Source organism: Erythrolamprus reginae, chromosome 10 (assembly GCF_031021105.1).
Source record: "Erythrolamprus reginae isolate rEryReg1 chromosome 10, rEryReg1.hap1, whole genome shotgun sequence".
NCBI classification, from domain to species: Eukaryota; Metazoa; Chordata; class Lepidosauria; order Squamata; family Dipsadidae; genus Erythrolamprus; species Erythrolamprus reginae.
In genome coordinates, this window is record NC_091959.1 from 31,513,253 (window position 1) to 31,585,341 (window position 72,089).

The following is a 72,089-nucleotide window of genomic DNA, read 5'->3' on the forward strand; positions in this document are numbered from 1 at the left end:
TCTGATGCCTCCATGTTTTCAAGAGAAGTGCTTAGAAGTTAGGCTGTCAGCAAAAGTCTCGTTGCCCCTCTTGTGAGGCGATGAATCGCAATGAGTTTATTCTCAACTTGACAGAACAATCTCATTAACGAAAGCCGAGAAGGGAGAAAAACTGAAAAGTGCAAGATCTGAAACTTTGGTGTCCAACATACTGAGGATGGTCTAAATAAACTTTCTCTTGGACCGACTTGTTCAATTCTTCCGGGGTTTCGTTCATATGTTAGCGTGCAACCAACAATTCTCCCTTAGGGCACTGAGGGCGAACCTGTTTTGGTTTGCGCACCAAAAGGGGTGTGCCAGTGCAAGCATATGTGCCCACATCCATTCTCTCCCCTCATGCATATGCACCCACCCACACTGCCCCCACGCATGCGCACAGGCCTCACTAAAGCCTGAGATGGTGAAAAAATGGCAAAATGGGCAAACAGGAAATTCAGAAAAATAGGCTCTTGTTTTGCCAATTTGTGCTGTTTTTCACACTCCAGGGCTTCAGGAAGCTTCCCTGAAGGCAAAAAACAGCACAATGGGCAAAGCGGAAATCCATTTTTCCAAATTTCTGATTTGTCCATTGCTGTTTTTTTCACACTCTGGAGGGCAAAGCAGCCTTTCCCAAGGTCGAAAATCAGCTGGCCACTGCACCCATGCACACTGGAACTGGCATAGGGCAATGCCTCGTGTGCCCTCTGATATGGAATCTTACGCGTGTATAATCTTATAGAGTGAGGGTTGTCTGCAAGGTCTTGTCTATTCAGCTTGTATTTGGTGTTCTGATTCTTTTTGCCAGTGCATAGGAATGAGCTTTTGTTGGTTGAGATTTGGAGTTGCCAGATATTTGACCATTCTGACACAAAGTCAGGGTCTTTTTGGAGGGTAGCAGCGTTATCGGTAGTGTTGAAGAGTTTTACGTCATCGGCAAAGAGAATACAATTGCTTGTAATGTGATTGCAAAGGTCATTTATATAGAATATGAAGAATGTTGGTCCTAGTATGCTGCCTTGGAGTACAGAGGAACAGGATTTGATATGGCACTCCCTATTTTGACCACTTGTTGTCTATTTGATAGGAACAGAGTTATCCAGTCATGTAGGGGTCCAGAGATGCCATAGGATTTCAGTTGTAGAAGTAGTTTATCATGAACCACTGAGTCAAAGGCTTTACAGAAGTCTATGTAAATTGCATCTATTGATTTGCCCTAATCGAGATGTGTAGTCCATATGTTTTTGCAGTGCACGAGTTGCAGATTATAGGATAATTTTTTTCTGAAACCAAATTTTTTGTTAGAGACTAGATTGTTAGTTTCTAGTTTCTATTAGACTGGGATCTCCTTTTTTTAAGATGGGGATGACCGTGGCTAGTGACCATATGTTTGGTAGGGAACTGGCCCTGTAGGATTTTTCAAAGATTATGCTTAGTGGTTCAGTTATGGCTGTAGAGAGCTTTTTTAGGAAAAAGCACATAGCACATAGTCCATTGGGCCCAATTGATAGAGAGGGTTTTAGGCTGCATAGTGCTTTTTCAATGTTGTGTTCAATGAAGTCTATATGTGCTAAATCATTGTGAGTATTTGTGGTACGACTAGGGAATTTTGGGCATGAGCCATTGCTGTTTACAAGCAGTGATGGCAGAACCTTTTTTTGCTCAGGTGCCAAAAGGGTGCATGTGCCTGCGATAGCATACCCACATGTGCCCAAAGTCATAATGCACAACCCCTATCCCATGCTGCCCCTCCCATGCATGCACATAGGCCTCACTAGAGCTTCCGGACTTCCAGTAGGCCTGTTGGGTCATTTTTCACCCTCCCAGGCTTTGGAGGCTTTCCTGAAGCCTGCACATGTGCACTGGAGCTGACATAGGGCAATGCCTGGTGTGCCCTCAGATATGGCTCCTTGTGCCATCTGTGGTGCTCATGCCATAGGTTTGCCATGATCACGGATATAGGGTTTCCTGCCTGAGCAGGGGGTTGGACTAGAAGACCTCCAAGATCCTTTCCAACTCTGTTATTCTGTTTCATTGTTCCTTGGGAAGATATTTTAACACCAGGGAAATATGAATCTGTAAAGAGGAATGGTGAGGTCAATGCTTTGTTTTACAACATTAAGAGGGGTACACATTAAAATAAAAATACTAAAAACTGACAGCCTGAACCCATTTCTCTTCCATTCTCCTTTATTTCTTTTTTGCTAATTGGAGGGAAGGAGTGTTTTTCACTTGAACTCTCTTGCTCGATGAACTGGTTCTGATTTTGCAGGTCAGTAAACCGTGACTTTGGCAGAGTCATAGATTTTGTTTTTGTTTTCTGATTGAGGAAAGGAGAGAAAATGCACACATGGAATTCTCAAACCATTTCCAATATGCCAGGCTGGGCTCTGGCAGCAAAAAATGAGCATTGCCAAATCCCCCAACACAAAAACTAGAGGCTGCCGCCTCCCCAGTGATCTGAAACACCATGTGTGGAGTTTGGCCGAGTTCGTTTTCTCCCCAGGAAAACTTTGTGAGGTTGTCTTGATTGATAAGGCGGGAAGATAAAAGGAGAATATATCTGCTGCTCAGGGTTGGAGTGGGGAGTCCTTGGTGGTCTCTGAGCTTGGCGGTTTTCTTGCAAACGTTTCGTGACCCAACTAGGAAATATCATCAGTATGAAAGGGAGATGGTGTGTGTGTGTGGAGAGGAGGGGGAGGAGGAGGAGGAGGAGGAGGATGGCTATGGAGTCCTTAGTGCTCTCTGAAGGTGAGCATTTTATTGTAAACAAATCATGACCCAACTAGGAAATTTTATTATTATTTATTATTATTTCATCAGTATGAAAGGGGGATGGGGTGTGTGGAGAAAAGGAGGAAGGGAAGGAGGAGGAGGAGGGCAATGCTTTGGAGTCCTTAGTGCTCTCCAAAGTTAAATATTTCCTTTCAGACATTTCCTTACCCAACTAGGTAACCTCTTCAATATGGAAGGAAGGAGAGAAGAACTTCACTAGGGTGCCTTTAAGCACTCAATGACTGGTGTGGTGGAGGTGTCTTATTTCTCTGATTTAAGGAGGCCTATGTGAGGGGATCTGTTTGAGCTTCCCAAACCCCACTCTCTGAGATGAAATATCCCTGCCACATGTTTAACTGAGGAGCGATGCGTCACTCAGGACTTCCTGGAAGAGGTTTCTGCCCCTGGATTGACCATGTGGCAAAGCTTCTTCCAGCCATTCTCTCTCTTGCCTGTCTTCTCCTGCCTACATTGGCTTTGACAGTTCAACCTTATTCCTCTGAAGCATATATTCTTTTAATTCAGGCTCGGAGAAGCAGCCTGCCTGCTCCCCAAGGCCTTGCTTCAAACCAGAGCATCAACCTGATTTTGGAGTAGGGCCTCCAATTTGGAGAATGGAATTGTTCCATCCAGTAATGGGCAGCCAACATTTTTACTACCACACTGTGGGTGTGGCTTATTTTGTGGGTGTGGCTTAATGATCGTGTGACTGGGTAGGGGTGGCTTGAATGATCATCATCGTTCAAGTGAACTGTTAAGTCCTTCACTTACAACCTTACCAGTGTCGCTCTCTGGGGTGACAATTTGCTTTGTGTTTCCCGCGGTCTCCATCCTGGGTCGCCCCCCCCCACCTCAGGCTGGGTAGGTAGGCGAACGGGTGCTACCAGAAGCATAAATGCTGCCAGTGCCTCTTCCACCCATGTCTTCTGCTTGCACCTCAGGCAGGAGGTGGCCACGTGAGGCTGGAGGGGAGCCGGGCAGGAGAGAGAGAAGCTTGTCTGAGGCCATGAAGGAGGAAAGAGGAAAAAAGCAAGGAGCGCAGCCGCAGCAGCAGAGGGAAAAGAGAGTTGAGACGAGACCAGTAATCCAGGAAGTGACAGCTGCTGATCAACTGAAGCTGTGCACGCATCTTCATTTCCACCGGTGGAACAGCGTTCCATCCCATCCTGCCTGCTGCCCACTCCTGGTTCCGTCGCAACCACTGATGAAGCAATTTAGGTGTGATGGCTCCAGTGCTGTCTTTCCCAGTCCATGCACACCACCATCTTTTTCGCTACTGGTGCTCATGTGTGGAAGTACAATTGGCACTTTTTCCCTTGTTTGGATGGCTTTTCAGCTGTGTTTTGGCTTGAAATGTCCTTCTGCACATGCATGAAAGTAGAATCGCGTGGTGGAACAATGCCATGGGCACCGCTAGCAAAAAGCAAGTGGAACCCACACCCCTGCTCAGTCCTAACAGTTCGAATCAAAGCTTTGTAGTGAGAAGGTTCAACCCAGCTAGCTCTTTCTCCAGGGTGGATAGTGTTTATTTTATTATTTTCTTTTTAGCTCTTCCAATCTACTCTGTGCCTTCTTTCAAGGAAGTTGACTCAAAGTCACAGTCTTATCCATAACAGTCAAGATGAACCTCTCTTAATATTTGTATTTATGGTTTACGGTAAATAAATTAAGACAGAGGAGTTAGGCAACATTAATTCAGAACCACAAACACCCCAGGAGGCGAAGAAGCTTGGCGGCTTGTATGGTCAATGAAGCTTCTCGCCTCTCCAACAAAAAACTATCACACCATCTGGGGTGACTGTAATTTTATTGGCAGGGGAAATAGCGAAAGGCCCAAACATCTTCCTGTTTGTACACCACTTGCCTATAAGATCTTTATGCCACCCCACCTAATTTATCCCTCTTTTGGTTCTTCCCATTTCAAAACTGAATTGAATTGCACCTCAAAATCTCTGCACGAAGCGATCAGTCCGCCAGATGTGAAACAAAATGTTTACGGAGAGTTGATGAGATTCTCATCCGAAAACCTGAGAGTCTTCTAACTCTTTTTTGAATAGGATGACACCTGCTTCCAAATTGGGTTTTGTTTACAGGTAGATTCGATTGGCCTTTTAATTCCTCATTAATCTGCAAATTCCAGTAAAGCTGCCGTACTTGGAGCATTGTTTGTGTATATAGCTTTCAAAATAATTTTTTAAAATTAGCAGCAGGAAAACCAGAGTCCAGTCACACTCATTACTTTTTCACGTGGGGTTGCCTGCTGTGTAGTTGCTAATTAGCAAATACTTGTCATAATTTGAGGGTTGGAAAACTCATTCCCTGAAATTTATCTCCAGGAATCAAGGTTTCTGTAGTAGAGGGTGGAGTCAAGTGAGGAATCAGCCTGGAATCATGACATTCCCACAAGCTAGCCTCCTTTGAATTCCATTTGACTCTTTTGTAGGGCCAAATTAGTGCTGGCCATTAGTTGACTATATTCTTGTTTGTAGAAATGAGCAATAACTGAGCTTAACTGGAGTTAAACAAGTGGTCCACGATTCTCCTTGTCTGACAGCTCCCTTCATTACTTTTCAACTTCCTCCCCATCAGAGGTGGTATTTAGCCAGTTTGAACCGGTTCAAGTGAACCGGTAGCAGCTACTGCCGGTGGGCCCACAGTAAAGTGCATACATGGGAGGTCATACATGGGAGGTCATACATGGGAGGTCAGGCACTTGCGCGGACACTCACATTTACGAACCAGTAGGGAAGGAAAGGGAGTACCACCTCTTCTCCCCATCACCCAGTATTGGGTTGCTACATGGACAGGGGTGTAGATGCCATTCCGGTAGTGAAAATGGAGCTGTGCACGCAGGTCCAGCTGACCAATGGGTGGGTACATCCATCAGAGCAAGCATGCATAGGACGCCAAATCTTGCACAAGGATTTCACCGATTTTTGCTGATATTTTGCTTTCGTTTTACTGGAGTTTGCGTGGAAGCAAAAAAATTGCCAAACATCGCTGAAATTTCCCTCTTGGGCATGCTGCGTTCACAGAGCTCTGCGGAAAGTGCACCAGTAGCAGTGGTAAGGGGAACCTGCCCTACCATCACCCTTTCCATGTTTCCCTCACACACTTTCAACACAACATCACATTTTATTCGCATTCACTACATTACAAAGTTGGCAGATAGTCTCTGAAGTCCCATCCTGAATCTTAGAAGCACCAGGCCTGTTTTATACAGATGTCCGAGCTTCCCTGTTCGTCGATACACTCTTTCAATATACCTGGATATGGTTCTTTACCATCTTTTTTTTTTACTCTTTAAAAAATGATAAATCTCCTGTCTCAGTATCATCCATTTTCTCTGCTGCTGAGCCTAAATTCTGTCTGCTGGGTGATAGATCAATTGCACCATTCGATGCAATGCTGGGGAAGTGTCTACAGGAGGTTTAAATTTCCACCTTTTGGATATTTGGAAGGGAATCTGGGGACATTTTTAGGATGTGTGAAACCACTTTCCTGAGCAAAAAGGCCTCTCGTGCATTCTGAGTTCTGCTTCTCTAATTCTTCTCTGTTATAATGTGCCAAAAATGGCTGAATCCCAAAGGAAAGCACGAGTTATGAGTTGAGGACAGGACTTTTACATAGCAAAGTATCAACAGCCTCGTTCTGATTTCTAGTGGTGTTTTTTTCACCACCGGTATACTTTTAAGTGTGCTCCTTTGAACTCTGTATGTAATACACCACTCCAAAAAGCATTCGGAGATAGCTTTCCTAGGAACAGGCTCTTTTTAAGAGAACAAAGCAACATAAAAGCTTTCGGTTTAGCTTCTTTCCAAGGCTTTCCTTTTTAAAAATAAAATAAAATCCCCTTAATATACATGTTGCAAGGGCTTTCCTGCAGCTTTGGCAGAAGGTGTTATCTGTTGGAATATTTTTTTAAAAAAGTCAACAGGCTTGTCACAGCTGTGGAATTATTGCTCCCAGAGGTGGGTTCAGAACAGTTTGGACTGGTTTTCCCGAACTGATAGCAAACCGCTGGTGGTGTCACAATAACATCATGGAACCGGTTCTATCAGTGCCGGTCCATGAATGCCACCATTCCATTTTTTTTGGTGGGGGGAATTTTGTTTCCCAAAATTTTGGGGGAGGGTTCTTCTTCTGTGCAAAAGCTGAGTTTCTGGCACTGCACATGCGTCACCATCTTGTTTGGGCTTTTTTTGCCACTGCCAAGAGGAAGTGAACTGGCAGCGAGGTAAGTTAAAAGGGACAGGGATTCCCTTGCACAGTTGAGGGTCAACATCTGGATTTTTTCCCCACCTTATCTCAATGGAATCCTCACCCACTTGCAAACTTAACCCACTCTTAAAGGTCTTGTGAGGTTTGTGAGGCTTTGAGTTCCCGCAAAGCCCCACATCTTCACATCCCAACATACACACAGGACATCAGAATGCAAAAGTTTGATGCATTTATGAAAAGTTGGTTTTATTCATAATCTGCAGGCTTCTCATAAGGTTTTGAAAATGGGGTTGAAGCAATCTGGTAAGCTCTTGGCTCCTACTTCATAAATAACTGATTAGCCAAGAATTAACTGTCTCTTCCAAATTTTGATAACTGAGTAGCTGAAGGTTGCTTAAACGCTTTTGATTTGTCTTGCTTTTGGGGGATGTGTGGGTCTCCAGCTGTATGGGGTCACAGGTTCTGTCTGAACCCCCAAAATGACCAGGGTTCCAAGTGTGGATTTCAGAATCTGTGGGTAAATGTGGATTTCAGAATCAGGGGTGCTACTAGATTGATGACTTGGACTAATTTTTTTTAATCTCTGTCCTTTTTCAAGATACTATCAAATCATGAGAAGACTAATAAAAGAGAATATTTGCAGCTCAGGGTTTAAATGAAGAGTCCTTGTTGCTCTCTGTTTTCTTCCAGTTTCATGACCGAGCTAGGAAACATTATCAGTGCTCATCTAATGATGTTGCCTAGTTTAAGCAATGAGTTTAACCAAACTCGAAGAGCACCAAGAGAAGACTCGTGAGAAGACTCAATAACCATGAAGATTTGGGATCTAGCTTATCCAGAGTCCCAAAGATGCTTTTTTAGGAGGCAACTGGACTTCCTTGTTTTTCTTTTGAAGACCTTTCACTTCTCATCCCAGAAGCTTCTTCAGCTCTGACTTGGATGGTGGGGAATGGAAAGACTGATACGCCTTGCAGAAAGCTGGTCATTTGCATCCTTTTATAGGGTTGTTCAAGCACTTGGAAGTTTATTCATGTTAATAGAGGTCACCAGAGGTTTGCAAATGGTTCCTGTCGTCTGCATTTTTTTTAAAAAAATCTGGAAAGGACCGTTGAACTTACCTGAACGGTCTTCTCGATGCACTGCGAGGAGAGTCCAACATGAGTGATACTTCAGCCTGATTGGTTAGGGACTGAGTTAAATTATAATATTAATTAGCTCCGTCCTGTAGACCCTCTCTTGTAGCTCAGTTAATAAAAACGAAGGAGTAGTGAAATCAACAGAAACTTTATTAACATAACTAGAACTGTAACTGAGCCCCTGGGTCCCAAGGTCGGGTTGGGTTTGGACTCTCCTCGCAGTGCATCGAGAAGACCATTCAGGTAAGTTCAACGGTCCTTCTCCAATGCACTGCTGTGGAGAGTCCAACGTGGGATATGCCCAAGACTAAGACAACAGGGTGGGAGACGGCTGGACCAGGGGCGTATGCGAAACACACACCCTCTGTAGTACCCTACGGCCGAAGGCCACTTCTGCTGATGCAAATGAGTCCAGTTTGATGAACGTGTCCGGAGTGGCCCACGTTGCTGCTTGGCAGATGTCCTCCAGAGGCGCCTGGGTGGCCCACGCCACTGAAGTTGCAGCGCTCCTCGTGGAGTGTGCCGTAATGTTACCTGGTACGGTCCTTCCTTGGGAAGTGTATGCTGTAGCAATGCAGGATGTTATCCAGTGATTAAGCGTCCTCGGTGATGCTCTGGTCCCCTGTGTAGGAAGTCCAAAGGATACGAACAAGGCCCCCGTCTTGTGGAATTGCGCCGTCTGTCGAATGTAGATCTTGACGGCCCTGTGTACGTCCAGTTTATGCCAGCGCAGTTCCAGTGGATGACTCCCCTGCGTGCAGAAATCCAGAATGACGATGTCATTAGACCTATGAAACAGGGTGTTTACCTTTGGTAGGAATGTCAGGTCAAGCCGTAGGACCACCCGATTCTGGTGAAAGATGCATAAGTCCGATCTGACCGATAGGGCCCCCAGTTCGGACACCCTTCTAGCTGATGTGATAGCCACTAAAAAGGCTGTTTTAAGTGACAGCAGTCAAAGGGGAATGGTGCGTAGTGGCTCAAATGGGGGAGCGGTTAACGCGTCTAGCACCAGTGGAAGATCCCATGAGGGGAATCTGTGCACCGTTTGAGGACGGAGGTTTGATGCTCCCTTCAGAAAGTCTCTCACCCATGGGTGGTGAGAGATGGATCTCTAGTTGTCTAGCTTAACCAGTGTGGAGATGGCTGCTACTTGCCTTCGTAAGGTGTTAGGGACAAGCCCTTTGTCCAGTCCAGATTGTAAGAAGGTCAAAATGTGGTGTATTGATGCGGACTGTGGTTCCACCCCTTGGGTCGTGCAGAATTGGTGAAATGCTGCCCAGGTGGCCTGGTAGATTCTGGTGGTGGATGGTCTGCGAGCCGCTTGGATGGTGGAAATCACGTCTTGTGAAAGTGATGCCGCCCTCATTCTGTCCCCCTCAAGTGCCACGCAGCAAGTTGCCACCAGTGGGGGTCTGGATGGTACACTGACCCCTGGCTGAGGGAGACCAGGTTGAGCGGAATCCGCCAGGGAGGTGCTACCGATAGGTCCATCAAGTCCGCAAACCACGGGTGGCGAGGCCAGTATGGTGCTATGAACAGGACCTCGGCCCTCTCCCTGATTAACTTGACGATCGCCTTGTGGATAAGGCATACCGGTGGGAAGGCGTATAGCAGGCCGTCCGGCCATGGACTCCTGAGGGCGTTGACCCTCTCGGCTCCTGGTGCCGGGAAGCGGGAGAAGAACCGGTTCAGATGGGAATTGTCTGGGGTGGCAAATAGGTCCACCAGTGGTGTGCCAAATCTGTCCGTCACTGCTTGGAATGCTTCCTGCCCCAGACTCCACTCGGATGGGTTTAGAGTGGTCCTGCTGAGCCAGTCCGCTTGCGTGTTGTCGACCCCTGAGATGTGTTCCACTCTGATCGATAGAAGGTTGGTCTCTGCCCATGCCATCAGGATGTCTGCCTGTTGCATTAACCTTCCTGACCTCGTTCCCCCTTGGTGATTTATATGGGAGCGGGTAGCCACATTGTCCATAAGTATCAGGATGTGGTTGTCCTGACACTCTGTCTGGAAGGCCAATAGGGCCAGAAACACCGCTCTCAGCTCCAGCAGGTTTATGTTGACGTCCGTCAGGTCCGCTGGGGTCCACAGTCCTTGTGCAACCTGAGTCTCGGAGTGGGCCCCCCAACCTGTGAGACTCGCGTCTGTAGTAATGACCACTTCTTCCTGCCTCAGGAAGGGGGAACCCCGAAGAAGAGCGGATGAGAGCCACCACGTGAGGGAACGCTTGACCGTCCTCTGTAATGTGACTAGGCAGTGGGAATGGCTGATCCGTCGCCATTGGTACGGTAGGAGGAACCACTGAAGGGGTCTGGTGTGCAGTCGGGCCCAGGGCATGATATCGATGCAGGACACGAAATTCCCTAGGAGTTGGGATAGAAATGCCAGTGATACCTGCCGCCGCCGACGGAGGGGGTTTACTAATTCCCGTATTCGTTGTCGACGTTCGTCTGACAGGAATACCTCGCCGACCTGAGAGTCTATGGTGGTTCCCAAGTGTAGGATGCGCTTGGTGGGTATCAGATGGCTTTTGGGAAGATTCACCATGAAGCCGTGTTCCTGCAAGGTCTGCATGGTTAAAAGTGAGTCCTGTCTCGCCCTCCGAGGATCCCTTGATAGTATGACGATGTCGTCCAGATACGCCATGAGGCGTACCGAACGGGATCTGAGGGAAGCTGTTAGAATGTCCAAGAGCTTGGTGAAGGTCCTTGGTGCTGAGGACAATCCGAAAGGCATTGCCCGGTATTGAAAATGGTTGTTGTTGATACAAAATCTGAGGTATTTGCGGTGGTCTGCATGCACTGGTACGTGTAGATATGCCTCCTTCAAATCTATGGAGGTCATCCAGTCGCCTCTTCTTATGCAGGAAAGGATGGTGCGGAGGGAGTGCATTTTGAACCTGACGTATCTGACATACAGATTGAGCTGCTTCAGGTTCAATATAAGCCTGCGTCCCCCTGATGCTTTCGGCACCACAAATACCACGGAGTAGTATCCCAGTCCCTGTTGGTTGACCGGTACTGGTTCTATTGCCCCTATGTCCAGCAGGTGGAGGATCTCCTGGTGTAGGAGCTTCCTCTTGAGTGCGCACTTGGTCCAGGGGCACTGAATGAAGCGCTGGTGTGGAGGGCAAAGGAAGTCCAGCTTGAGGCCCTGAGAGATTGTGTTCTGGGCCCAAGCATCCGTAGTGGTGTCGTGCCAGGTCTCGGTGAATGCCTGGAGCTGACCCCCTATGGGGATATGTACCGCCCAGTCATTTGTGTCCGCGGAATCCCCTCTGGTTGGTGTTCCGGTAGGTCTTCCTGGTGCTCTGGTATTGTCGTCCTCTGCCTCCGTATCCGCCTCTGTCGGATCTGAAGGTATTCTGGGCGTACCCATTTGAGTATGTTCTTGTAGACTGGGTGCCCGCCGCAGCAGGCTCCTGTCGAAAGGGCTGCCTGCGAAAGAACGGGGTCTGGCGCCATTCAGAGCATCTGGCTGACTTTGGAAAGACTTTTCGCTTTTCCTTATCCTCGATAAGGACTTTATCCAGTGACTGGCCGAAGAGTTCTGACCCGTGGAAGGGTGCTGAGGCCAGGCGCCATTTGGATTTAGCATCTACTTGCCATGATCGTAACCAGAGCAGTCGGCGAGAAGCCAAGGTAGTTGCCATTGCTCTGGAGGCAAACTTGGAAGCATTCAGCATGGCATCCGCTGAGAACTCTGATGCCAGGATCAGTTTGCTTAGGTCTTGCCTAAGGCGTCCATCCTCTGGCCCCACCCTGGTCTGCATTTCCTGGAGCCAGAGTACGCATGCTCTTTTGAAGTAAGAGGCAGCTGATGTCGCTCTGAAAGCCCATGATGCCATTTGATGGGTCTTTCGAATCAAGGTCTCGGCTCTCCTGTCTTCCGGTTTTAGGCCCTCAGCCAATTCTGACGGAACCACTGCATTCGAGATGAGGCTCGCTACTGGTTCATCAATTGTTGGGAAGACAAGTAAGTTCTCAATATCCGGATCGAAGGTATAAAACTTACGATCCATCATGGACAGTCCCTGAGCTGCCGCTGGATTCTGCCAAGGGCGTTTGACGCTGTCCAAAAATTTTTTTGAAGATGGAATGTGATAAGATTCCGGCTGTGGCTCTGTGAAGAGTCGTTCCACCAGTTGTAGTCCAACTGCTGCTTTAGCAGGCTTAGAAGTGGATGTCACTGTGGTGACCTGCTTGGCCTTTCTGAGCATGACGTCATAGAGAGCAGGGTTGAACAGCATGGCTGATATGGGCCGCTCTGGTGGAGGGCCTTCATCCTCAGACAGTTCACATTCGTTGTCTGAATCCACCTCCTCTTCATCCATCTCTGATTCCTGTTGGAATGAGGAATCCATAGGAACTGACCAAAGGTCCCTTCTGACTGGTCTGGTCTGGGTGGCTGGCTTTTGTTGAGCCCCCATGGACAGTCCCTGGGTATAGACATTAGAGATCATCTCCTGCAATGCCTGAGGCATAGATTGCCAGGTGTCATTGGCTCGCAAGCCTGCTGCAGAAGGGGTGAACGTTGCTGATGGGATTTGGGCTCCATGGCTCTGTTGTGGGAGCTGGAACCAGGCACTAGGTTGAGGCAGTGGAAGTTCAGGCCTCTGCATTGCCTCAACAAGCTGGTATGTTTGTCTTTCAGGAGATAGTTCTGCGCTTTGTCCTGACATCATTGATCCCCTGGGTCCTGGGGAGCCCATGGGTGGCCATTGTGCTGGGCCTTGAGAAGCAGCTGTGCTCTGAGCTGGAGGCGAAGGGATCAGCTATGCCTGCCTTTGGGCGGCCTCTAGCTGCGCCTCTAATGCCTTTATCTTCTTCTCTGCCTCTTTAAGGGTAGCAGAGGATTTTGCTTTAGAGCGAGAGGGGTGTGACTTGGCACTTGATTTTGGTGCCTCATCCCTCCCGGTCAGGGCCTCAGCAGGGGCAATGGATGTTTGTTCAGCCATCCCGGTACTCACAATTACTGTAGCAAGCCTGCAAATGCTGATTGACCACGTGTGGCTCGTAGAAGAGACCTCTTCCGCTTATGGGTGAGATAAACTGCAGTCTCACCCAAAATGGTGCTGCCCTGGTTGTCGTGGGCGTGGTCAGGCTCGCCTTCCGGTTCCTGGGTCAAACGGCCAAATGGTTTGGCGCCCAAAAATGGCGGGCGCATCATTTTGGCACCCCAAAAATGGTGGGCGCAACTGTCGTGCTCCACTCAAGCTCCCCTGAGAGCGGGCTGCAGCCTCGGCTCTCCTGTGGGGTTTCTCGGCTCTCCCTCCTCTCTGCATGAAGTCTTCGCCTCCGACGCCTCTGCTACAATCAGCTGGGCGTTGGGCTCCTGCTGGGCGTGCCACCGCCGAATCGGCGGCTTTCCGGCGATCTGTACAGAAGGTAATTAGCGCTGTCGGCTTGGAGCTTACCGCCCTCAGTGGTTCTTGGAGCTGCCGATTCTCCCGAGAAGGGTTCTCTTTACCCTGGGGAGTAGGAGGAGAAGGAGAGGGAGGGGGGGTAGCCACTGGGGCTGCTGTACCTTCGCCCCTCTAGACTGCCTAAGGTTTGGCCACGGAGGCTAGGGACCGTCAGTCTACTTACAGCTCCATACCCAGTCACTAGGCATAAGGAAGGGTCTGGCCACGGAGGTCAGGGACCCAGCCTAGGGGAGCTATACCTCTGGGCTATGCCCACGGGGGGCAAAAAGCCTTAGGAGGTATGTGGTTGCAGGTTTTGCCCATGGGGGGTATCAACCTGAGGTCCTCTGTCTTCTGTCCTCTTCAGGTTCCTGTAGAGAGGAAGGAAAGACAAGGAGAAAAAAATTCATTAGTAAAATTTTTATTAAACAATTCATTAACCTAAAAAGGTAGAGAGAGAAAAACTCTAGTCCCTATCACTACGACTGAGTTTTTAAAACTGAGCTACAAGGGAGGGTCTACAGGGCGGAGTTAATTAATATTATAATTTAACTCAGTCCCTAACCAATCAGGCTGAAGTATCACCCACGTTGGACTCTCCGCAGCAGTGCATTGGAGAATCCATCCTTACTCCCACACCATTCCAAGGATGTTCATCCCAAATAGCATAGCTAAAAGTCTGTAGATACGATTTGGGATAAACACTCTTGGAATGGTGCGGGAGTAGGGATGGATTTCCAAAGAAAAGAATTTTCAGACTACAGGAGACATTTGCACCACTCAGGTGATCCTGAGGACACAGATAAACCTCCAGGTGCTTCAATGACCCTCTAAAAGGATGCAAGTGATAAGTTGTCTGCAAGGAATATACAATAAATCCTTCCATTCCCCACCATCCTGTTGAAGAAGCTTGAGAATCTCTGCAGATCATCTACAAGAGGCAAGAGAGGGTCAAAGAACCAACATGGCAGCTGCAACCACGTGGTCAACTCCTGTGGTGCATGTAAAATGGAGCTGAGCCTTGTTCCCATGGCCCAAGCTACCATCTTGCCTTGACCTATGTTTAGAGGGCTTGTATATAGCCATCCACCCGGCTATGGACCACAACTGTTACGAAGCTTCAAAAGAATGTCCAAAAGGGCTGCTGAAATTCTTATATTCCTCCATCTTTTTTTTATTGTATATACAGTTCCCTTCTAAGAACATAGATCTTAGGTTCCAAAGAAAGAAAGAAAACAAAGCAATATCAGGCAGCTACAAAACCAACCCCTTGTGTGTGGGGAGGAGATACAAATCGGGGTTGCTCGTGACACCTTGAAGAAAATGATGGTCAACCTAATTTAAGAGTTTTCATTGATTCATTCATTCATGAACTGGTCTAGCACAGGGGTCAGCAACCCGTGGCTCTGGAGCCGCATATGGCTCTTTCATCCCCCTGCTGCGGTTCCCTTTCACTGGTTGACACCACAATTTTGAGAGGAGCTTCCGGGTAGACCTTTGTGACTCTTTGAGTGTTGAAGGTTGCTGACCCCTGGTCTAACATCTACGTGCACATGGGTCAAAGTTTCTTCTTTGGAAGAAAACGAGGGGCTGTTTCCAATTTTGAATGGCTTAGGAAGGGCCTTCTCACCAAAGCATCGGTGTTAAAAGAGAACATTCTGGAGGAAAGACATTCATCGTGATGGTGTGAGCACCTAGATCAGTGCTCCATCCTTTGAGGTTTTCATGTTAAGGTTCGACAATCATTCATCTAAGGATGGCATGAGGGCTCCTGCCCCCCAAAAGAGGAGGTAGGTGAATTTGGAAGACCTCCTAGTTGTGCTCCCAATGAACAAATTTCAGGTTTGTAAAGAAACATTGTTGGGGAGAATTGGGGAGTTTCGTTTCATTTGTCTTGCTTTTGTACACCAGAAGTGCAAAATCTGTGCAGGGTTGAAACAGAGAACAGAATTAGAATAACAAGAGTTGGAAGGCGCATTGGAGGTCTTCTAGTACAACTGTCTGTTAGAGCAGGAGACCCTGAATATGTTGAATGGAATTAGCAATAGCAATAGCACTTAGACTTATATACTGCTTCATAGTGCTGTACTGCCCTCTCTAAGTGGTTTAGAGAATCAGCCTCTTGCCCCTAACAATCTGTTTCCTCATTTTACCCACCTCGGAAGGATGGAAGGCTGAGTCAACCTCATGCCTATTAAGATTTGAACTGGTGAACTATAGCCAGCAGTCAGCAAAAGCAGCTTGTAGTATTGCATTCTAACCACTGCGCCATCAAGACTCACAATTAACCCAATGAGCTGCATTGGGACTCATTCCGGTATTTGAGGGGCGATTGTAGAGAAGAGGGGGAGTCAACCTATTCTTCAAAGCACCCGAGGGTAGGACAAGAACTAACAGTGGAAGATTGCTAAAGAGAAATCTCACCTGGAACTAAGGAGAAATTTCCTGGTAGTGAGATTAATCGGTAGGACAGCTTGTCTCTTGGAATTTTGGCCAGAGGTTTTCAAAAAATAAACTAGACAACCATTTGATTGCGACGGTGCAAGGGTCCTGCATTGAGGAAGAGGTTGGACTACGAGACCTCCAAGGAGCCTCCCACTCCTATGATTCTGTGCTCTATACACAAAGGGTATTTACCCGCTAGAGCAGAGGTGTCAAACTGTGGCAGAAGTGGGTTCCTCCCGGGTTCAGAGCGGTTTGCCTGAACTGGAAGCGACAGGTTGGTGCTGGTCTGTGGGCAGTGAAGAGCTACCAAAAATTTAACTACCCTACTCTGGGCGTGGCTTATGCAGGATGCCCTGCATTTTCTTTCAACATCTTTCAGTGCAAATTGGGTGCTCTGGGCTGGAGCTCCATTTTCCCTACCCCACTGTGTCCTCCCCCAATCTGGGCTGCAGCCCACCCCTGACTGTGGGCCCCGGCATCTTTTTTTAAAAAATGGATTTTTTTTATTTTTAAGAATTGAGTTTCTGGCACTGTGCATGTAGTTGCTACCTTGTTTGGGGACTTTTTTTGGGGGGGGGGTTATATTATTATTATGATTATTACTATTATCATCATTGTTGATGATGATGATAATTTTTTCCCATTTTTTTTTCAAGTTTCAACTTTTTCCAAGTTTGCGGCACTGTGCATGTGGTCGCCATTTTCAGTTTGCCTTTTTTTTCTTGGCTGTTTTTATTTTTTTGCCACTGTGCAGCTACGCATCATGGGAGGAATCAAACCAGCATTGAGGTAAGTTAGAACTCAGCCCTGGCCTGTGGGGTGCTTAGATCTGGCCCACAGGATGACCCTTTCAAACTGCAAAGGCCTGGCCCATGGAGCGTCTTCCAGAAAAAAGAGAAATATTTTCCCTTTCGCATTTGAGCATGCAAGAAGACATGGGAAAGGAGAAAGGGAAAGAGACCAAAAAAGAGGAGGAAAGATGGTTAAAGACCAAGGAAGGAAAAATAAGGAAGAAGGGGAAGGAAGAAGAAAGGAAAATGGAAGAAAAAAGAAGAAAAGGAAGGAAAGAAGGAAGGAAGGAAGGAAGGAAGGAAGGAAGGAAGGAAGGAAGGTTATAATGAGAGTGGGGGAAGAACTTAGGGAAGTTCTACCTTAGCATTTGGCGCCACAGGTACCCCGGGTGGCAGAGGTGGTATCAAGTTGGCCATGCCCACCCCGAGATCAAATACCATCCTGATGCTGATTTCCATGAAATCGAGTTTGACACCCCCGAACTAGAGACTGCAGTTTCAGACAAGCAAGCTCCACAAACGAATCTTTGCTCAAAATCGGCTTTTTCACATAGACAAAAACCCCATGAAAGCATCTCAGTCCTCACAGCCTTGCTCTCCCCTTTCCAGTTGCCCAATGAGGAAGTGAGAAGGCCTCTGCCAAAATGGAACACGGGACTTTTATACAAACAATATATATAAATTTCCAAATCCTACACGGGAAGAAACCCGAATATACCAAGACCGTCATACCTGTAGATTTTCACGGGTACAGGTATGACGGTCTTGGTATATTCGGGTTTCTTCCCGTGTAGGATTTGGAAATTTCTGGCGACGTTTCAACGAGGTCTCACTCGTCATCTTCAGGCTGGTGTTTCTGTCCTTGTTCTAAGGGTATCAAGACAGCACCATGTTTAGTTGATAATAAAAAGAATGTGTGTTTTTGTGTGTGTGTGTTTCTGTTGAATCACCCTGGTATACCCAAATATGGGGAAAAGCCAGTGAAGGGCTACCAAAATTTTTACTACCACCCTGTGGGCGTGGCTTATGAACATCTTTCAGGGCAAATTGGGTACTCTGGGGTGAAGCTCCATTTCCGCTACCCCACTGCGTCCCCAACCCATGTCCGGGCAGCAGCCCACCCCTGGAAGGAGCATACCACTTCCTTTTTGCCTCTCAGTCCTTCTAGTGGCCATATCCAAGGCAGTTAAAATTTTAGAGCCGACAAATTATATTCTATATGTGTAACATATTTCTGCTGATAATGAAAAAGAAGGGAGACTAGTATAAATCTACATTTCAAGCTATTTTGCTCTCATCAGCTCCCCAGGTTCAAATCCCAGTAAGGGTATAGCTAGCTGATGAAAGCAAAATCGTTTGGAATAGATCTATACTAGTCTCCCTTCCTTTTCATTATCAGCAAAAATATGTTATACATACATACATACATACATACATACATACATACATACATACATACATATTCTTTTTCATTATCAACTAAACACGGTGATGTCTTGATAGGATTATATTGCAGGATACTTTGGCACAACCAAGGTTGAAAAAGTCTTCTGAAAAGAAAATGGCATATCATGTATATCATGTACCGGGAAATACCCCCATCCCCATCCCACCTGCTCTTCCCCCGCAGCCCCAAATTTAAAAAATGATCAAGAAAACTCTTTAAAACAATACTGTGAAACTAATGAACCGTATTAAAAATGAAATTAAAAGGGTTGATTGGCCTGTGTTAGACCAACAGGCTGTTCTGTTGTCATTTTTTTAAAAAACAAGGAGGGTTGATTCCGGCTATGAGGATAGGATCTCAACTGTGCTTCTACAAAGATTTTTTAGGGGGAGGTGGGGGGAAATCAACCCCACCCAATCCCAGTCTCCAAAATGTTTATTTTTCCCCAATGTGTGAAAACATCACGGACCACCAACCCATCTTCTTTGTCTTCAGCTGAACAGGATTGGCTATCGCAAGTCTTCTGACGGCATACAAAAACAAAAAACAAAAGAAGTTTGTTGTGTTTCTCCGAGATTTGTAGGTAGCTGTTTGGTATCCAATGAAAGAGAACACAGAGCCATCTCACAGCCACCGTGAGCCCCCCCAGATCTCCCCAATCTGGAGAAGTGTCCCCCAAAATCACTGGCTGGGTTTCGTGGCTCCATCGTCCATAAAACAGAAGGCATAAAGGTGAATACAAACATAAAAAGATAATTGTGTTTTGTTTTATATATATTTATATATGTATAGGTGTGTGTCTTTGTTTGTGTGTGTGTGAGTGTGTCTCTGTGTGTTTTACATATGGTCCTGAAGTCTTTCCATATAGTCTCTAAATTCCTCGGAATCCCCTAAGTTCATATCTTGGCACACCCATTTGATATTATCGTCACTATCAAAGAGAATGGAGTTGGTGTAAGGGCCGCCGTCTTCTGGCAGGATGGTGGTGTAGGAAGTGAATTTAACCCTCTTCCGCTTGGGCCCCGGAGGGTTTATAGGTTCACTTCTGAAGTCCTTGTTGCAATCATAATCAGAAGACTGAAGGATCGGGTTGTGGAAGCTCTTCTGAGAACTTCCGTTGAGGAGGAAGTTGCTTTCCTCAAAAAGCATCCCACGGTCCAGAATGGTGGTGCATTCATCGGATGGGAGAGAAATGTCTACGGGACTCTCCAACAGCTCCACCTCGTTGCCCAACCACACCCAGTCATGGGAATGGGGGATGTTCCCTTGCTCGCTGATGGTGAACCGTTTGTGACGGTACTTCCAGGCAAATGCCACACAGTTGATCAAGAAGACCAAGATGGCTAAGCAGAAGACACAAAGAAGAGCGTACATCCCGATCTCCAGATCGCTTAGACCCCTGGAAACCAAGGTGAGATCACTGGGGTTATTCTGTCTTGCGTCAGCCTCTTGGGTGGGAAAGCTCGTGGAGGTAAGAGAATTGTTGCCAAGGTGTTCCTCTCTCTGAGAATTAATTGGATGGATGGGAGACTTGGAGCTTGTGTTTGGGTTGGTCAAATCATCCTGATTCATGGACCAGTCTTGCCCAGTTCTCTCTCCTTCCAGGGAGCTCTCTATCGAATTGCTTTTAAGACCACTCTCCGCATCTTTGCCATTCTTGTGCTCGGATGTCTTTTGGCCAAATTTCACCTTGATGTTCCCTTTCCCAACAGCCAAACTGCTCTTCCGCTTGGACTTCTGGCATGCCTCACTGATCACCAGTTCTATTTTAGTCAATGGTCCTTGGCCTTCGCCTTCAGCCACCACTATTGGCCAGTCGTCTTCCTCCCTTTGATGGACAGACACCACCATTTCATCTAGGGAGGTGACCACCAGGGAGAAATCTTTCAGGTCGTAGATATCTAAAGGGGTCACAGTTCCATCACTAAACAAAAGCCAAGTGCTAAGCACCGCTTCCTACAGTGGGAGATAAAAAAAGGAGCATAGAAATGTAAGCGGTAAAGAGAATGGATGACTCTACACCAGCAGTGTCAACCTCAAGGCCCGGGGGTGAAGGACTGGCCAGTGGTGCCTCTGCCAGAGAAAATGGAGCTCGTGAGGGCTGTGTGCAGCTCTCCCGAGCTCCATTTTCACTGGCAGAGAGTTGGAGGAGGCTGTCACAGCCTAAAAGGAAGCCCAGGAACCTGTTTTTGCTGGTAGAGCGCTCAGGCCACCATAGGCACCCCCTAACATGACTAACGAGCTCACCATGCCCATTCTGGCCCTCCAGAGGTCAAACACAATCCTGATGCAGCCCTCAATGAACTGCATTTAGCATTTAGACTTATATACTGCTTCACAGTGTTTTTACAGCCCTCTCTAAGCAGTTTGCAGAGAGTCAGCTTCTTGCCCCCAACAATCTGGGTCCTCATTTGACCCACCTAGGGAGGATGGAAGGCTGAGTCAACATGGAGACGGTGGTGAGATTTGAATTGCTGAACTACAGCTAGCAGTTAGCTGAAGTTGCCTGCTGTGCTGCACTCTAATCACTGCCCCATCTGGACTAGCCTGAATCAGAACACACCCCGACTCATAAATCGAGTTTGACACCCCTGCTCTACACAATTTAATTAAGTTCAGTTCATTATAATTGTAAGGGAAAGAGTAAGGCAGAGTTAAAAGAGGAATCAGCCTAGAACAGTGATAGCAAACCTATGGTATGGGTGCCACAGGTGGCATGCAGTGCTATATCTGCAGGCACACGAGCCATTGGGCTAGCTCAGCTCCAAAATGCATGTGTGTGTCGGCCAGCTGATTTTTGGCTCACATTTTTGGCTTCCAGAGAGCCTCTGGGGGGGGGCATTTTTACCCTCCCTCGGCTCCAGGGAAGCCTTTGGAACCTGGGGAGGGTGAAACACCAGCCTATTGGGCCCACCAGAAGTTGGGAAACAAGACATTTCCAGCCTCCAGAGGGCCTCCGAGGGGCAGGAGAAGCTCTTTTCGCTCTCCCCAGGCATTGAATTATGGGTGTGGGCACTTGCGCATGGACGATAGTGCACACCCATGCTCTTTGGGCACCCAAGGGAAAAAGAGGTTCACCACCACTGGCCTAGAATCCCTACATAGTCACAAGCAAACAAAGCCCAACCTCTCTTGAATTCCATGGACTCCTAGGCTGGTGCTCACCATCAGTTTGAGAAGGTTCCTGTGCAAACTCTTTTAGTAATGAATAGATTTAATTAGTCTTTCACTGTTGATATTGATATTGACCCAACTTTCTTGTCAGGCGAATTATTACAAATGAGATTAGTCAGAAGCAGAAGAACCATGGTTGCATCTCTCGGGGGTCTGAGAAACAGCACCAGGGGCGGATTGCACTTACTGCTGCTACCGGTGCACAGCGTGCGCAGCTTCAGGTCTCTGCCGTGCGTGTGTGTGTGCATGCGCCCCAGTGTGGTTTTGCTTCTGTGCATGCACAAGAAGCAAAATCTTGTGAGGGGAGGTTTGTGCGAGAGACATTTCGGTGATTTATTTTGCTTCCGCGCATGTATAGAAGCAAAAAATTGCCAAAATTTCATGCACATGCACGTCCCTTTGCAATATTTTGCTTCCTATGCATGCACAGAAGCAAAAACATGCTGGGATGCTCGCACGCACATGCCAGAGACCCAAAGCTTCATGTGCAGCTCAACTTTTACAACCGGCGTGGTGCCCTTTATCATTCTGATAGGAACCCGCAAGGGACTCTGAACAAATTTATAGTTGGGGGTCTCAATGAGTTGGAAAAGCATTGATGCCATTTGGGGTCTCCTAGATGACCCATTTGAAGGACCTGCTATTTCTTCTCTTTAGGGCGGTAATGGCAAACCTATGGCATAGGTGCTACACGTGGCATGTGGAGCCATATCTGCTGGCACATGAGCCATTGCCATAACTCAACTCCACCATGCATGTGTGTGCCGGCCAGCTGATTTTTGGCTCACAAAGAGGCTGTGGGAGGGCATTTTTGGCTTCCAGAGAGCCCCTGGGGGATGGGGAAGGACGTTTTTACCTTCTTCCAGCTTCAGGGAAGCCTTTGGAGCCTGGGGAGGGCAAAACACGAGCCTACTGGGCCCACCAGAAGTTGGGAAACAGGCCATTTCTGGCCTCCAGAGTGCCTCTGGAGGGTGGGGATAGCTGTTTTTGCCCTCCCCCGGCATTGAATTATGGGTATTAATGGCTATTATCGTGCATGCACAATAGTGTGTGTACACACTCTTTCAGCATCCAAGGAAAACAAGGTTCACCATCACTGCTTTAGGGGAATCAAACAATCTGCTTCCATTGTCAGTCAAACCACACCGAGGGGCAGGAAGTGATGCAGCAATAAAACAGATTTTTTTCCCCATTATTAAAATGTTAACTCAATGGAAAATATTCCTTCTTTCCTTCCCCACCAACTCAAAACCGATAGTCAATGTGGCGTTTTCACAGAGTTGCCGAGAACGCTTCTATTTTCATTCACTTTGGGAGCAGAGATTCTGCCGATAATGGAGCAGAAGGTTTGCAGAAAAGGTATATTTTTTTAAAAAAAACACCCTTTAGATTATGTGGAATAAAAAAAGAAATACGGTATACAGATGCTAAAGTGGATAAGACAGTGATCCCAAAGAGTCTGTTACACTGGTTTGTTTTTAAAACAACCAACTGGAAATTGCTTTGCACACAAGTGGCTTTTAAAAGAATGAATGCTCCATTTTAACATAATCTTTCCATCTGGATGCCTCAGAATGCATTTCGCCTATATAAGCTATCCGGTGATTTGCATCACAATCACTTTAATAAATGAGACACCCTGAGATCAATCTGACCTCTTTGCCTGAAATTACCGGTCCAAATGATAGGTTTTTTTCCCCTAAGTCTTCCTAATTCTTTGAAATAATGTACCTCTGGTTCCTCACTTGATTTTTTTTTTTTTGAGGCAATTATCTGAAAAATTGGGCAAACATTTCCCCATTGATCATCCCAGCTTGTTTCTGGTTATCCAATCAGTGGACCTGATATACCAAAAATCCATTTTCTTGTAGTTCTCACTCTTATTTTACGATCGAATTTTGTCATTAGGGTGGAAGAGACACGGGCTTAGCATATTTTCCCCTACAACCCAATACTTGAGATGGTTTCACTGCTGCTCTGAACATTTCACTTGTTTGTCAATCAGAGCTATACATTAACAGAGTTGGAAGGGACCTTATAGATCATCTAGTCCAACCCCACACCCAAGCAGGAGACCCTACACCATTTCTGACAAATGGCAGTCCAATCTCTTCTTGAAAGCTTCCAATGATGGAGATCTAGAAAGCAAGTTTGCAAAAATTTGGCTGAGAAGGTGTAGAGGATACATTTTTAGATACTGTCTTCTATTTCAACAGTTTGTTGTATACTTGAGATGGTGGTTTTGAAATACGATAGATAAATGATAGATAGATAGATAGACAGACAGACAGACAGACAGACAGACAGACAGACAGACAGACAGACAGACATGATAGATAGTTGATAGAAACAGAGATAGACAGATGATAGATAGATAGATAGATAGATAGATAGATAGATAGATAGATAGATAGATAGATAGTTGATAGAGAGAGACGGGAGAGACACAGATAGATGTCAAGACAGACAGACAGAATCCAGTTTGGACGATGTATAAGTTTGTCTTTTGCATTAACACCCCTGGTCACTCCAGATGTTTATCTTATAATCTCATTTTCAGAGAAACTGAGGAATATTCCTCTATGTTTGCAAATGGATGATGATCCCTAAATCCTTCCTACCTGTTTGGCTGCATGGAGAATATCCGAAGCAGAGGCTGTGGCCACCATCAATCTCCTATTCCCTTTATTTGCCTGGAGAGACAAGGACAGGCCCGCCACCAGTTGTACTCCGAGGTCCGTGATGGTCACTCTGTCCTCTAGGACAATCACAGTCTTCTCAGCCAGAATGGAATCAGACAGGGGAGAAAGGACCTGCGAATGTGGGGAAAAGAAAGTCAGATTGCTCCATCTAGGAGAGGCCGACGGTGATTTCTAAGCAAGAATTGGAATCTCCATAGGCATCACTCAGTTGGCCCAAAAGAGAAAGAAGCAGACTGTTCTCCTCCCAATTAAAGTGGCTGTTGCAAAGTTTAAACTCTCTCAATACTGCCCCGATCCTATCGCAGGTTGGCCATCACTGGTCTAAAACCGGGCAACTTTAAATCTCCACTACTAAATGCTCCATCTTACACATTGGTAAAAATAATCAGAATACTAAATATAAATTTGGAGGAATTGAACTTATTGATGACCCTCACTCTGTCAAAGACTTTGGAATACTCATATCCAATGACCTAAATCCTAGAGCCCACTGCAACAATATTGCCAAAAAGGCTTTAAGAGTTGTTAAGCTAATCCTTCGCAGGTATTATTGAACTGCTAACCAGAGCTTACAAAACATTTGTCAGACCAATCCTAGAATACAGCTCACCTGTATTTATTTATTTATTTATTTATTTATTTATTTATTATTTAGATTTGTATGCCGCCCCTCTTCGCAGACTCGGGGCAGCTCACAACAAGATACAGCAATCATAACAAATCCAAATAATTTAAATATTTAAGAAGATTTAAAAAGAACCCCATTTACTAACAAACACACACACAAACATACCATGTATAAATTGAACATGCCCCGGGGAGGTGTTTCAGTTCCCCCATGCCTGACGGCAGAGGTGGGTTTTAAGGAGTTTACGGAAGGCAGGGAGAGTAGGGGCAGTTCTAATCTCTGGGGGGAGTTGGTTCCAGAGGGTCGGGGCCGCCACAGAGAAGGCTCTTCCCCTGGGGCCCGCCAACCGACATTGTTTAGTTGATGGGACCCGGAGAAGGCCCACTCTGTGGGACCTAATCGGTCGCTGGGATTCGTGCGGCAGAAGGCGGTCTCGGAGATATTCTGGTCAAATGCCATGAAGGGCTTTGAAGGTCATAACCAACACTTTGAATTGTGACCGGAAATTGATCGGCAGCCAATGCAGACTGCGGAGTGATGGTGAAACATGGGCATACCTAGGTAAGCCCATGACTGCTCTCGCAGCTGCATTCTGCACGATCTGAAGTTTCCGAACACTTTTCAAAGGTAGCCCCATGTAGAGAGCATTACAGTAGTCGAACCTCGAGGTGATGAGGGCATGAGTGACTGTGAGCAATGAGTCCCGGTCCAAATAGGGCCGCAACTGGTGCACCAGGCGAACCTGGGCAAACGCCCCCCTCGCCACAGCTGAAAGATGGTTCTCTAATGTGAGCTGTGGATCGAGGAGGACGCCCAAGTTGCGGACCCTCTCCGAAGGGGTCAATGACTCCCCCCCAGGGTAATGGACGGACAGATGGGATTGTCCTTGGGGGGCAAAACCTACAGCCACTCCGTCTTATCCGGGTTGAGTTTGAGTCTGTTGACACCCATCCAGGCCCCAACAGCCTCCAGACACCAGCACATCACTTCCACTGCTTCGTTGACTGGACATGGGGTGGAGATGTAAAGCTGGGTATCATCAGCGTACTGATGATACCTCACCCCATGCCCTTGGATGATCTCACCCAGCGGTTTCATGTAGATATTAAATAGCAGGGGGGAGAGGACCGACCCCTGAGGCACCCCACAAGGGAGAGACCTCAGAGTCGACCTCTGACCCCCCCACTAACACCGACTGCGACCGACCGGAGAGGTAGGAGGAGAACCACTGAAGAACAGTGCCTCCCGCCCCCAACCCCTCCAGCCGGTGCAGAAGGATACCATGGTCGATGGTTTCGAAAGCCACTGAGAGGTCAAGGAGCACCAGGACAGAGGATAAACCCCTGTCCCGGGCCCACCAGAGATCATCCATCAACGCGACCAAAGCAGTTTCCGTGCTGTAACCGGGTCTGAAACCCGACTGCTGGGGACCTAGATAATCGGCTTCTTCCAAGGACCGTTGAAGCTGGAGTGCCACCACCTTCTCAACAACCTTCCCTATAAAGGGAAGGTTGGAGACTGGACGATAGTTATTAAGTACGGCTGGATCCAGGGAAGGCTTCTTGAGGAGGGGGCGCCTCTTTATAGAGTGTTGGAAAAACTCCCCTCCCCAAGGAAGCGTTGGTAATCTCCTGGACCCAGCTCCGTGTCACCTCCCTGCCGGCCGAGACCAACCAGGAGGGACACAGATCCAGTAAACAGGTGGCGGAACTCACAGCTCCAATGACCTTGTCCACTTCATCAGGTGTCACCAGATCAAACTCTTCCCAGACAGGTGGTCAAGTACGTGCCCCAGTCACCTCGACTGACTCATTGTCAGTCGACTCTGTTTTCCAATTGGAGTCGAGATCGGCCCGGATTTGAGCGATTTTATCAGCGAAAAACGTGTTAAATTCCTCGGCACTGCTCTGCAAGGGCTCCCCAACTCCCCCCTGGTTAAGGAGAGAGCGGGTCACCCTAAACAGAGCGGCCGGGCGGGATTCCGCTGATGCAATCAAGGCGGCATGATACGCGCATCTTGCCGCCTTGAGCGCCACTTTGTAAGTCTTAATAAAAGCTCTTACAAGTGTTCGATCAGATTCAGACCTACTCTTCCTCCATCGCTTCTCTAGACATCTCTTTTGGCATTTCAACTCCCGGAGCTCCTCGTTGAACCATGGAGCTCTACGGGGTCTAGCGCCGCGGAGAGGTCGCAAAGGCGCAATCCGGTCAAGAGCCTCCGCTGCAGCCTTGTTCCAGGCCTCCGCAAGAGACTCCACCGAACTGTGGACGAGTGCCTCTGGAATAACCCCAAGCGCCGTCTGAAAGCCCTCTGGGTCCATCAGGCGTCTGGGGCGAAACATCTTAATTGGTTCCGCCTCCCTGCGGGAAAGGATTGGAGCCAGGAAGTCAAGCCGTAGTAGAAAATGGTCTGACCATGACAAAGGCAATGCTTCTAAGCCCCTTAGTCTCAGACCATTACTCAATTGCTCGGAAAGAAATACCATGTCAGGTGCATGCCCTCCCTCGTGAGTCGGACCCTGTACTACTTGAGTCAGGTCCATGGCTGTCATGGTGGCCATGAACTCCTGTGTCAACCCTGAGGTTTCGCCAAGTGACGGCAGGTTGAAGTCCCTCAGGACAATAAGTCCGGGGAACTCCACCGCCAACCCGGCTACCTCCTCGAGTAGCACAGGCAGGGCTTTTGACACGCAGCTGGGAGGCAGGTACGTGAGAAATAAGCCCACCTGAACCCCTAAGTCCAACTTCATCAAGAGAGACTCACAACCTGCAATTTCCGGAGCAATGAGTCCACGTAGGCAAAGGCTCTCCCTGGCTATAATAGCCACTCCTCCCCCCCTTCCCTGGGGTCGAGGTTGATGCCATATCTGAAACCCGGCTGGGCAAATTTCAGAGAGAGGAACACCTCCCTCTGGGCCCAGCCAGGTTTCAGTAATACATGCCAGGCCGGCCTCCTCATCCAGGATCAGATCCAGGATGAGGAGAGCTTTATTTACCACCGACGTGGCATTGAGCAGCAGCAACCTGAGCCCATGGCCAGAGTTACACTCATCACCAGTACCCAAGATTGGGCTCACGGAGCCAGAACAAGGGATCGTTATTAAGCAACGATCCCTCGTTCCCCTGGAACAGCTAACTCCGTGGCCCCCGCCATATCTGCCTCTCCCCAGCAACACTGGAATATCCCGACCCTCTGCCACCCCAGAGATCAGTGCCCCTTGCATATCTGACATCAAATCAATTGAGAGAGTCCAGAAATATATCACAGGAAGAGTCCTTCACTCCTCTTCTCACAATAAAATACCTTACTCCGCCAGACTTGAAATTCTTCAATTAGACAACTTACAACTCCATCGTCTCCGTTCTGACTTAACTATAGTTCATAAAATCATATACCAAAATGTCCTACCTGTTAGCGACTACCTCACTTTTTACCGCAACAACACATGAGCACGAAATAGATTTAAATTAAATGTCAACCGCTTCAAACTAGATTGCAAAAAATACGATTGTTGTGAGTTGCCCTGAGTCCTCGGAGAGGGGCAGCACAGAAATCCAATCAATCAATCAATCAATCAATTTCAGCAATAGAGTAATCAATGCCTGGAATGTACTTCCTGACTCTGTGGTTTCTACTCCTAACCCCAAAACCTTTAACCTTAGACTATCTATAATTGACCTCTCCCCCTTTCTAAGAGGTCTGTAAGGGGTGTGCATAAGCGCACCATTGTGCCTACCGTCCCTGTCCTATTGTCTTCTATCATTACTTTTTATCATTATTTATCTAATGTTTTATTTGTACAAATTACCATCCTATAATTGTTTGAGAGAGAGAGAGAGAAAGAAGGAAGGAAGGAAAGAAAGAAAGAAAGAAAGAAAGAAAGAAAGAAAGAAAGAAAGAAAGAAAGAAAGAAAGAAAGCTCTCAATCTGGTAACCCCAAACTCCACCCACTAAGTCTTTAGTGGTTCTCAACCTGGCGGTCGGAACCTCTTTGGGTGTTGAACGACTGTTTCGCATGGTTGCCTAAGACCATGGGAAAAGACAAACTTCCCCTGGTATTAGGAACTAAAGCTTCTATTCTGGCGCCTTGAAACATATTTTTATAATCTGACCAACCAGGCATTGACAGTGGGAGTGTCCCTCTGGCCTTACTGCCAATCAGCTTCACGCTCTGTTGAGAGAATTGGTGCTGGACTTATGGTTGGGGGTCACCACAACATGAGGAGCTGTATTAAGGGGTTAGAAAGATTGAGAACCACTGCAAGGTTGGGTTTTGCATTATACCTGAACAGTCGTAATCCCTTGCTCTCGACCGATCAAAACGCGCCCGCCCTGTAGCTTGGCTACTTTGGACTCTTCCACTTTCATAAAATCAGCCACCAGGTCTGTGATATCAAACTGCCATTCGGAGCTAAGCAGGTAGGTCAGCTGTCCGCCAAGGTCAGATGATTCGGCCACGAACTGGGTCAGGACACGCACCATTGCATGCTGGTACTGGAGGGTGCAACCTCTGCCCTTCTTCTCGTCATCCTCTTCCTCGTCGCTGTCACGGGTGGGCCTGCCAAGGCAATAGCGATAGCATGTAGACTTATATACCGCTTCATAGTGCTTTTACTGCCCTCTTGAAGTGGTTTACAGAATCAGACTATTGCCCCTGACAATCTGGGTCTTAATTTTACCCACATTGGAAGGGTGTAAGACCTTGAGACAGTGAGAATTAAACTGCTGGCAGTTGGCAGAGTTATCCTGCAATATCTCATTCTAACCACTGTGTACCATGGATGGATGGATGAGTTGGTGGATGGGTGGATGGATGGATGGATGGAAAAGAGGGAGGGAGGGAGGGGGGAGGGAGGGAGGGAGGGAGGAAGGAAGGAAGGAAGGAAGGAACAATAGCAATAGCATTTAGACTTGTCTGCAATGTCACAGTACTTTTACAGCCCTCTCTAAGCAGTTTACAGAGTCAGCCTTTTGCTCCCGACAATCTAAGTCCTCATTTTACCCACCTCAAAGGATGGAAGGCTCACTCAGCCTTGAACGAGTGGTGAGATTTGCTGAACTACAGCTAGCAGTTAGCTGAAGTAGCCTGCAGTGCTGCACTCTAACCACTGCGCCACCCGGGGAAGACTCGCACATCATGAGAAAGGTGTGATGTTGAAGGATGGCCTGATCCCCCCTCCCCCTCACCACTTGAGAGATAGTCCTTGGCTTACGACCCCAATTGAGACTAACACTTCTATTATTAAGCAAAGCAGTTGTTAAATGAATCATAGCCTGGTCTGATGATTGTTTTTGTCCACAGTTGTCGAGCAGTTAAGTGAACCATGAGGTTGTTAAGCAAATCCAATTACTCCCACTGACTTTATACTGCATGAGTCAAAAAGAGGGCAGTGAAAATATCTACAGATCCCTTGCATCCTGAGCATAAACTGTTTCAACTTCTATCCTCAAAACGATGCTATAGGGAAGTGATGGCGAACCTCTGGCATGGGTGCCACAGGTGCCACGCAGAGCCATATCTGCTGGCACATGAGCTGTTGCCCTAGTTCAGCTCCAATGTGTATGTATGCGCCAGTCAGCTGATTTTCGGCTTGCACAGAGGTTCTAGGAGGGCGTTTTTGGCTTACAGAGAGCCTCTAGGGAAGCCTTTGGAGCCTGGAAAGGGCAAAACATGAGCTGACTGGACACACCAGAAGTTTGGAAACAGGCTGTTTCTGGACTTCTGGGGGCCTCTGGGAGGTAGGAAAGCTGTTTTTGCCCTCCCCAGGCATTGAATTGTGGGTGTGGGCAATCGCACATGCGCAATATTGCATGTCCACATTCTTTCAGCACTCGAGGAAAAAAGGTTTGCCATTACTGCTATAGGGCACAGCACCAGAACAATTAGACACAAGGACAGTTTTTCCCCAAATGCCATCACTCTGCTAAACAACTAATTCCCACAGCACTGTCAAATAATTTACTAAGACTGTATTACTATTCTTCTTCTCATCCTTCCTAGTATCTATCTCTTCCCACTTATGACTATAATCTTGTTGTTTGTATTTTTACAATTCATATAGTTTTATTTAGTTTTCTAGTATTATTTGATTGATTGATTGATTGATTGATTGATTGATTGATTGATTGATTAGTTTGTATCCTTTAACTATCACTAAATATTGTAATCTTATTATTACAATATTACACTTGGCCAATAAAGAATTATATTCTATTCTTTGCTTGTCGGAAGCTGTCTTGGAAGGATTCAAATGGTGATCACATGAACCAAGGGCATGTTGTGGCCCGTCTTGCTGACAGAGCTAGCTACAGAATCAGTCGAGGAGGCCATGGAGGGAGGGAGGGCCTGGGCCGGCTTCAAAGCCTTTGGAAGTCTCTGATAGGGAACCAGCATCAGAGACAGAGGCAAAGTGGAGAGGCAAGTGTCTCCAGGGCTTGAGCTGAAAGAAGGAAGGAACAGATGGGGTGCATCCCATATGCCCATATGCACAGAGATGAGAGGAAGGGAGGCGGGGGGAGAGGAGGAGGAGATAGGAGGGGAGGAGGGGGGAGAGGACAGGAGACGGGAGAGGAGAGGAGAAGAGAGGAAAGCAGAGGAGGGGAGGAGACAGGAGAGGAGAAGAGAGGAAAGCAGAGGAGGGGAAGAGAGGGGACAGGAGAGGTGACAGGAGAGGGAAGGAGACAGGAGAGGAGAAGATAGGAAAGGAGAGGAGGGGAGGGGACAGGAGAGGGGAGGAGAGAGGAGAGAAGAGAAGGGGAGGAGACAGAAGAGAAGAGGGGAGGGGACAGGAGAGGAGAGGGGAGAAGACAGAAGAGAAGAGAGGAGGGGAGAGGAGAGGAGAGAAGGGGAGGAGAGGAGACAGGAGAGGAGAAGAGAGGAGAGGAGGGGAGAGGAGGAGACAGGAATGGAGAGGAGAGAAGGGGAGGGGAGGAGAAGGGACAGGAGAGGAGAGGGGAGAGCAGAGGAGACAGAAGAGAAGAAGGGAGGGGAGGAGACAGGAGAGGAGAAGAGAGGAAAGCAGAGGAGGGGAAGAGAGGGGACAGGAGAGGTGACAGGAGAGGGAAGGAGACAGGAGAGGAGAAGATAGGAAAGGAGAGGAGGGGAGGGGACAGGAGAGGGGAGGAGAGAGGAGAGAAGAGAAGGGGAGGAGACAGAAGAGAAGAGGGGAGGGGACAGGAGAGGAGAGGGGAGAAGACAGAAGAGAAGAGAGGAGGGGAGAGGAGAGGAGAGAAGGGGAGGAGAGGAGACAGGAGAGGAGAAGAGAGGAGAGGAGAGGAGGGGAGAGGAGGAGACAGGAACGGAGAGGAGAGAAGGGGAGGGGAGGAGAAGGGACAGGAGAGGAGAGGGGAGAGCAGAGGAGACAGAAGAGAAGAAGGGAGGGGAGGAGACAGGAGAGGAGAGGAGGGGAGGGGAGAGGAGGAGACAGGAACGGAGAGGAGAGAAGGGGAGGGGAGGAGAAGGGACAGGAGAGGAGAGGGGAGAGCAGAGGAGACAGAAGAGAAGAAGGGAGGGGAGGGGAGGAGACAGGAGAGGAAAGAGAGGAAAGGAGAGGAGGGGAGGAGAGGAGACAGAAGAGGAGAAGAGAGGGGACAGGACTCTGCCCTGAGTCTGCAGAGAGGGGCGGCATGCAAATCTAATTAATAATAATACTAATAATACTGATAATACTAATAATACTAATAATACTAATAATACTACTACTACTACTACTACTAATAATAATAATAATAATAATAATAATAGGAGAGGAGGGGAGGGGAGGAGAAGGGAAGGGAAGGGAGAGGAGACAGGAGAGACGAGAGGAGAGTGGGGAGGGGAGAAGACAGGAGATGAAAGAAGAGGACAAGAGAGAAGGGGAGAGGATGGGAGGGAAGGAGATAGGAGAGGAGAGGAAAGGAGACAGAAGAGGATAAAAGAGAGGAGAGGAGAGGAGAAGAGAAAAGAGGAGAAGAGGAGAGGAGACAAAAGAAAATCAATAAGCTGGCTCTCAATGAAAAGCAGATGTAGATGCTAGCCAGCTGCTCCCTGGCTGGGAAATAAATAGGAGGGGTTTGAGAGGGGCCAATTGTCATAGACAACTGCTGGTTTCTAATATACAACAAACAATTCAGATTCCTTGGCTAAACCAGGGTTTTTTGGGAACCAAAAACCAACCATTTTATTTTATTTTATTGTTTATCCCTGTGAATAAAAGACTATTACTGTCTTGTTGTAAAAGGGGGGGGGAGGTCTTTTACTCATGAGTCTTCCCCTTACTTGGGAAGGATGGGTCAGAACAAGACAGTGCAACCTTCATAAATACAAACCAGTTGCCAACCACCCCAATTTAGCGAGGATGCTCCAAGGATCAACACTGTGAGGATATTGTGAAGTTGGAAATCATTCTTTTTGTTTTCTTTCCCAGTGCCATTGTAATTTTGAATGGTCGCTTAAACAAATGGTTGTAAGTCAAGGACTATCTGTACTGTATGTCCAAAGGTTGAACTCTTTAACCAATGACCGGGCGGGGAGGCTTGCATTGATTAAAAAAAAAGAGGCAGGTTTATCCAAATTTAAAGAGCGTAAAATTGGCTCTTATCACCAGGCGTTATCAAGAGCGAAAAGTTCCTTCTGTCTTCTGGGCTCTCGGCCTGCAAAGGTGATACAGGAATTTTAACAAGGGAATAATTATTTTCTAGCCATGTAATGAATCAAAATAAATGTTCTTACTCAGGCCATCAGTCTTCGCCTGCCTCACCCCCAACTCTGACTTGACTTTAATCTAAATTTATTCCTTTAATTTGATGTGATCAGGAGCACTCCAGTTCAGAAGTTGGTTTTTCTAATCGACATGCGCCATAGTACATTAATCCTAAACAGATACCTAACCAACAACCAAATTTCCATCTGGAATACTATTCTTGTGGAGAGCGCCTTGGTCTCTGGATTCCACGTTCCCACTCTCCTTCAGATCCCTCCTCTCTAGGCGGGGTTCCCACTTACCACCACTACCAGTGCAATGTGCACGTGGCTCCTGAGTAATTGGCAGGTGCGTCCGGTGCGCATGCATGCAAGTGAGATTTGGCACATGTGCAGGAAGCGAAATGTCATAGGAAGCCATGCGGCCGCACGAGATTTAGGTGATTTTCTTGCTTCTGTGCATGCACGGAAGCAAAAAATCAACAAAAATTGCCCAAATCTCACTTGTGCATGAGACCTCTCATGAGATTTCGCTTCTTGCACATGCATGCCCACCCGCCGGTTACCAGGAGCTCCACACGCAGCTCCATTTTCGCTACCGGTACACAGAGTGGTGTCTACCGGCTAGCAACTCATTACTGCTCCTCTTTTAAGGGACTGCTATGATATGAGGAATCATCTTGGGCTGGGTGGTAGCTTTCCATAATTTCTTGGAAAATAAGGAACCCTGATCTTGATTTTTCTCACTGCAGATTAACACATTTCCCTGTTTCATGGAAAGCAACTTTGCTCCAAGGGAAAATTGGAGATGATACACTTGCCTGTGGCTGGATCACACAGACCTACAGTTGAAGAAACTTGGAAGAGACACAGAGGCACAGAAGGGTAGCTCTAGACTTCACGTTGGCTCTCTTGGTGTGTGTTGTGGTCCACCAGTAGCCAGCGGAACTGGCAGCAGAGTCAGACAGGGAGGAGGTTGAGGAGGAGGAACATGGGCCAGGGCTGGAGTCTGGGAAAGGTTCACACAAGGACTCTCTGTCAGAGGCAGAGATGGAGCTAGACAGCAGTGAGCCAAAGGAACAGCTGGAGCCTGTTCCCACTATGTGCATGCAGAAGAAAAGAAAAACTAAGAAAGCAGGGTCGATTTGGGAATAAAGCCACATCTTGGAAAAGATTGACCTCTCCCATAGGAATATGTATGTATGTATGTATGTATGTATGTATGTATGTATGTATGTATGTATATATGTATGTAAATACATATATGAAGGTCTTGGCATATTCGGGTTTCTTCTCATGTAAGTTTCAGAGATTCCTGGCAATATTTTGTTGAGGTCTCACTCATCATCTTCAGGCTGGTGCATTTGTTTTTGTGCTAGGATGAACAAAGCGTGATCAGAGCTGCCTTCCCTCTATAAATATGGGTGGGTGGGTGTGCAGTGCTGGCTCAGCTGCTGCAAGCTGTGTTGAAACTTTCTGGTTAGTTGGTGGGGTAAAACCTTGAGTAATTAATGCAATTGATGTATGTAGATTAGTTGATGTTTGCAGATTAGGGGTGATATCCTGAGTAGTTGTGGCAGTTGGAGCCTGCAGACTAGTCAGCTGGTTTGTAATGTATGTCTGTGGTTTAACATCCCAGGTTTTGGTTTGGCTGTGACTTTGTGGTCTGTTCATGTGTTTATAGTGTGTGTCAGTTTGCTTTGCGTGTGTGTCGGAGAGGGGTGCAGCAGTTGGAGACATTGCTGCGGTTTGTTCTGAGTCTGGTGTCAGTTTTTGTGGCTGGAATACGTTTGTTGATAAGGGCTAATTTTCAGATGTCTGGTAGGCAGGAGGAACTGTCACCTTTATTCATATTGTGGGGTTTCTCTATTTCAATGGCTTTTATAATTATTTTTTTGTTTTTTGTTCGCCCTAGCACAAAGCCGAAAGCACCAACCTGAAGATGACGAGTGGGATCTCGTCAAAACTTTGCCAGGAATCTCTGAAACTTAAATGGGAAGAAACCCAAATATGCCAAGAAGGGAGGGGACAGGAGAGGAGACAGGAGAGAAGAGAGGAGAGTGGGGAGGGGAGAAGGCAGGAGATGAAAGAAGAGGAGAGGAGAGAAGTGGAGAGGATGGGAGGGAAGGAGATAGGAGAGGAGAGGAGAGGGAAGGATCTTCGTAGATCTTCACCTGTACCCGTGAAGATCTACGAATACTGTATTTATATTTATATTTATATTTATATTTATATTTATATTTATATTTATATTTATATTTATATTTATATTTATATTTATATTTATATTTATATTTATATTTATATTTATATTTATATTTATATTTATATTTATATTTATATTTATATTTATATTTATATTTATATTTATATTTATATTTATATTTATATTTATATTTATATTTTTAATGTATTTTATATATTTTATATATTTTACATATTTTATATTATTTGTATTTGTATATGAGTATGCAGAGAGGGGCGGAATACAAATCTAATAAATAATAATTATTATTATTTGTATTTGTATTTATATTTATAATCTGGCATTATTTTAGAAGTTGGAAGATAGTTTTTCTACTTTCTTGATGTGCATTCTGAAACATCGAAACAAGGTAATTTTATATTTCTATTGAAGCTGCCCTATCTGGAGGCCCAGGAGTTTAACTTCTGGGCTGGTGCTGCTCAGTCTCTAGAAACCATTATTTGAATAATTTGGAACTGGGAAAAAACCAAACTTCTGCAGGAGACTCTTAAAAAGAGAGTGAAAGAGAAAGTGAGAGAGAGAGAGAGCAAGCTGGCAGACCACAATTAACCGTGATTTCTACACAGCTCTTTCCCATCTCTGCTTTTTGCCTGAACGACAACAACAAAACCCAAACTTGGCAAAAAGACTGTGCCCCGTGGCTCAGCATTAATCGAAAGAACTGTTGGTGGGGACAGTTTACCAGCTTGCAAACAGCATAGCAAGTTTTCAGCTGGCTCAATCGATGCAAACCAGAATGCCTCTTGGGGCTAAATTTTGAAAACGTGGCAATCATGTTGAAAGTTAGAACACTCGGCAGCCGAATTGCATGGGCCAGGCTGAGTTGATTCCTGCCTTGGCTATCTCGCCACAAATGGTCTGGTCAACATCTGCAGATGCAAATTGGAAACAATGCAACAGACGGGCAATCTGACGTGATGAAGCTTTTCCATCCGCCGAAGGATATATTTTTCTCCATTAATTTTTTGCCAGCCAACGCGCAACGGCATTCAATGAGTTGCATGGAAGGCAGGCGCCCATTTTGTTGATCTGTCTTTGTAGTGGGGAGGAAGCGGAAGTCAAAATAACTTTTGCACTCATATGGACCCAAGTTCTAATTTTGAAAGGATGGACAGATAGGTGTGAAGTCTCCCAATTGGAGGAATAGACTGTAGTCAGAAGAGATTACATTAGAGATGGGGGAAGGATCTCATTTGGCAAGGATGAACAAAATTAGGAAATATGTCTGAAGTGTAGCGAGATATTCAGCATCCAAATCAAGTGTTCGTATTTCAAAATTATTTCCAGGTGTATTATACAGTCCTGGTCTAAAACAGGATATTAACTTTTTTTTGCAACTTTCAATTTATTTTACAATTTTTGCATGCACAAATACCCAATATTGTTACAGCTTAAAATGCAATTCCATGAGTTGCGAAATACTACCATTAAAAAAAAAAGGCAATCTTTTCAACAATTTCTTTGAAGGGAGAGAGAGACCTTTGTTATGAAATCCTTTGGGTGGGCTGTTTCCTTGATGCACAGAAGCATCCAAAATAAATGTTCTTGATGAAATTACATTTACAATTTCTATAAGTGGGTCGTTTGCATGCTTCTGCTGACAATATTTGTCCAGGGTAAGGAATTCAAGGGTAGAAAATATATTCAAGGGGGGAAAAAAGATCAAGAATAATCAGAAACCAACAAGATATCTAATTTGTATCTTGCCAGATTTAGACTCTTGAAGATTAGCAAAAGAATTCCTTAACATTTATTGGAAGAAGACAATCCATAGCACATCAAGCCCACTTCTTTAAACCAGGTTTGATTAGAGGTTCGTTCACCCAGCTATGTCAACTATATTTAACTTTAGTTGATTCAAACAATTTAGTGAATAAATGGTTCCTTCAGTTGCCATTGACTTTAAGTCAATATAGCAATAGCAATAGCATTTAGACCTGTATACTGCTTCACAGTGCTTTACAGCCTGTTGGCTCAGTTTACAGAGAGTAAGCATATTGCCCCCAACAATCTTACCTTGGAAGGATGGAAGGCTGATGGAACATTGAGCCTACTGAGATTCGATCTGCCAAACTGCTGGCAGGCGGTGATCAGCAGAAGTAGCTTGCAGTACTGCACTCTAACCATTTGACCCTGAGGCTCTTGAATGTCTTGAATATGAATGTTTGTGTTGGATCCTAATCATTTAATGCAAGAAGTTATTAAACTATTCAAAGCCCAGATCTGAATTCAGATCGGCTAATGATTTGGTAGGAACTTAAGTAGGAGATTAAAACAAGAACCCATCTCTCTTTTTCTTTTCATCTTCCAATTAAATTAAGCTATTTTTTCACTGTGTGAAATATTCACCACTGGGTTGCCCAATTCCTTACTTCAACTGATAACACTTCCATCTGCAAAGAGGTTGAGGATTAACAGGCAAAAGAGAGGACTATCTTTAACAGGCGGAACTCAGAAACTTCTCAAAGGCAACTGGTTGGTGATGTAAGTTGGTGGGATATTGCACCAGGAGTATTGGTTGATTCCAAAAAGGGAAAAAAATGCACAAGATGTGGTTCCAATACCTTTTGTTGGAGGTGACGGGAATTCTCCACCCTTTGATCTGGCTCAGTTCAGTATCGGAGATCTCAATTTGTAATGGGAGCCGTGGGACCCACACGGTGATTTCTAGCCGAGTGGTAAAATGCTGGTAGGTGAAGTTCACAATGGCATCCGCTTTGCTTTTCATTTCCTTCCCGTTCACAAAGATGGCGTCGCAGTTGTCTGAGACCTGTAAAGGAAGGACAGAAGCAGACTCTGAAGTGAATAATGAATACATTCATTACCTCGAGGGGAGGGAGAGGTTTCCTCTCTAAAGAAAAAGCCACACTGCAGGGGGGTAAAACAGGAATTAGTTTCCTTATTGGATGAAAAATAGTAAGAATAATGCATTTCCTTCAATATACTGTATTTTTCAGCATATAAGATACACTCCCCCCCAAAAAAATTGGCTGAAAATTTGAGTGTGTCTTATACTCCAAATGTAGCTTTTACTAAGCTTTTATTCAGCCCTAATGAGGTGCTATCGAGTGAAGCTATCTTCTGTGCTTTGCTAGCAAAGCAACCTTCCCTTTGCCTGCTTTTTTCACAGCTGCTCCCTCCGACAATCATCTGGACTTCTGGGCTTTAGGAGCCTTTTTTCACCCCTAATAAGGTGCTATCAAATGAAGCAATCTTTTTTCCAGCCCTAGTGAGATGCTAATGGATGAAGCGATATTCCGTGCTTTGCTAGCTAAGCGATCTTCCCTTTTCCTGTTTTTTTCACAGCTGCTCCCTCCAACAATCATCTGGGCTTCTGGGCTTCTGAAGCCTTTTTTCCAGCCCTAATGCCAGTGAAGCGATCTTCCCTGCTTTGCTTGCAAGCAATCTTCCACCTAAAAAAGCCCTAACAAGGTGCTAAGGGGTGAAGCAATCTTCCCTTCGCTTGCTTTTCTCATTGTTTCTCTCTCTGAAGAGAGGGAGAAGTGACATGTTTTAGAAACTGTTTTGCTATCCCCAACCAGGGGATAAAAATCAAGCAAACGTGCTCAAAACCAGCAAACTAATGTGCTGAAGCTGACCAAACTAAGGACTAGCCAAATGAATACTGTACCTGGTAGGCAGATTATCTTTCCTTTATTTTCCTCCCCAAAAACTAAGGTGCTTCTTATATTCCAAAAAATAAGGTAAGAGCAAGCAACTCTCCATTTTGGGGCTAAATCCTATCATCCCCCACCAGTACAACTAAAGAAAGGTTGGAGTAACAGTCCAAACCATCTGGAAAATCACCAGGTTCAGATCATAGTTAGATCAAGCATGGGGGTAGCCGCCAATGTTGCCACATGATTTACCTGGGGTGACAGGGGTGGGTTCTGGCTTACCTCACTGCCGATTCGCTCCTTGATGGGCCGCACAGGTGCACACCATGTGCAGTGTTTAAAAAACCAACTTCTGAGCATGCGCAGAAGCAAAAACCAGCTTCTGTGTGTATGCAGAAGCAAAACACAAGATGGCGGATCGTACGGTGCCGCCGAGAGAGCCAGTTCAAGGGCATGGCAGGCCTGAGTCACTGCCAATTCTAGTGACCCAGCCCATCAAGGAGGAACCCACCTCAGTTTGGTGACCTTCAAATAATGAGTTAGATCAGAGGTCTTCAAACTTGGCAACTTTAAGAGTTGTGGACTTCAACTCCCAGAATTCCTCAGCTAACCATCAAACAATTCTAAGCTAATGACATATTTAACTCCACACCACCTCCACCGCAACTATTTCTTCTCTCCTACAATTAATTTGCTATCCACTTAATATTTCCAGCTTATTTAGAGAAAAATGCATGTGCTAGCAGAGAAAGGAGAGACATATTTTGATAATTCTTAAATAGAATAATCCCTCCCTTTTAATATGAGAAAGGGGGTAGGGATGTAAAACCCAACTGCCAAGAATCTGAGAATCATTGCTCCATTCATATATTCCTCTAGGCATGGAGGGTGCACGTGTTTGAATTCTATTAGCAGGGATTGACTCTGAACTGATCTTGCTTATTAGACTTTTCTTTTAGGCAAAAATTGAATTTGCATCGGGTTTGTCAGCCTGGACTGCATTTATTGGAAAATGAATCAGTCTGATTATCTTGCATTTTCAATTCATGCTGGGCTGATGAAAAAAAGAATTATTTTCTCTGTCCTCCATCTCTCCCTTTTCACAGAGAGAGAAGATATTGGAAAAATTCTCAGCTTAGATTTCTTTTGTTTTATCTCATTGGAAATTTAGATTGTCTCTACTTGGAAGGGGGAAGAAATACAATGAGACAGACATATTAGTATGTTTTTGTCTGATTAGCAATAGCAATAGCACTTAGACTTATATACTGCTTCACAATTCAATTCAATTTATTAGTTTTGTATGCCGCCCCTCTCCGAAGACTCGGGGCGGCTCACAACAATAATAAAAACAATATTCCAGTGAAAACAAATCTAATATTAAAAAGCACATAAAATCCTATCATATTTTAAAAAAGCAAACAACATATACAATGCTTTGCATCCCTCCCTATGCATATTGTCCCCAACAATCTGGGTCCTCATTTTACCAACATTGAGCTGGTCAGGATCAATTAGAGGGCAATAAGGATGTCTCAAAGTCAAGAACCTTCCCTTACTTTACTGAATAAGAGTTGCAAAGACCTTATAGGTCTGTGATAGCAAGCCTATGGAATATGTGCCAAAAGTGGCACATGGAGCCATATCGGTGGACATGTGAGGCATTTCCCTACGTCAGCTCCAGTGAACATGTGAGCGCTGGTCAGTTGATTTTCAGCCTTGGGGAAGACCATTTCACGCCCCAGAGTGCACAAAACCAGCCCAACAGGCAAACTGGAAGTTCAGAAAAACAGACTTCCAGTTTGCCCATTGTGTTGTTTTTTGCACTCCGGGGCTTCAGGAAGCTTCCCTGAAGGCTCTGGAGTACAAAAAGCAGCACAACGGGCAAACCAGAAGTCTGTTTTTCTGAACTTCCACTTTTGCCCGTTTATTTTATTTTATTCAACTTCTATCCCAAAAGACTCAGGGCATTTTTTTGGCCATTATTTCACTGTCCCGGGCTTCAGTGACTCCTCTGCATGTGTGTGAGGATGGGGGGGGGGGGGGTTGTGTGCATGTGCAGGGGCAACACAGGTGTGTGTGCGTGCGTGGGCAGGAGGAAATGGGTGTGGGCATGTGCATACATGCTAATACACACACACACTTTTGGCACATGAACCAAAAAATGTTCTCCATCACTGTTATAGATCTTCTAGTCCAACCCTCAGTGAACCCCCTATATCATTCCAGAAAAATTGCTGTCCAACCTCTTCTTTAAAAAGTCCAGTGATGGAGCACCCACAACTTCTGGAGACAAGCCATTTTACTAACTATCAGGAAATTTCTATGTTGGATCTCTCTTTGATGGTCTTCCAAGCATTGTGTCCTGTGCTCAGGGGTGGGCTACCATTCCCGGCTCTACCGGAATGGGCCAGGAGTGCCCCTCCTGCCCCCCACCCCCCTGCATGCAAGTGCACGCGTGCACACAAGTGGAGAAATTCAGCTTCTGTGCATGCACAGAAGTGAAAAGAACCCAGAAATGGTCAAAAAGGTAAGTGCCCGCTCACCGCTGACTGCCACCATTTGCCCCCCCCCCCCCCACTGTCCGCTTGCTGCCATTCACCTCCATTTGCCCTACTTGCCTCTTGCTCTCGAGGCGAATGGCAGCAGCGCGGGCAGTGTGGGTGAGCTGGCACAAGAGGTGAGCAAATGGTGAATGGAGGCAAACAGCAGCAGTGCGGGCGGTTTGGGGGGAGCCGGTGTGAGTGTGGGCGGTGGGGAGGAGCCGGCATGAGAGGCGAGCAAGAGGCTCGCAGCAGGGGAAGGCAGCGCTCATGGAGGGGGAAGGAAGGGCTTGTGGCGGGGGAAGGCAGTGCTTGGGGCAGAGCAGGTGTAGGTCCTGGGAGGCACCACCAGAGTTAGGCTATGCGCTACATTGCTGCTGCCAGAAATGCGTTCCCCACCATTTAAGGTCAGGTCCACCACTGTGTGCGCTCCAGTGCTTTGGATAATAAATTGACCTCCTCTTCCCTGTGATGACACCTCAAATATTGGAAAGCTGCTATCATGTTACCCTTAATCCTTCTCTTCATTAGACAAGACATGCCCAGTCTTTGCTCATGTCCATCCATGTCACTAACACACCCTGATCCTCGCTCAAGACCAGGCCACCGACCATCCCAAAGTAGCCAATCCTCCTGTCATGTTTCTGAGTTGTAGATCCATTACAAGCAAAAACTGTAAGGCAGATTGATTCCTCAAAGAATAGCTTTGTTGGAAATATCATATTGGAAAATATCTGGTGAAAACTGACTCTGAAAGGTCCCTCGGTTTTGATGGAATGGAGTGGAGTGGAATGGAATGGAATAGAATAGAATAGAACAAAACAGAACAAAACAGAATAGAATAGAATAGAATAGAATAGAATAGAGGGATGGGATGGGATGGAACGGAACAGAACGGAATGGAACAAAATGGAACAATTGTGATTAGACATATAATGTATTTGTCTTTGGGAAAGTTTTTGTGTGACCATGAAAGTCCTCTCCCCCCACCCCACCATCACAATCAGTCCCATGGCTCAATCAAGCCAGCATCCTCTGGTCTGATGACATCACCCCTCTTTCCTCTGGCCCTATGTGGTTCCCCCCCAAAAAGTATTTTATTTTGACTACACAGCTCCTGCTAGGTCTAATTCCCACTCCTTATCCCTCAGTTCTAGTGTGGCAGCACTGAAGCTCAAAGATGGCTTCGGACAGACCAGCTTCAGAATTGACACCTGACTTACATTTCGGAAGGAAACAGAGGTGGTCTGAAACCTATCCAGCTATTTGGATACCTGTTCAAAATGAACTGCAAAGACCAACTTGCTACTGGGAGGTAAAGGGGGGATCAAGGGCATTTACCTCCCCTTTCATTAAGATTGTTGCTCACTTCAGACTAAGCAGTTTGATCCTTCCACTTTTTACAGATTAAGCCTTACTGACAAGCGTTGGCTTAAGCAAACATCTGCATGGCTCTTCATTAAGAGCCAGGGTCCCAGACGGGATTAAGCATTGTTTACCCAGCGAATCCCCATCAGATGGTACAGCTTTATTTCCCATCAATTTTTAATTGCAAATCCCAGACCAGCTCTGGGGGAATCAGCATTTCATTAGGTGGAACTAGTACAAATGTTGCATCGCTAAGGGTTGGTTGGTGGTTATTTTTAATGCCTGGTTTCTCCACTTTTCCTACCGACCTGCGCTCAGCAATACCACGGGGGGTATACAGGATTAGCAAGATGGTGCTAGTAAAGCTGTATCAACTTAGAAGAATCGTGAGGGTCAGAAGTGGGCAACTTCAACTGCTTCCCATGGAGCATTGGGGAATCTGGAGGCTAAAACATATAAAGAACGATTGCTGGAACTGGGTATGTCTAGTCTGAAGAAAAGACCTGTTCTGCTATCTAGGGGTTGCCACAAAGAAGAGGGAGTCAAGCTATTCTCCAAAGCACCTGAAGGCAGGACAAGAAGCAATGGGTGGAAACTGATCAAGGAGAGAAACAACCTAGAACTAAGGAGAAATGTCCTGACAGTTAGAACAATTGATCAGAGGGACAGCTTGCCTCCAGAAGTTGTAAATGCTCCAACACAGGAAGTTTTAAAGAAGATGCTGGATAACCATTTGTCTGAAGTCAGATAGGGGTTACCTACCTGAGCAGGGGTTGGACTAGAAGACCTCCAAGGTCCCTTTCAAATTTGTTGTTCTAATTCTAAACCTGATCTAAAATGTTACATCTGTTCAGGAGCTGAAGCTCTCCAGGCAGTATACAATAAAACAAACTAGAAAATAGTACCTGAGGGTTTTGGGGTTTTTTTAAAAAAAGGTAAGACACTCAAATCAAATACAAAATGAAGTGACAAGTGTCTACGGAGAGTCTCAATCATCCAGGTCATGGTTGTCCCAAAGATGTTTTTCTAAAAGGAAAGTGGACTTTTTGGGGGGTTTTCCTTGAAAATGTTTCACTTCTCACCAGTGTTCTCTCTAATTTTTTTTGGAGGTGGGCGGAAAAGTATAGTGTCTGAGCGGCAGTCCCTTCGGGACTGGGCGGCACAGAAATAATAATAAAATTTCCCTCTCGGCTTCTGGGCAGGTTTGGAAAACTCTAAGTTGATGATGATTTTTAAGTGAGCGATTGCTCACTGCTCAGCTTAGAGGGAACTATGCTTCTCACCCAAGAAGTTCACCCAGATGGGATTATACTACCTGAGACTTCTCAGGAAACAATCACTGAATGAAAAACTGCTGGTTATTTTCTACTATTGCACCATAGAGAGTATTCTAACTTACTGCATCCGGGTATGGTTTGTCAATTGAACAATGGCAGATAGAACAGAGCTCCAGAGGGTCAACGTCATTGCCCAAAGAATCATACTCCCTTCTTTGGAAGACCTTGATAGCTCCCACTGCTTTAAAAAAACTCAAAACGCTCTTAAAGTTCCATCTCATCCTGGGCACCCCCCTTTTTTTTAACTATTACCATCTGGCAAACAGTACAGGATGATAAAAACAAGGACAAATAGGCTGAAAAAACAGCTTCTACTCCAGAGCAGTAACTATATTGAATTCTACTGTACATAGTGCAACATTAATGCCATATCAGGGGTTTCCAATTCAATTGTATAGAATGTGAAGGATGTGTCTTTTTATTTTATGTATAATGTACATTGAAGATGGCACTTCATTTCGTTGTATGCGGTGCAATAACAATAAAGTAAAGTAAACTAATTCACTAAGCTTCTTGAATTCTGCATTACCACCTGAAGCATTCAAAAGCAAGAAATTAGGAGCCAAGTACAAACTGGGATATCTTACAATCCCAAACATCCAGACATTTAATTGTTTGCTTTCTCTCTTGCTCAGCAGGGAGAGAAACAGCTATCTGGCTATTTATCCACTCACACATCACAAGACCTAAGGATGCTTTTCCCCTTCTTTTAAACTCCAGATTGGCACAATGTTTACAAGTGAGCAATTAAATGAGGAGGGCCAAACTCATCGGTAGCCCCACACTGCAAAGAACAAGGACATGCATCTAGTTTCACAGCTACTACAATTGTTGGCCGGACAGGGACAAAAATAGCCAGAGAAATGATTGAAGCCTGGGAAATGGGCCCCTTTAACAGTCAAATCAGAGTGCTGATTTCTCACCTCTATTATCAGGTACTTAGGAGCTGAGGGTGCAAAAGCACAAGGAAACACTTTGACTGTATGCAAGAGATATGCTAGACAATTGAACCACTTCCACCTGATCTGCCTCGTAGAATTCTGAGGATCCCGTGGCAGGGTAAGGTGCCTGACACTGACGTCCTCTCCAGAGCAGGCCTGCCATCAGTTCACACCCTGCTGATGAAAGCCCAGACGCGCTGAGCAAGCCATGTTGAAAGGATGCCAGACCATCGCTTCCCTAAACAGCTCCTCTATGATGAGCTGTCTAAAAGAATGTGATTGCACGGGGGACAATGGAAGCAATACAAAGACACATTGAAAGCCTCCTTTGAGTCCCTGGATATTGACACCACCTCCTGGGAAACCCTGGCACATGATCGATTGACATGGTGCACACAGATCTACTAAGGCTGCCAGACACTGGAGGCCAGAAGAACATACATAGCAGAAGATAAGTCAGCACTCCACTAGGCCAGAGCTGCAAATGCTGCAACAATGGTGCCCACACGTGTCTGCCCAACATGTGGCATAACATTTTGTGCCCGTAGAGGCCTTACCAGCCACCTGTGGATACATTGCGAACAGCCCACAACCTGTTAGATGTCAAAGTCCTCTTTGAACATCATCATCATAAAGAAACAACAATCAATGACTTAGCAGTCAGCCATCAACACCCTAGTTAACAACTGAAAGCTACACACAACCAGGCTTCATATAAATACAATGTGTAAAACAACCCAGTACACATATTCTGGAGAGTCAGAAGCAGGGGTGGGCAGCAGGCAGGATGGGGGTGGAACGCAGTTCCACCGGCGGAAATGAAGCTGCGTGCGCAGCTCCAGCTGACTAGTGGCAGTCACTTCCTGGACTATCAGTCTCAGCTCAGCTCTCTTTTTTTCCCCTCCTCTTTTTCCCCTTATGAAGCACTCACTCCACCCACAACTGAGATGAAAAAGCATCTTGCAGCAATAATAACCTTATGACTCTCCCCCGGCTTTCAGAAATTTTTAAATCCTCTCCTCCTGTCCTCCTCCTCGGAAAGTGGCAGGGAGACCAGCACCAGCAGGAGTTGCGGGGGTCCTTTTCCTCCCCCATCTTTTCTCAACAGCTGATTGGCACCTGTTCGCCTAGCTACCCAGCCTGAGGTGGGGGGCGACCCAGGTAGTAGAAGGTAGGAAACACGAAGCAAATTGTCACCCCAGCGAGCGACACTGGTGAGGTTGTAAGTCAAGGACTTAACAGTTCACTTGAACGATGATGATCATTCAAGCCATTCCCACCTAGTCACATGGCCAGCAAGCCACACCCACAAAATAAGCCACACTCACAGTGTGGCAGTAAAAATTTTGGCTGCCCGTTGCTGGTCAGAAGTCCCCTGATGATGGGCTGCAGCACAAGCCTAAAAACTTGGAAAGATAAACCTTTATTCCCAGTAGCCCTCTCCAGTTAGATCCTTCCAACAATATTTGCACCTCTTTGCAATCTTGGAGGTGGGCCTGGCACTTGTTTGGACCTCCTGCTGCATAATTTAGTCAGAAGCAAATAGCAATAGCGGCAGGAACAGGAGCCGTAATTGTTATGACACATTCCCCACAACTTCTGCATCAGGAGAGGGAAAGAAAGGAATTGGGGATCTGTCAAAGGCGAGAGCTGTTATGTCACATAAATTAGCTTCCGCTGCTTCAGAATGACATCTTCTTGTCAGACTGATCGCTTGCTGTCGTCAGTGTCACTGATGTGCCCCCAGGGAGTGCTTCCACCAGCGGTATCACCCCAAAGCAGGTGTCATAAATTAAGCCACAAACACTTTTCCTGGAGCAAAATCGAGGAGAATCTGATTAGAGCTACGTATGCAGAGCGGAGGGAATCTCACGGTTGATTGCAGCTCCTTGGAAGAGCAGAACAAATAACTCCAGCTGCAACTTCTGGCAAGAGATTAGGCTAATATTTGGAGGGCTGGGTCAATCGAAGGCATACAATGGGCTTAGGTGGGAGGAGTGAAGGATTGGGGGCTTGGGCTTAGGGCAGAGTTATGATTATGCCATGGAGGGTCTCAAAAAGGTTAGTAGAAAATTCCTTCCTTCCTTCCTACCTTCTTTTGTTCTTTCTTTCTTTCTTCCTTCCTTTCTTCTTTCTTTCATTTCTCATTCCTTCCTTTCCATTGTTCTTTCATTCCCTGCATCTTTCCTGCCTTCCTTCTTCCCCTCTCTCCCTCCCTCCCTCCCTCCACCTTTCTTTCTTTTTCTTTTTTATTCCTTCCTTCCTTCATTTCTTTCCTTCATTCATCCTTTTCTTTCTTTCTTCCTTCCTTCCTTTCTTTTTTCTTTCCCTTCTTTCTTTCTTTCTTTCTTTCTTCATTTCTCCTTCCTTCCTATTCTTCTTTCATTCCTTCCTTCTAGACCTCTCTCCCTGTCTTTCTTTCTTTTTTCTTTCTCTGTCTTCCTTCCTTCCTTCCTCTTTTCCTTCTTTCCTTTCCTTTCCTTCCTTCATTCTTTCCTTTCCTTTCTTCTTTCCTTTCCTATCTTTCCTTCCTTCTTTCTTTTCCTTCTTGCTTCCCTCTTTTCTTCTTTCTTTTCTTCTTTCCTTCCTTTCTTCCTTCCCTTCTGTCCTTCCTTCCCTCCTTCCTTCTTTCCTTTCATTCCTTTCTTTCTTTTCTCCATTTCCTTCCTTCCCCCTCCTCCTCATACCATAGAAGCAAACATATTCTTGCAAGGAGCCCAATAGTTAATAGAGAAGAACACAAGGCAAGCCAATACATGGGCTGCTTCTTTCCAGACGTCAAGGAGAGCTGGCGTCAGGATTTCCAGGCAGGGAGACAAATCTGCTGGTCTCCTTTCCCAGAAAGGGCAGGTTTGAAGGACACCCTCCTTGCTCGTCCCCTGGAGCATCGTCTTCCAATCTACTTCATCAAGATCAACTAAGCAGGCATCAGAGGTTAAGGGTGCCAGGCCGTTTGTCATGGGCGAGAGGAGATGGCACATTTCAGCAATTAGAAAAGAACAAACAGAGACAAAAATTAATGGGATAAAGAAGGCAATTATAGGCAACTTCCCTGATGGTGCTTATAACCACAACTTGCTTGACAAGAGGTAGGAAAGAAAAGGCCAAACACTCTAGAAATAAAATGAGTGCCAGGATTTGAACGGTTGTCTATGAAAATGAGGCCCTGGATTTTCAAATTCCCAGATAATTTCTTTCTTTCCCAGCTACCTTTCCTATATGGATCAACATAGATATCCATATAGACAGTGAAGGGCTACCAAAATTTTTACTACCACCCTGTGGGCGTGGCTTATGCATTTTCTTTCAACATCTTTCAATCCAAATTGGGTGCTCTGGGGTGGAGCTCCATTTTCGCTACCCCACTGCATTTCCCCCCCGTTCAGGCAGTAGCCCACCCCTGCACATAGAGCTTCGGTGGTGCAGTGGTTAGAGCTACTTCGGCTGATTACTGACTGCCAGCAGTTTGGCAGATCGAATCTCACCAGACTCAAGGTTGATTCAGCCTTCCATTCTTCTGAGGTGGGTAAAATGAGGACCCAGGTTGTTGTGTGCAATACAGTGGTCCCTCGATTTTCGCGGGTTCAAACTTCGCGAAATGGCTATACCATGGTTTTTCAAAAATATTAATTAAAAAATACTTTGCGGGTTTTTTCCCTATAACATGGTTCTTCCCGCCCGGTGACGTCACACGTCATCACCAAACTTTCGTCCACCTTTAATAAATATTTTTTTTAATAAACTTTAATAAATAAACATGGTGAGTAATAATCTAAATGGTTGCTAATGGAATGAGAAATTGCAGTTTAGGGGTTTAAAGTGTTAAGGGATGGCTTGTGATACTGTTCATAGCCAAAAATAGTGTATTTACTTCCGCATCTCTACTTCGTGGAAATTCGACTTTCGCGGGCGGTCTCGGAACGCATCCCCCGCGAAAAGTGAGGGAACACTGTATGCGTATTCTCTATAAACCACTTAGAGAGGGCTGTAAAGCACTGTGAAGCGATATAGAAGTCTAAATGCTAAATGCTAAACAGGCTTTTTACTACTAAGTATTTCACTATTACACAGCTAGTCCTCCCCTTATGGCCACTTAGAGATTGTTCAGAGATATTATAGATCTGACCCAACAGGTACTTGCAAACTGGATTCAATGTTCCAATGGCTGCTCTTCCCCTGGAAGTCACGTGAATCCATTAGGGTGCAAAATATAATCAGCCTATAAGAGTCGAGGTGGCACAGTGGGTAGAGTACAGCACTGCAGACTACTTGAGCTAACTCTAGCTGTAGTTCAGCAGTTCAAATCTCACCACCAGCTCAAGGTTGACTCAGCCTTCCTTTCTTCTGAGGTGGGTAAAATGAGGACCCAGATGGTTGGGGACAATATGCTGATTCTGTAAACCGCTTAGAGAGGCTTGTAAAGCACTATGAAGTGGCATTCAAGTCTAAATGCTATTGCTATCACTATTATAGAAGTTTGTGGTGTCTTTTCTCTGCAATTTATGATATTTGTGAATGGCAAAAAACTAAAACAAAAAATATACCCCAATCATTGCAGATAAACGTGTTAGCTTAATAACTGCAGTGTTTGCTGAAAGACCACTACATTTGCTTCACAATGGCTGTAAAAGAAGAAAGAAAAAGGAAGGCATAAATTCTATCACATGGTTGCCTCAATTTAGGACATATGATGGAAAATCTGGATTCCGTTGCAGCTGTAAGTCAAAGATAACCTGTGTATGTTTTATATGTATGTTTCTAATGTCCACAAAGCACGTCTGTATTATTCAAAAACCTCCATGCATGCAAACCAAAAAGTTTCACAAGTCTAGAAATGTAGCCACTCCCTCATTCTGCAAAGATATTAATATGATCGGGCACCTAATTTTTCTTTAATAACGTTTCCCGAGATGTTTAAACTCGGTGTTCAGTCACACCTGAACACGCCAGGTTAAAAAAAAATGTTAGAAACTCAATTAACACCACAAAGAGGTCCGCAGAATGTATCTCATCTTTCGTTGCCATAATGATATGATGAAAGGAAGGGGAGAGAGAAATACAGGAAGCCAAGAAACAAATCAAGGGATAGATTTAGAACTTATATCTATCGCGTGAGTGTGAAGGAAAGTGTTTTTGGGAGAAAGAAAAGATCAGCAGCTGAATTGTGAAGCAATGGAAGATGTTGGAATGACAGCTCCCTCTGAATTCAAGACCTCTTCATTCACTATGTCAATTTGAATCAGATAATCATATAATTAATTGATCGGTCCCCCGTGGTGACAGGCATCAACTCTGGAGAGAAAGCCTGGATGGAAATAATGAGTTTTATCACTGTACCAGTGTCAATGCATGCACTTCTCTATGTCAATGAAAAGAGCCATTAGTTGCTGTTATCAGAAATGAGAACTTGGCATGTTTGCACACTATATTTAGACCTGGCTGGAATTAGCAATGGAATTAGCTTTGTTAGCTGATGTGATTTAGATGTTGGGAAAGGGGATGGGTGACTCTTATAATACCAAGACATCCTTGGCTTCAACAAATGCACATAAAAGAATGAGGCATGGATGGATAGATGGTTGGATGGACGGATAGACGAATGGACAGACAGACTGGTGGATGGATAGATACATACACACATGCACTCATGAATTCAATTCAATTCCGTGATTCGCACCATTTGTTTAGTACTGAACATACAAGCTAGAAACTTGTCGGTGTTGGCTAACTTGTGACGCACTACATTATTCATTGTGGGGAAAAATCTGTTTGATACGCATAACTTTTGGTACTCATCATACCTCCTGGAACCAATTAAGGTTGAGTACAGAGGCACCACTGTGGAGGAGTGGTGGATGGATGGATGGAGAGACAGACAGATGTAGGCAGAAGAGAGAGAGAGGTGAATGGATAGATATAATTTATATTGACCCTTCCCTAACACTTCCCTGTCTGTGAGGTCCTTGGTGCTCACTGAGCTTGGTTGTTTTCTTGTAGACAGTTTATTACCCAACTAGGGAACATCATCAACAGTAATGTTGCTAACTTTATTGATAACGATATCCTGTTTCCCCCAACATAAGACTCCCCCTGATAATAAGCCCAATCTGGCTTTTGAGTGCATGGCAATAAGGCCAAATACTTATTTCAGGGTTCAAAAAAATATAAGACAGGGTCTTATTTTCAGGGAAACACAGTAGCACTCCCTGCTCCCTTTGATAATTATATTTAAAAGCAGGAAAGAAGGTGTGTTCTCTACGAAGGTTCTAGAGATAGTGACATATATCATTCAGTAGCTGGTTAAGTAAACTGTTTATTTTTAAGACAGTTTAGCCTTTGATAATCATCAGACTAAACCATTCCTGGGATGTTTCCAGTTTCAAGAAGCAGCCTTACCTTGAGGACATCTGCATCAGCTGATTTGCATTCAGTGGAGCTGGAGATGTCTGTGATTGATCCATCTTCCTCAACAGCAACCACTTTCACAGGGATGGACACTGGCTTGCCCGTCAGAATGGCTGTGTTGAGGACCTCTGTACCCTATTCAGGCATACAAGAAAGAAGAAAATGAAGGTCCATGAAGAAGGTGCCATCAGAAAGGTAAGTTGAAGCTGGGATATATTTAAGGCCCCCTCCATCCAATTTTCATCCTCACAATAATCTTGTAGAATACCTATTTTTCATAATGGAGGTGAGATTCAACCCCAGTATCTTCCGGTAGAAGTCAAAAAGACCTGGAGAAGATTCCAGCAAGACCTTCACGAGGGCCCTCAATAAACTGGAATACTCAACACCTCCAGAAAGTTGTCTATCATAGAAGGAGTGGTGGGATGTTGTAAAAAACTGTTGTGCTACTATCAATATCTTGTGCCAGGAACAGGAACTAAGTGTTCAAAGTAACTTCTCCAAACTCTGCATCCTTCAACTGAGCTGGGTATAATCCAGTTCCACCCCCAATGAAAGAAAATTCCGAGGCTTGAGTTTCTTCAAAGTTTCATTTTATTAGTGATGTCATATTGGCACATCTAGGCAAACACGAATCTGAAAGCTTCTGGGTTTTCCCCACCCAAAAGAAAGTCCAAGTCAGCTCTCACTATGCAGAGAATCAAAACTGAAGCTAGAAGGCTGGGCATGGCTCAGTCCACTCTGAACTCTGAAATGAAACTAACTTTTCTCTCCTGCCTATGTGTTTGCTTGTAACTGCTTGACGAAGAATCTGCATGGTCACCTAACATCAAAAGCATCATCAAAAAAGCACAACAAAGAATGTTCTTTCTGCGCCAGCTCAGGAAGTTCAAACTGCCCGAGGAGCTGCTGATACAGTTCTACAGAGGAATCATTGAGTCTGTCATCTGCACCTCTATCACTGTCTGGTTTGGTGCTGCAACCCAACAAGACCAACACAGACTTCAGAGAAGAATCAGAACTACAGAAAAAACAATTGCTGCCAACCTGCCTTCCATTGAGGACCTGTAGACTGCACAAGTCAAAAAGAGGGCTGTGAAAATATTTACTGACTCCTCGCATCCTGGACACAAACTGTTTCAACTCCCACCCTAAAAACATTGCTACAGAGCACTGCACACCAAGACAACTAAACACAAGAACGGTTTCTTCCCCAACGCCATCACTCTGCTAAACAAATAATTCCCTCAACACTGTCAAACTATTTGCTAAGTCTGCACTACTATTACTACTAGTTTTTTTCTCATCATTCCTATCATCCTTTTCCTCCCACTTAGGACTGTGTGACTGTAACTTGTTTGTATCCTTAAGATTTTTATTAATATTGATTGTTTCCTCATTACTTATTTGACCCCTATGACAATCATTAAGTGTTGCACTTCAGGATTCTTGACAAATGTATCTTTTTCTTTTATGTAAAGTGACAGCATATGCACCAAAGACAAATTCCTTGTGTGTGCAATCACACTTGGCCAATAAAGAATTCTGTTCTATTCTATTCTATTCTATATTGGTCTTGTATTGTATATATATTCTTGTATATAAAGAATTTTTTTTATTTAAATCAATCCTCCTGCATCAATCTGCCTGTGCATACTTTCTGGATTTATTTTTCTGCAACAAACTCTGATACACATCCATTATATCATCCAATCAAAGCAGCTTTCCAACTGGACATGCCTCCCAGTCACACCCCAGCAAGTATAGGGCAGAGTGGCCTTGACGCTCGGAGAAAGGAATGTTATTTTGACTATGTACTTCCCCAGCTCCATACAATCTCCCCTCCCAGTTTCCCACAGTCTTAAATGTGGCAGGCCTGAAGATCCAAGGCCCTAAAAATGGCTTCCAGGCAGGACGCCTGAAGATGAGCTGGCTGTGGCCGGTCCCTTTTTGTAGGGGCTTTTGTTTCTTATTGGTGTTTATTCTCATGTGGCTTCAGGTTGACACAGTTTGGAGTTGAAGGGGGAGAGTAGAGATAGATGGAGTTTTGCGGCCAAAACAACATAGGTCTCTTAGGAGTCAGGGACATTCCAATGGCTGGCTGGAGGATCCCAATTGGACAATGTGATATATTATTTTGAGAAAAACAAGAAACTTTTACTTTTAATGTGGTGGAAAGCACGGGAACCTTCAGAGATGCCTTTCCTAAAGTGACCAGATTTTAAGATTGGGAAAGAGGGACACCACTGGGTGTGTGTGCGTGTGTGCTAAAAAAAATTTGCAAAAGAAAAACGTGCAAAAATCTTTTTCTCTCTCTCTCCCTTCCTCTTTCTTACTTTCTTCGTCCTTTCGTTTTTTCTCTCTCTTTCTCTCTTTTCCTTACTCCCTGTCTCTTTCTTTCTCTCTCCCTCCTTCCTTCCCTCTCTCTTGCTATCTCTCTTTCTCTTTCTCTCTCTCTTTCTCTCTCTCTTTCGCTCTCTTCCTTCCTCTCCTTTTTTCTCTCTCTTCATTCCTCCCTTTCTTCTCTCTCTCTCCCCCACTCTCTTTTTTCTCTCTCTCTTTATCTATCTTTCTCTTGATATATCTCTCTTTCTCTCTCTCTTCCTTCCTCTCCTTTTTTCTTTCTCTTCCTTCCTCCCTTTCTCTCCTTCTCTCTCCCCTGCTCTTTTTCTTTTCTTGCTTTCTCTCTCTCTCTCACTGTTTCACTCGCTCTTTCTCTCTCTCTCTTTCTCTCTCTCTCTTGCTCTCTCTCTCTTGCTCTCTCTCTCTCTCTCTCTTCCTTCCTCTCCTTCTCTCTCTCTCTCTTCCTTCCTCCCTTTCTCTCTTTCTCTCTCCCCTCTTTTCTCTCTCTCTCTGTCTCGCTCACTCTTTCTCCCTCTCTTGCTCTCTCTCTCTCTCTCTTGCTCTCTTTCTCTCTCTCTCTCTTGCTATCTCTCTCTTTCTCCCCCTCTCTCTTTCTCTCTTGTACACCACATACAGGGGTCAAAGTAGGAGCGGGAGGGCACCGGCAGCAGCGGCACCAGGCAGTAGCTGTGATGTGGTCGGCTGCGAGCAGGAGCTCTAGGGTGGAGGCACCAACAATGGCGGCTGGGCATGTTACTGGATGCCGTACATGCTGGCGCTGCGCTGGGCATGGGCACGGGGCTGGCACTGGCCCGCTGACTGGGCCAGGACGGAGATGCCAGCCCTGTGCCCATGCCCAGCGCAGTACCAGCAACACATGCAGCCACCGCCATCAGTGCCACCGCCATCAGTGCCTATGCCCTCCCCACACCCGCCAGAGCTACCCATCCCCACTGCCCCTGCTGGCCTACCTTGGGCCCGAGCCCTTCCTGCCACCCGAGAGTTCCAAGGCTCATCTGCCACTGCTGGGCCCCAAAGCTCACCTGCCACCACCACCAGGGAAGTTCCAGCCAGACAGGGCACTGCAGCTGCAGGAGAGGTCATCTCCATGGTCAAAGGGCGGAAGCTCAGCACCTGCCTGGAAGGGCTGTGAGTGCGTTTGCTCCAAACGTTTTGCAAAAGGGGGAGGGGACCAGCTCCAAAATGAGGACATTTTTGAACCGCTGCGGGATGCGGAAAAAATCATTCTAATCATTCCTCTTCCTTCCCATGCTGAAGGGCTCCCCTCTCCTCTCGTTCACTCGCTTTGTAGCCAGCACCTTTCCTTCACTTTGGTGACTCCTCAGTTTGGCTGAAGCCATGTTGATCTGGCTGGGGCAAAGCACCCCCTTTTGCCTTTCCGCACTCACCGAAAGGCTCCTCTGGCAGCCCAGAAAAGCCCGAAATGGCCAGGATTAAAATGGGAATGGCAGAAAACTGCCCGGGCCTTTGTGCCGCTCTCAAATTTCCTGAGAAATTTTACCGGGCTTAGGTTCTTAAGTAGAAAATGGTTCTTAAGAAGAGGTAAAAAAATCTTGAACACCTGGTTCTTATCTAGAAAAGTTCTTAAGTAGAGGAGTTCTTAAGTAGAGGTATCACTGTATATATATTGCTATTTTTGCTATTTGTATTTTCCCATTTTATTATTTTCTCATTATCCATCATCTCTTAACCTTTTAAAAATTCTATCATTTATTGACTTTTTAATCAGCCTTTTATCTCTCTCTCTCTCTCTCTTGGAATCTTTTAGCTCTTTTTGATATATTTGTGCCTACTGAACATTCCCTTCTGGGTGAGACCTTTGCCTCTTTCTGCTGTATTATTTGAACACACATCAACAAGACTTCCTTTTAAAAAGATCCTTGCAGTTCTTTGGAACCAGATTATCCTTCAGCCTCAAATTGCTGAAATGACAGGTTGATCACTTGCTTCCTGTCTCTCTTGTTCTTTGATTCCTAAACTCTCCATGGCAAAAGTTTACCACCAAACACTTCCCTTCTCTGCAGAAAGAAGCAACTTGGTGAGCAAATATCTCATTCCCTTTGTCCAATCACTGTGGTACCAACAATGCCAACAAATCAACAAATGCCACTTAGAGACATTCTTGGGGCCAGGACATCATAGATATATCTTTTCCTCCATTCTGAGAAAACCATGCTTTTTTTTTTCCTCAACACATTCTCAAATACAGCCTGCTAATGAGTCCATTAATGGGAAATTCATTGACACATCACCATGGATGCCATTTGATTAACTACGCCAGCTATCCGCTCTCACCAGGACCCAGGCAGAGGAAGAGAGGTGCAAAGCAGAAGACAAGAATCCTTGAGAAAAACTTGAATTGAGACATTCGGGAACGCAAGATTTGCAATTAAGACACAGGATCTGGGTCTCACGATGACAAATGATTCTTTTGCAACTCGCTACAGCCATATAAACGGCTGCAAAGAAAAAGGAAGAACACTCTATTTTAAGTGCCATCTGCCACCAGAATGGGGGAAATCGACCCATTCAGGCTACTAAAGTTGGAAAAGAAAAAGGCCGGTTTACAAGAGCGCATTGACACGTGTGCCAAGCTGGGCTCTGTTGTGGCATGTGTTGCGGAGTCAGCAAACAAGGTCCTTGACCACCTCCATCGCTCCTCAGAATAAAATAAAAGTCTGGACAAAACATCTGCAAGATGTGCATCCAGAAAGAGGGTGACATTTTGAGGAGGAGGCCCACAAATAAAGATAACTTGCCAAACAACGTGACAATCTTTCTGCATATGAGTGTATATGTCAAGGTTTCAACTAACAAACAATTCAGAACCCCAAGGCTTCCTTAAAGAACTTCTTTATTGGGTATATAACAATAGCAATAGCATTTAGACTTATATACCGCTTCACAGTCCTTTACAGCCCTGTCTAAGCGGTTTACAGAGTCAGTATATATTGCTCCCAAAAATCTGAGTCTTCATTTTCTCCACCTCAGAAGGATGGAAGCAGGGAAGGGCTGCAAAAAATTTTACTACCACACCATAAGCGTGACTTATTTTGTGGGTGTGGCTTGCCAGGCATGTGACCAGGTGGGAGCAGTTTGATGATCATATGACCAGGGGGTGGGCTTAAGGTCATGTGACTGGCTTAAAGGTGGCCTACTTGACATCACTCATGGCAAGAGTTAGGGTTAGGGTGCCTGGCCTCTCCTCACCTCAAAGAGATTTCCCTATCTAATTACTATTACTGAACATCCATAATATACTATTTAATTCTATGTATATATGTCATATGTGTACATACATATTACACACAGGCCCACAAAAATATGCATTATGTACTATATAAAGTGTATGTACACACATAAACATGAACACACAGCTCTTCTAAAATTATACACATTCAACCTCATTTACTGTGATGGGAAAAACATATCCAAAACTCAGAAGGCAAAAAAAGAAAGAAAATTCAAATTTTTTCTACTGGTTCTGCATACCTGACCAAAATTTTCCAAACCTTTCTCAGGTTTGACCTGAGTTGCCCCTCTTTGATCGACGAGTCTACGGAGAGGGACGGCATACAAATCCAATAAATAATAATAAAGTAAAAGTCTGTTTCTGTTCATTTGGCTCCTGTGGAATTATTTTTCTTTTCTCACAGCTATGGATCTGTGGGCTGCAGAATTGGGCCGTCTGAATGGCTAGTCAGAATGTGTGTGCAGATTTGCAGCTCAACTTGCACCAGTGGCAGGCTGGGAGGCATTTGTGGTGTCTGTGCCAGCCCACCATTTACACAAATTGAGCTGTGTGCATGCATGCCAGGCCGCTACTTGTGCAAGGGCTGCCTGTGTGCATACATGCTGGCCCAGCAGTTGCCCTCCCCTCCATCCATCCGGGTCACTGAGCTGCAACATTTGAAGACCCCTGGTCTATGGGTTCGTGAGAGATGGACGTCACTTAGTGACTGAACAGCAACAACTTACACCAGATGTAGTTTTGTTTTGAAGAAAACCTGATCCAGGAAATGTATACTAAAATGATTGGGGGAAAGCAGAAATGAAAAGAGAGAAAAATGTCCAGGAAAGGGAGAAAAACTCCCATTTTCTCAGGGAAAAGAGAACTCATAACTAAAGAAGCTGCTTCATTGATTATAGATGATTCAATTCAATTCAATTTATTAGATTTGTATGCCGCCCCTCTCTGAAGACTCGGGGCGGCTCACAACAATGATAAAAACAATATTATAATGGCACAAATCTAATATTAAAAATAACTAAAAACCCTATCATAATTAAAAAACCAAACAACACATGCATACCAAATATAAATTATGAGGAGCCTGGGGGAAAGATGTCTCAAATCCCCCATGCCTGGCGGTATAGGTGGGTCTTGAGTAGTTTACGGAAGACAAGGAGGGTGGGAACAGTTCTAATCTCCAGGGGGAGTTGATTCCAGAGGGCTGGGGCTTCCACAGAGAAGGCTTTTTCCCTGGGGCCTGCCAGAGGACACTGTTTAGTCGACGGGACCCGGAAAAGGCCAACTCTGTGGGACCTTATCAGTCGCTGGGATTCGTGCGGTAGCAGGCGGTTCCGGAGGTACTCTGGTCCAATGCCATGTAGGGCTTTAAAGGTCATAACCAACACTTTGAATTGTGACCGGAAATTGATATTAGAAATGATAACTGAATTCAGTTTTGGTCACCAAGCTATAAAAAAGATGTTGAGACTCTAGAAAAAGTGCAGAGAAGAGCAACGAGGATGATTAGGAGACTGGAGCCTAAAACATACGATGAACAGTTGCAGGAAGTGGGCCTGGCTAGTCTAGTGAAGGGAAGGACCAGGGGAGACATGAGAGCAGTCTTCTAATATTCGAAGGACTGTCACAGAGAGGAGGGGGCCAAGCTACCAAAGGCCAGACAAGGAACAATGGATGGAAACTGACCAAGGATTCAACCTGGAAACAAGGTGGGATTTTCTGACTGTGAGAACAATAAACCCATGGAAGAGAAGTTGCCTTCGTAAGTTGTAGGAGCTTCGTCACTGGAGGCTTTCAAGAAAGAGATTGGACTGCCATCTGTCAGAAATGGTGTAGGATCTCCTGCTTGGGTGGGGGGTTGGACTAGATGACCTACCAGGTCCCTTCGAAGTCTATTAATCTCTGTTAATACATATTTAATTGAAATTCTAGAGCAGGAATTCTGAGAGTTGAAGTCCACAAGTCTTAAAGTTGCCACATTTGGGGAGCCCTGCAGTATGCCTTGTTTTGTTGGGCTTCTCTAGGAACCTCACTGTAGAAGACATTCACCAAGCTGCTTCCTACAGTCAAAATCTCTGTAGCTCCAATGCTGTCTGGCTGAAGATGTTCCCATGACACTTTAAGCTTAAGCCTTCTGTTGACCCAGCTAAGCACATCATCTGAACACACAATAGCTTTACATCTTAGCTGGCACAAAATGTCCACATGGATCTCTGGTTCCTCCACTGTGGAGGATTAGGGAAGAGTTGACAAGATGCTGTAGACATGAATGGCTTGCTTCGTGGATGCTATCCCGGATCGACAGGAGCACATTAACTTCACAGACACTGAAATCCACATTTGGAGTTCTTTTCACATGTATTCCCTGCAATATGCACATCATTCCCCCCCTCCCTTATGTGGTTTAGAATCTGATTTCCAAAGGATTTGAACATCTGGCTCCAGGCTGCAGATAAATAGGGATGAGCTTTGAAAAGAAGAAGGGTACAAGAAAGGAAAACTAGGCATTCTTCTCTCCGCATCTCGGAGGATACGGACCAGATGTTTTGTGCCTCTTTCGCTGTCCTACATCCTCCCTTTCCCCCACCCCCTTACATGCATTATGTTCATCAGGACTTAGGGAGTTTATCCCTTCCCAGCTGACATCTGGTGCCGAGGGGACAGTGTTTTTTTCTTTGAAAAGAAGACGAAGAATGCAAAAGAGGAAATGCATCGCTATCAGTGGGATTGTTCTTCGCCCATTTTAATAGTAGTGGCAGCACAATAAAGAAGTTAGATCTGCATTTCTGCAAAATATTAATATTGCCACGGTTCCAAATAGCATTGAGAATTACATCAGAGTCCGAGGCAAAGTATTCCTCAAAGTTCCAATTTATTAGCAGAGCCATGTTGGCACATCTGGGAAAAACCCAAATTTTAACTCTCTGGGGATTTTCTACACAGTTGAAAGTTCAAGACCTTACCCCCACTCCCCCAAGACCATCACATCCCTCATGCAATTACCCCTTCCAAATTCTCACAGCTAAGAACTACATTTAAAATAGCATAAAGTGTGGCAGGCCAAAGACCCCAACAAAAATGGCTTCAACCTGACAAATATGTTTCATTATCCAAGCATTCAAAAAGCACCATGTTTATTCTCCAAGAAGGTTGGCCTTCCTTCCTTCCTTCCTTCCTTCCTTCCTTCCTTCCTTCTTCCCTCCCTCCCTCCTTCCTTCTTCCCCCTCTCCCTCCTTCCCTCCCTCCTGCATTCCCATTTTCTTTCCTTCCTTTTTTCCAACCCATCTTCCTCCCTCCCTCCCTGTCTCTCCCCTCCCTTCTCTTTCCTCCCTCCCTCTGACTTCCTTCCTTTCTCCCTCCCTCCCTCCCATCTCTCTCACTCCATTCCTTTCTTCCTCTTCTTCCTTTCTCCCTCCTCCACCACTAACACCTTAGTGAACAATCTGGGGGCTAAGGAAAGTCTGAAGGGAAGAGCCCGATACTGGTAATGGTTGCCCCCATAGCAGAACCGAAGGTACTTCCTCTCCTCCTTTCTTCCTTTGTTCTTTTGTTTCCCCCTCTCTCTTTCTCTCACTCATTCTCACTCTCTTTCTCTCTCTCACTCACACACACACATACACAAGTGGCACAGGGAGATAAGTGGTAAAAATTGAAAGATTATGTAGTTCTGCATTTGTCTCCACGTGAAAATGGAAGAAGATTGAGCATGACTCATCCTCTCATTGAAATGAAGTTCACAGACGAAGTTCTACCAATGTTACAAAGCACTCTCCAAGTAGCCTGCTTTGCCCTGAGAACAATCAGAGTGAGGTTTCATCAATCTAGAGGCTTATGCCTCTTGAGGCTGCTCAGGGACTCCAGGCTAGATCCCTACTTGACCCCTCCTTCCAGCCTGGCTGGCAACTTTCCAACAGAATTCATCCAAAGTCAGGAAAAGGGAGAGAGAGAAAAGACAGAGAGGGTGGGAGAAGAGAGAAAGGGGGAGGGAAGGAAACATGTGGTGGAATTAGAAATGAGTGCAATGACTTTACAAAATAGTCCCGTCAAAGTATTTTTTTGAGGGGTGTGTCTTGATCTGGGCAAGATTCAGCTGGACGTTTCAGAGGCCTGGAATCTGTCCCAGGATGAAATTTAATTGAAAGCATTTAGGTAGGCAGTCCTCAACTTACAACATATCATTGAACCCATCATCCTTGCTTGGCTTTATTCTGCCTTATCCTGGCCTGTCTCCTAACCCAGTTATCACCCGCTGTAAGACTCCTAAGGATCGTTTCCCGCCCACATAATGGATAACATTGCAAGTCAAAACACAGCTATCATGGAAAGACCAAAGTTCAGGAAGTGGTACGTAGAAACATCCATGCTCTTTTGAAAATGATAGGTGGAGGCAATTTTTTTAATGTTTAAAAAACAGGGTTTAATGTTTAAAACAGCAGGGTTTCCCAAAGGTACTTTTTTTAAGAGGCAACTGGACTTCCTGGTTTTTCTTTTGAAGACATTTCACTTCTCATCCAAGAAGCTTCTTCAGCTCTGACTTGGATGGTGGGGAATGGAAGGAAGATACTTAGAAGCTTCTGGGATGAGAAGTGAAACATCTTCAAAGAAAAACCAGAAAACCTCTTGGGAAAAAAAAACACCTTTGAGACAACCAGAACCTGGATGACTGAGAATCTCTGTAGACATTTAGCTATGCACTTTGGGATGAACACCCTTTGAATGATGTGGGGTGGGATGAGGAGAAACGGATTTCCAGAAAAAAAAATTGTATAGACTACTGGAACCACTTGCACTTCAATTTGAGATCCAGACCACACAGAATCATTCACAATATCCTGTGCCTGCCTTCAACAAGGAAGGGACCCAGGACAGAAAACATCCTACAGGGAGCACAGATCCACAACACGGTACTTTCAGCAGTTCCAAGAAAGCTCCACAGCCATTTGCACCACTCAAGATGGTCCTGAGGTTGCAGATAAACCTCCAAGTGCTTCAAGGACCTTCTAAAAGGAGACAAATGGATGCAAAAGCGAAACATATTAATCTAAGGTTGCGTAGCTTCTTCTCTGGCAATATTACACTGCTAACTAGAGCATACAAAACATTTGCTAGACCAATTCTCGAATATAGCTCACCTGTATGGAACCTGCATGGCATACAGTGGGGGGGGATGTATTTAGTTAGACACCAATTGTGCAAGTTCTCCCACTTAAAAAGATGAGAGAGGCCTGTAATTGACACCATAATTGATCTCCAGATCTCAACCTTATAAAAAACCTTTGGAGGAAGTTGAAAGTCTGTGTTGCCCGGCGACAGCACCAAAACATTATTGATCTTGAGGGGATCTGCATGGGCCAACATACCAGCAACAGTGTGTGCCAACCTTGCGAAGACTTACAGAAAGTGTTTGACCTCTGTCATTGCTAACAAAGGATATATAACAAAGTATTGAGATGAACTTTTGTTATTGACCAAATACTTATTTTCCACCATAATTTGGAAATAAATTCATTAAAAATCAGACAATGTGATTTTCTGGATGTGTTTTCTCATGTTATCTCTCATGGTTGAGGTCTACCTATGATGTAAATTATAGAGCTCTCTCATCTTCTTAAGTGGGGGAACTTGCACAATTGGTGTCTGACTTTCCCCACTATATCTGACATTAATACAATCAAGAGAGTCCAGAAATATTTCACAAGAAGAGTCTTCCACTCCTTTGCTCACAACAGACTACTTTATTCCACCAGACATGAAATTTGTGACTAAGATAGTTTAGAGCTACGCCGCCTTCGATCTGACCTAAATGGAGTTCATAAAATCATCCACTACAATGTCCTACCTGTCAATGAATACTTCCACTCCAACCGCAACAATACACGAGCACACAATCAATTCAAACTTAATGTAAACCACTCCAAACTCGACTGCAGAAACAGAGTGATCAATGCCTGGAATGCACTGCCTGACACTTTGTTTTCTTCCCCAAATGCCAAAAACTTTAAACTTAGACTGCCTGTCGTCAACTTCACCCGATTCCTAGGGGGTCTGTAAGGGGTGTGCATAAGTGCACCATCGTGCCTACCAGCCCTGTCCTACTGTCCTATTATCATAAACTACCTGTACTTACTTTGCTAATGCTTATGTTCATACCAATACCTGCTATCTTGTACATGTTTGACAAACAAACAAATAAATAAACAAATAAAATAAATAAATAAATAAAAACCAGAAACCCCAGTTGCCTCTTGAAAAAACACCTTTGGGACAACCACGACCTGGATCTCCAAAGACAAACAGCATGGATTTTTAACAGAATATGTTTGAAACTGAAATGGGCTGGAGATGAAATCCAAGAATCTAAACCCCCCAAAAGACATGTCCCATCGGTAAGTTAGTAATCACAGTTATGTTGTTCCAACGTTATATTTTTCCGTAAAAATGCACACTTTGAACATGAATGTTTCTCCTGTCAGAAGCTCTGACCTGTCATAGTAATGATCTCTCTGCTTATTCCTCATTCTTCCTCCGAATGGGGCTGGATTAGTGCTTCAGCGGCCTCTCCTTAATTACAACAGTAACCTGCTAATGATATTGCTTTGTTGTCTGAAGGCACTTACTTTGGATTCAGCCTTGGCTCCATTAAAATTTAACACAACAGCAGGTCACAATAGAACTAGGAAGCCAATGACAGCTGCTTAATTAAAACCTAAAGCTGATTAGACCACCGAGAAGAGAACTCTAGAGGAAGAATGGGAAATTAGAGAGAGTCACAGCAGGGAATAATGGCTTTATTTAAACCTTTATGGGCACCTGAAGATGAACCGGCGGTCAGGTGGCTGCTGTGGTCAATTGGGGCCAGGAGGTTCCCCCTCCTGAAAGCTTTACTCAAAATCCAATCCAAATGTTTATTGCTTCCCTTCTTCTCCATTAACACAATGGACGGGATCAGCCAAGAGACAAGATTATCCACAGTATCTAAACAGGATATTAACGAAGCTACTCTATTAAATCAGCAAGTATGGCACCAGGCCCAAGTAATTAGGGTTTATCAAATGCTACTGAACAAGGGGGATTCTGCAGGAATCGTAGCGACAACAGGTGGAGACTAGTGGCTTTGCACAAAGTTGGCCAGATGGACTACAACATAGCTCACAGCAACCAGGATTGGCCTTGGGGTCTATAACTGAGCAGTAAATCAAATGTCATACATGCAGAAGGACTAAGGGTCAGGTGTAGGTCATCTAGTCCAAAACCTCCCCCTCAACTCCCACCCAAGCCTTGTAAAGGACCTTGTAGGTCATCTAGTCCAACCCCTCCTGACCAAACAGGATATCCCACACCATTTCCGATAGATGGCAGTCCAGTCTCTTCTTGAAAGCCTCCAGGGATGAAGCTCCCACAACTTCCAAAGGCAACTTCTGTTCCATGGGTTGATTGTTCTCACTGTCAGAAAGTTCCTCCTTATTTCCAGGTTGAAACTCTCCTTGATCAGCTTCCATCCATTATTCCTTGTCTGGCCTTTAGGTGCTTTGGAAGATAGCTTGACCCCCTCCTCTCTGTGGCATCCTTTCAAATATTGGAAGACTGCTATCATGTCTTCCCTGGTCCTTCTCTTCTTTAGAAGAGCCATGCCCAGTTCCTGCAACCGTGCATCCTATGTTTTAGTCACTAAGCCTTTGGTCATCTTAAATGGATGCAGAGTGACAGAGTTGGAAGGGAGCTTATAGGTCATCAAGTTCAACCCCCAAGCAGGAGACTCTATATAATTTCTCACAGATGGCAATACATCATGTCTCCAGACAGACTATCATTCTCCCCTTGTCCTTCTCTTCACTAGACTAGCCATGCCCAGTTCCTGCAACTGTTCATCGTATGTTTTAGTCTCCAGTCCCCTCATCATCCTGGTTGCTCTTCTCTGCACACTTTGTAGAGTCTCGACATCATTTATAGTGTGGTGACCATAAGTGGATAAGTTATAGGCATGGTCTTACTAAAGCTTTATAGAATAGTACAATCACTTGATCATGATTGTATCCCTCTGAAATAGTATCTGAAATGCTAGGAAGTCTCTTCCACTTGGTCATTGGGTCTGACCCACGAACTAGGCTAAACAGCTTGTGATTCAGGGTGGTGAACACCCTTAAAAGCAACTGAATTAATTCCATATTTTATTGTGCAAATTACTGAAGGTTAGCATGCTGTGAGAACACAGATATCACAATTGAAGCCAAGAAATTGGGATCGTGCTTTGACTTTGTATTAGGCAGCTTTGCAGATTTGTCTAGTTTTGGCATACAAAAATCTCTTCATCCAAAAACAGCACAAAAATGAAACCTTCAGGTAGGAGAAAGGCACTATGAGATGCAGAGGAATATGACCATGTAGATATTTTCTTTTCTGCTTATACTGTATATACTGTGTACTGTATACAGTATATTGTACATACAGGATATACTGAACTGAACACACTCAAATTCGTAGAAATGGTTGTAGACTTTAGGAGAAACCCTTCCATCCTTCCACCTCTCACAATACTAGACAACACAGTATCAACAGTAGAGACCTTCAAATTTCTATCATATCTCAAGACCTAAAATGGTCACCTAACATCAAAAGCATCATCAAAAAAGCACAACAAAGAATGTTCTTTCTGTGCCAACTCAGGAAGTTCATACTGCCCAAGGAGCTGCTGATCCAGTTTTACAGAGGAATCATTGAGTCTGTCATCTGCACCTCCATAACTGTCTGGTTTGGCTCTTCAACCCAACAAGACTGACACAGACGTCAGAGGAGAATTGCAAAAAAAACAATTGCTGCCAACCTGCCTTCCATTGAGGACCTGTATACTGCACCAGTCAAAAAGAGGGCTGTGAAAATATTTACTGACCCCTTGCATCCTGGACACAAACTGTTTCAACTCCTATCCTCAAATTGTTGCTACAGAGCACTGCACACCAAGACAACTAGACACAAGAACAGTTTTTTCCGAACGCCATCACTCTACTAAACAAATAATTCCCTCATCACTATCAGACTTTTTACTAAATCTGCACTTCTATTTCTACTAGGGTTTTTTCCTCATCATTCCTATCATCCTTTTCCTCCCACTTAGGACTGTATGACTGTAACTTGTTGCTTGTATCCTAAGATTTTTATTAATATTGATTGTTTCTTCATTGATTATTTGACCCCTATGACAATCATTAAGTGTTGTACCACACGATTTTTGACAAATGTAACTTTTTCTTTTATGTATGCTCACAGCATCTGCACCAAGACAAATTCCTTGTGTGTCCAATCAATCACACTTGGCCAATAAAATTCTATTCTATTCTATTCTATTCTATTCTATAATATTCTATAATATTCTGTATATTTTCTTTTATGTACACTGAGCATCTGTACCAAACACAAATTCCTTGTGTGTCTAATCACACTTGGCCAATAAAGAGTTCTATTCTATTCTAGATTGACGCAGTTCTCATTTTTACAACCTAGAAATTTTTAATCCATTTTCATTTCTTTAAAAGATGATTTCCAGGGGAAAATAATCACAGGCTCCAGCTATCAAAACCAGTTGTCAACAACTGTGAATTTCCCCCATCAATTAACCTACTACTTCCGAGACTCCAAGAGACCCGTGAGGCAGAGATGGAAAACTAGTAGCCTTCCAGGTATTCTGGAGCTTGTAAATCTATCATACTGCAGTGTTCACTGTACAACCTGAGGCCCCTTGGGAGTCATCAACATCTGGTGAGGCACAGAGAGACAGAGCAGACAGAGAGACGAAGAGAGACAGAGACAGAGAGAGGAGGGAAGAGATAGATTCCAGCATAAGAAGCTGGAATCAGTAAAGAAAATCCAGAAGGCCAGGCCTTAGAAACAGAACTCTACCAATCAAAGGGAATATTTGGAGCTTGAAGTTGAACTATGGATCTCTCTGGGTTGTTTGCTCCCAGATGTTTCATTATCCAACTAGGGAACATCATTAGTAGTTAGAAAATCTACAAAAAAACAATCAAGCTCAATCAAGAACCCCACAAGGTGTCTTTTTATGAGCAATTCCTACTCTTGATCAAGATTGTGAGTCTGGATATTGCACCACCAATCTTTCTTGAATGTTCACTATACGAGTGGTTGCCACCGTTGATATCTGAAACCTGGACCTGAAATGGACAATTGCCTTGCTCCAGTACAGTTATGATAAGTTCCTACCTTTTTTAGGCACAACACATCTTGGATGTAACAACACTATTGTACCACAAAGGCATCTCCTGACTTGACATCTTGAAGAAGTTACTAAAATCAATTAGCAGTCTGATAAAAACCAGATAAAACAATTACCAATCAAGAAAGAGGCCAGGAGATTTCTCTTATTCAGCTGGCAAATTCTAATGCAACATAAAATGGGTTGTTTTTTTAACTTAAAATAATAGGATAGGATACGATTAGGATAGAACAGAACAGAATAGAATTAATATTAAATTAATTAATGGTCAATTAAATTAATTATCCAAGTGTAATTGGACACACAAGGAATTTGTCTTTAGTGCAGAAGCTCTCAGTGTATAGAAAAGAAAAGATACATTTGTCAAGAATCATGTGGTACAACATTTAATGATTGTCATAGGGGTCAAATAAGCAACGAAGAAACAATCAATATTAATAAAAATCTTAAGGATACAAACAAGTTACAGTCATACAGTCTTACATGGGAGGAGATGGGTGATAGGAATGGTGAGAAAAAACCAGTAGTAATAGTAGTGCACACTTAGTAAAAAGTTTGACAGTGTTGAGGGAATTATTTGTTTAGCAAAGTGATGGCATTCGGGGAAAAGCTGTTCTTGTGTCTAGTTGTCTCGGTGTGCAGCAACGTTTTGAGGGTAGGTGTTGAAACAATTTATGTCCAGGATACGAGGGGTCAGTAAATATTTTTGCTGCCCTCTTTTTGATTTGTGCAGTATACAGGTCCTCAATGGAAGGCAGGTTGCAGCAATTGTTGGTAAAGAAGAGACTTAATTGATCTGGATTATTTATGTCTTACTCCTTAAAGAAAAATAGAATTCTTTCTCAGCTGTGACATTGACCTATTTCTGTTATGAGGGGCCTTTCTTCTGTAAGGCGTGTGTCGAACGAAATGTAAATGTGCTGTTTTGTCAACTTGCCGTTCATGAGACAACTTCTCAAAGTGATAGAGAAAGATATCCATGTGTATGTGTAGTGTGTGTATGTGTGTGTGTGCACTCAACTCTCTTCTTTTACTCAATTATTCCCTGCCCTCTGCTCCCCACTTCTGCATCCCTCACTTTCAAAGAGCAAAGGAACGTACATCTGTTAAGCAAACTTAATATCTAAATTAGATGCTTTGCTAAAATGATTATAAGCCACCATAATTTCTGTTTAGCGTACTTTCTCCTTTGGGCTGAATGGCGTTTTCGGGATTCAAATACATATTAATGAACAGTAATTTTGAGCAAAAACTCAAAAAAGAAAAGAAAAGATATGTTTATTTTTCTGCCACTCTGGTCATTGTGAGTCGGACGTGGCGTGTACACATTTTAAACTTGCTGCTTTGGCCTCTGCGTTTAAACAATTTGCTCTTGCGTGCTGCCAAGATGCAGTTGTAAAGGTTGCCACGTTTATTGCCAATAATTGGGGAAATTATAAATGAGATTATGCATTCATGAAATGAAAAGAAACTTTCCCCCACAGTCAATGGTATGAAATAGGAGGGGGTATGTGGTTTAATTGCAAGGTATTAATTTTGGATGTAGCCTACAGAGGCAACGAAGAAGCCAAAATTGAGTACTAACCAACAAGTTTTGCAGATTAGCTACATGGAAGCATCTACCTGACCTCCACCAATCTTAGAAAATTCAGCAAACTCAGAATTGGTTAGTACTTGAATGAAAGAGCACTCAAAAATTCTACGCATGCAGGATAAACTAGGAACTCAAATAAGCCTGGCTGCCACTGGAAGAGAATTAGAAAACACCATTCAGGAGATGCTTTTGTGAAGTCATCAAGTGTTGAGATCATCTTTTATTCGTCTTTGCTTGGAGAAGGTTTCACATTCAAGATTTCACATTTCACTCTCTTCTCCCCTAGCTCTCATTCTTTTCTCTCTCTCTTCTCTCTCTCTTTTCTCTCTCATAGCTCTCTCTCTTGTTTCTCCCTCTCTTCTCTCTCTCTTCCCCCTCTTCTCTTCTGTTTCACTCCCTCCTCTCTCTTCCTCACTCTCGCTCTGTCTCTTTCTTTCTGTCTCTCTGTTTGTCTCTTTCTTTCTTTCTTTGTCTCTGTCTCTCTATCTCTTCCTCTCTTTGTGTCTCTTTCTCTTTCTGTCTCTGTCTCTCTCTCTCTGTCTCTCACTCTGTCTCTATTTGTCTCTTTCTCTGTCTTGCTCTATCTATCTCTTTCTCTCTCTGTATGTATCTCTCTGTCTCTCACTGTCCCTATTTGCCCCTTTATTTATTTATTTATTTCTCTGTCTCTTTCTATCTCTTCCTTTCTGTATGTCTCTGTCTGTCTCTGTCTCTGTCTGTCTGTCTGTCTGTGTCTCTCTCTGTCTCTGTGTCTCTATCTTTTCCTCTCTCTGTGTGTGTGTCTCTCTGTCTTTCTTTTTCTTTCTCTGTTTCTATCTCTCTATCTCTCCCCCCCCTCTCTCTGTCTCTCTGTCTCTGTTCTCTCTCTCTACCTTCCTCCTTCTCTTATCTCTTTTGTCTCACTCCCTCTTTTCTTCTCTGTCTCTCTGTCTCTTTCTCTGTCTATCTCTCTCTCTCTGAATGTGATTTAATATTAATCTTACTCTAGCAAGAGAAATCCTCCCCACCTGTTATATCCCAAAAGGATCCCAATGAGAACTTCAACAGGGGAATTGTGACGCCCATGAAGGGCTGACCTTTCCTTGGGAAATTGTCACCTGCAGTATTTTGATGGTCCAATCTGTTGAAATGGATCGCTCTCCATAATGAGGCACCATTTGGACAAGCGAGAAAGCCAGGAAACCAGCAGGGAAGAGAATGCAGGAAGTTTGAGCTCTTGTCAATTAGTCTTCTATTTTTTCCCCCAACCCCATCCCCCACCTTATAGTGAAAACTGTTCTACTGAGTAAAAATGAAACAGGCAAATCTTTCCGGTAGGCAGGTCCTGCCTTTACGCACCTTGAAAGATTAGCTGCAAAAACGGGGACTTTTTCTTTATTTATATGTCTCCCAACTCCCAGGCAGTTTTAAAATATTCAGGGGGAAAACAAAAAACCAGGAAAAAAAGAGCGAAGGTGGAAAAGATAACGATCCTGGAGGACAAGAAAGAAGAAAAGAAGATTTTAATCATGTTTGAAGACAGAAGAGAGGGAGGGGGAAAGGAAGGAAGGAGGCAGGGAGGGAAGGAAAATTAGTGGAGGGTGGGAGGAAAAGTTAGAAGGAAGGGGGAGGAAGAGAAAAGAAAAGAGAGAGAGAAGGAAGGAAGGAGGGAGGGAAGGAAGGAAGGAAGGAAGGAAGGAAGGAAGGAAGGAAGGAAGGAAGGAAGGAAGGAATCCAGCATAGAAATAGGCCTGAACATGCAGGTGGAAGATTTGCAGTGAACGTAAATAAGAGAAAAAAGGATTTTCATGCAAAGCAAAGCTGTGAAGAAGGAAGGAAAAGCTTGTCTGGGACTTAGAAGCAGGCAACAGTGTTTACACGTGTCCTTTCCAGGGGTGGATAATGCAATCCCAACTCTGCCCTGGGAGAAAAGTCGGTCTATTCTTGCAAAGTCAATTTGCACCGTCTGCGTTCTTTTGATTTCATTGGCACTTTTCCTCTGGAAGCTGCCGGCGGGAACGGCAATTGCTTTGGAGACCTCCTAATCATTATTATATAAATTTTTAAAAGATTCTCATAAACTGCCTCCGGGAACAGGGGGGGAAATGGTATAAAAAGATACGTCAGCCAGAAATAAATAAAAGCCACTTGGGGCAGCAGCAACAGCAGCTTTTGGAGGTGTTGGAAAAATATCCATGTGGGTTCAGTTCCAAGTGGGGAGAAAGACACTGGAAACATGGAGAGTGCTTGGGAGGATGGTTTAATGGCGAACAGGACCACATGGGTTGGAAGTCCTGGGTAGCTGATCTCATGGAGCTGAGAGAGAGGGGTATTTATGCCCTCTCTTGGGCTTTTGAACTTGAGCTTCCTGTTCCTGTGGCAAGGGCATGCATCCTATTGGTTGCAGATTCCGTGTGAAGTTATGTTTGTCTGAATCGAGTTTGGTTGAACCTCACTGGGTGATGTAATGAAGGGGCTTGGTTGTGTCATGTGGTGAGCTCTGCTGATAGATAATCCTATAATGTTCTAGAACCATAATGGTAAACCCATGGCACATGTGGAGTCATATCTGTGGGCATGCAAACCATTGCCCTAGCTCAGCTCCAGCGCACATGCTTACCAGCCAAATTTTCAGCTGGTCCTGTCCCTCCCCACCCAGGAGTCTTTATCTGGCCTCTTTTCGATGCCAGGTAATTACAGGGCTCATGTGGAGACTCTGGGAGGTCATTTTTGGCTTCCAGGGGGCTTCTGTGGGCCTTCCCCAAGCTCCAAGAA

At 44.9% G+C, this 72,089-nt stretch overlaps 1 protein-coding gene across 1 annotated transcript; it reads right to left on the reverse strand.

The window, feature by feature from the left end:
- Positions 1–18,405: 18,405 nt before the first annotated feature.
- LOC139172862 (transmembrane protein 132B-like) lies at positions 18,406–52,029 on the reverse strand. The gene is made up of 5 exons (XM_070762111.1): positions 51,891–52,029; positions 38,253–38,458; positions 29,027–29,300; positions 24,033–24,224; positions 18,406–20,193 (listed from the first exon to the last, which is right to left on the reverse strand). The coding sequence occupies exons 2-5, from the start codon at positions 38,414–38,416 to the stop codon at positions 19,075–19,077; spliced, it is 1,749 nt and encodes a 582-aa protein (XP_070618212.1). The 5' UTR covers positions 38,417–38,458; positions 51,891–52,029; the 3' UTR covers positions 18,406–19,074.
- Positions 52,030–72,089: the final 20,060 nt, after the last annotated feature.

Bases quoted from the DNA above. Each gene is read 5' to 3' on its own strand.
- LOC139172862 (XM_070762111.1), bottom strand. From the start codon at position 38,416: ATGAAAAGCAAAGCGGATGCCATTGTGAACTTCACCTACCAGCATTTT. The intron at 29,301-38,252 runs GTATTGGAACCA...TTGCCTTGGCAG, and splicing joins CCCGTCACCTCCAACAAAAG to GCCCACCCGTGACAGCGACG. The intron at 20,194-24,032 runs GTAGGAAGGATT...CTCCCACTGTAG, and splicing joins TTCTCCATGCAGCCAAACAG to GAAGCGGTGCTTAGCACTTG.